We start from the raw sequence: 71,181 nt of genomic DNA on the forward strand, positions 1-71,181 counted from the left end.
ATTTTAATTACACTTCAATTATTGTCAAAAATACCATTTTTTTAAAGAACCCCTCTTTCACACTTAAAAATCTTTCAATTTACAATCATTTTCTCACACTTAAAATTCAATGGCTTCCCACAAAAGAAAATTGGTACAAACTAAGTATAGATGCTGCTGTAAATGGAACAAAAGGTTTAATGGAAATTGGAGTTGTAGTCACTGGTCAAAGAGAGTTTAAATTTATGGCGGCATTAGTTTACAGGAAATTTTGTACTAGTAATGTGGAATTTGTAGAATTAGTAGTGATTCTAGGAAGAGTCAACAAGGCTAAAGATGTTGGTTTGTAGATGAATTTAGCGACTGCACAACTGACCAAAATGAAGTTATTATTAAGCATATGCCTAGGGTACTTAGCCAAGCTTGTAATTTCCCTTCTTGAGCACCTGGAGTGGCTGGAAGAAGTTTCTGCAGATATTGCAAATATGTTGTGGCTTCCTTGCTTTGTTTAATATAAGATACTCCTTTTACCATTTTTTTTAATAATCTCTTTTACACAAAAAAAAAAAAATCTGTAGTTTTGATATCTCTAATCTTTTCAAACTTTCTCTCTCTACAAAACTAAAAAACTTTAGCTTCCCAAAAACTAAAAATAATTCATAAAAAAAAGGATTGTTGTTTTAAGATTGTGCAAAGTGCATACGAATTGTACAGGTGGAACTGAAAAGAGAAAAAAAAAAGGGAGAGGAAAAAATATAAGTAGTTAATTTTTCTTGTATTTGTCCTTAAATGTAATTACAATAGAATATGGGTTTATAAAATCAATTAAGGGGTGCCAATAGTCGAACTCTTTAAAAAGTCCAATATAGACCTTGTCCAATAGGGTTAGCAAAATTCGGATCCAAATTCATATTTCTATATCTGGATCGGCAAAAAAAAGATACGGATTTGGATGCAGGTGGATATTCTAGATATTCGGATCCGCAAAAATTAAAATTTAATAGTTTAATATGTAATTTAAAAATTCAATAATTGACCTAATAATATCAAGTAAAATCCAATCATAATTCAACAATTGATAATTCAACATGAATCACATACAATAATATCATAAATTTACAAATAAAATTTAATTTTTAATTTAAAATAAAATTCAATAATTTACCTAATAATAGAAAATAAAATTCAATCAAAATCCAACAATTAATAATTCAACATGAATAATATAAAACAACATCATAAATCCACAAATAAATTTTATTTTTTAATATATATTTTAAATTTAAAATAAAATTTATCCGGATCCGGATATTCAATTTTTTGAATGCACTTACATCTGGATTCAGATCCGTGCAGATCCCAAATTTCCATATCCGGGTCGAATTCAGATTTTATTGTTGGGCAATATCATCACCCATTTAATACAACCTAGAGATCAGCCAAACATTAGCTTCAAAATTTGCTCTCAGAAATCATCGAGAAAAAAATTTGCACCTAATCCACTTTTTAAAGACTTATACATATTAAATTGAACATACACCTTTTTTTTATCCTTGAACATTAGTTACTATTCTTATACCTAAAACAAAGTAAATTTTAATTACAATATCTGTTTTGTTATGAGACATTTTTATCCATCCCTTGATAAAACGATGTAGGATGGTGGGATAAGCATGGAAATTTTAGGAAGTCATAACTTGGGTTACAAATGTTCTTTTTGGGCGTATAGTATACTGTTTCAAAATTTACGATGAGACAAATCAAATTCAGAATGCATGTGTTATTCTACCATGAGGTTAAGTTGAAAATTCTATTTTTTTCCTAGTCATTTTAAGTTTTAAGTTATTTTTGTATTTTCCCTATTTCTTCTATGATTTTTATCATTTTTTCTAGATATCAGATTTGACGACCTTTATTTTGAATTTCTTATTTAGATTATGTGAATTTTATTATAAGATAATATTTTAGAATTGCCTATTTTGGTAAATTCATGATATTTAGAGTTATTGTATAAAGGGATTCAAAATCCTAGTTTTGTTAATTCATACTTTTCTAATAAAATTTTCAATATTCAAGAATCTAGTTTCTTCTATCAATCAACTTTTAACGTTTTAGCATTGTCATAAAAGTAATCTATGTTTCACATTAATGACTTTAGGAACTAAATTACAAAAGTAGCTACATGATTTATGGTATGTGTGTGTATCACATCTCTTGAAACATATTACAAGTTATGTATCACACTAATTAATTCACAAGGTATTATATGCCCGACACCTTAAGATTCGAAGAATATATATGTATATGTATATATGTATGCGTGTGTATATGTGTGTGTGTACGTGTATATATGTATGTATGTAAGATGAGAGAACTGATCAGTTTTTGAATTCAATTTAGTCCGATTTAAAAAAAAAAAAAAAAACTAAACCGAATCCCAACGCTAACAACCCTCATATGTATTTTACTAGATAACTTTTCTTTTTTCCTATTCCACAAGTAGATCATGCCAACGACTATATGCTTTTTGCCATACACACCGACTTGAGCTAAAATAACTCTCTTTTTTACTTATTTGGATCCCCCGAGCTAGTAAGAACAAAACCATAATACAAAACAGAGGTAGCCACTATTGAAATAAAACACCAATACACGAGTTATTGTAGCGTAGTAATTTAATAAATTAATTGAAATTAACATAGGAGTTTTGATCATACTCTACCCCATATTGTTTCTGAAGCAGAGCAAGAATTTAACTAGCTTATATTTGTTTCCAATGGCATTTATTGTCTTTTCTATTTTACTTTTGTAGCATGATTTTTTTTTAAGGGGTAAGGTTCATTATCTCCTTCCTAATTAAGTATCTTTTTAGTGAATTGATAAAGTTTCCCTCACTTCATTGAAATTCACCAGGAAAAACATAGGAGTTTTGATCATTTCTCGATTAGTTTTGCTTGTTTTGTTTTGTGTGTGTGTGTGTGTGTTTTTTTTTTTTGGGGAAGATAATTTTGTTTGTTTTAGAGAATGATTATTTAGAACCAACTTCAGTTCATTTTGTCAAATCCACTCTCAAATATGAACAGTCCTAATTTATGGTAGCATCTTACCTGCATTGGATTATGAACCATCCCTCATTAATAAAATAATAATGTGAGATTTTTGTGTTAATTAGTTCAATAAGTAAACCTCTTGTTTTAATATATATGATAAGGTTTGTTTTTCATGTTTAAAAAGGAATTCGAGCGAGATTCCCAATTCGTATGCTGTATATTGTCATGTACATGTATATTAAAGCAAAAGAAACACCAAAAGAAGCTTTAACAATGATTGCTAACAAAGAAAAAAGAAAATAAAAAAATGATCTTTTGGATATGTAATACTGAAATTATTATGTGATTACAATTTAATCCATTCAGATCCATCAATGAAGCTAAGAGAAATAAAAGGCTTAGCTTCTTCATCAGTGAGTTCCCTAGCCCATGATACTCTTCCAGCGAAGCTAGCTCCTGGCCCTTTGCATTTGTATTGTCCATAAAACACCGTCCTGCAGCAGCCACATCCAAAAAGAACCAACCAAATAAATGAATACAGAAGCTTTATACGCATGCTACCCAGTACCTTGGACAATAATATTATGAATCACACAAGAACCAGAATTAGGTGGTGAAATTTTATTATGCCAACAAACTAGATAGGCTTTTTTTTCTTTTTATTTTTTTAATTTAATTTTTATGCACAAGTTGTTGAGGTGCACTACACGTAGATAGAGCAGTAGAAAAAAAGGTGATTTCATGAGTTCACCGCCCATTCTTGTTGTCCTATGCCATTTTTTTGAGTATGTTGTGTCATTTAGGTGCAAGACCAAGAAGAAAAGCTGGCCTTTGAGGTTCCACTGAAAAAGGGCATGCTGACAAATACCTAAACCCATCTACACAGCAGGGAATTGGAAATTAAAAGGGTAATGGCACCGTCCCATGCTTGTATGTCCACTACCCCAAAATGTGTTACCAAAGATTATCATTCACAACAAGGATATATATCTAGAACAATATTTGATCCTTCCCGAGAGTTTTATCACTCACTCAATGAATTTATACCACATGGGCATTTGATACCTAATTTTACCAGAAGTTAAAAAAATAGGAAATTTTTTTCAGGTTAAGTGGATTTAGTATGTCTTTCCAAATTTTTATAGAGCACCTGATGTTTTGTCCAATAAATCTAAAAGTGGAACATATTATTTTTCAGTATTAAATTTAATAAATACAAAAATGGGACCCAGTGTTATGCCATTTGACAGAGCATTAGTGACCAGTGGGCTAGCCCCATAGAAGTATGTGAAATACTTCGTATGGAGGAACAATTTGATCATTTAAGGTATGTATAATTGACAAAAATATTGGTGCTTTGTACGAAAAATATTATCTAATTTTTTTTTAGTCAAGCCGAGCACCAGACTAGCCAAAATGGGTGGTTTTGTAGTGTTTGGCTTGTGGGGAAAAAATTCTGGCAATATTTCGTGGGCAATTAGAAATACTATTTTTAATTCGACCCCTCTAACTCTGAAATTATGACATTTAGCCACTCCCTTTTTTTGTTCTACCTAACCCCTAGAGCTTTACTACTGTGGCATTCTGGTATTTCCTGATAGTTGATTAATTTTATATGTGGGGGAAGAGAGTGAGAGAATATAACTTACATTTCACGATTAGGATCACCCCAATTGTACCACCCTTTGGGAATGATAATGTTGTCCATGTAAGTGTAAGCAAAGACAACGCGAGAGAAGGGACCCCAAGCCCTTCCTAAATAGAGAGCTCCTGAGCCCGTGACCTTACAGTTCACAAAAGAGAACCCTGTGTCTTCTAGAAGACTGCTTCTCCCTTGTGCTGTCAATGCCCCAGTGTATTGTGCAATTGCATGCACGTGACATCCCTACGACCAATCAAAGCTTAAATTAAAGAACACATAGAACAGATTAGACGTAATTGAAAGTGTTTATGCTCATGTGTGTGATGTCTGCACTTTACAAACTCGTCTTTTTACACCAGGAAAAAAGAGTTTTTCTATTGATAATACAATTGAGTGACTCTGTACTTTGTATAGAATATGAACGTCCGCATCTAAGTATGACTCGGAACATAATTAATGTAAAGGAAATAAGGGTGAGAAATTAATTAACCTCAAATAGGGAAAGGGCATTGCCAAAGATGAAATCAACAGAGCCTTCAATGTAACAATCTTTGTAATAGTGTCTACCGACATGATCATAGAGTGTGTCCTGTGCTCCCAAGAATTTACAACCCCAAAATGTTGCTGTATCTGCTGATATTCTAAATGCCACTGCTTGCTTTCCTACAGCTCCTGGTGCTGGAACTGGTGTTGTGTTCTGCATTCACAAACAACATTTAATTTGCTTGAACAATTGGACAGACAGAGATAGCCAATATGATATTACCTTGAAGGTGATGTTCTTGGCAATGAAATAAGGAGCATTGACAGCAAAAGTTGCGGAAGCCCAAGTGCCTATTGGTTGCCCTCTTGGGCCACGAGTTTGAGCTGTGTCTCCCCATTGAACAATTGTTTTATCTGCGCCTGCTCCTTCTATGGTTATGAATGATTTGAATGGTGGTATGTTAACCTTCTCTCTGGACAGACACAAAAAAAAAAAAGAGGTATTAATGATTCAATTTCCAGAAAATACAATTCAAAGTTTGGTATCAAGAAGAAACAAAACGACAGTTCATCAACTAGAGTACTTCAAGAGAATTTTGATCAGGAAGAAAAAGACACAATAAAAAACAAAAACTAGAATCACATTTTCATCAACCACTCTTAACAAGAAAAAAACATGCTAGCATGTGAGTCTGGACAAGCTCTACAGTCCAAGTAAAATTAATCACATGACCCCATAACAACATGACATAGCCAAATTGTTACGGCACTCACTTGTAGACTCCTGCATGGACTTTGATAACCACTCTGACGAGATTGATGAAAGGAAGAGAATCAATGGCATCTTGAATTTTGGTGAAGTCTCCAGCAGCCGGGTTCTTGGCCACGGTTAACGTGTATGCAGGGAAGAGCTTGTTCTTCGCTGACTTAAAGACCGAGTGTTTTAACCTTCCAACAAAATTGACCCACTTCATGAATTGTTGTTCTGAGAATTGGGTTCTGGTCATATTCCTTGTTTGTTGCTTCCCTACAGAGTTTCTTGGTCTCAGCCCTTTGGTGTGGCATAATGTTTGGCTTGAACAAAGAATAATAGTTACAAGAACAAAAAAGAGAGCATGTTCAAGCTTGGCCATTGAGAAATGAAAAGAAAATGAAAGAAAAGAATATGTAGAGAGAATTAATAATTACTGTGAGAGCTGAACATTTGAAGTAGTGTTGAAGGAAAATTAAGCTTGTGTAATGGTTATATACACAAGTTAGCGAGTACTAGTTTAGGTAGAAAGTGATGTTTGAATAAGCTTGAAACAATGACAGAAAGTGAGAGGTCACGGGTTCTTCTAGTACTGACATCCATAAGCAAATCAATTGAGGCCACAAGACAGGTTGCACTTTTTGCATTTTTTATTTGTTCTTGTGTTTTTCTAAAATTTGTTCTTGCATTTTTGTTGTCGCTGCTGCTGCTTATTGGTATTGCCCGTGAGTCTCTCTCTCTCTCTCTCTTTCTGTTAGTGCGCGAATGTGAATATATTTTTAATGGGATAATGAGATAATGAGAGATGTCTCAATGCAATTAGATTATTCACATGTGGGTTGATTCTAATACTAACTTTTTGTACTATATATATATATATACACCTATCAGTCCTATTTGTGGATAAGTAGATAACCCACCTCCTAATAATGGCCGTTTAGTTGTTGAAGCTAAAATTAGACATGATTGTGTTATGCCATATTGTCAATGTATGATTAATTTGGATGCTTGAGACCAACTGTGAGGCCCGCCAGCCGGGCTTAGACAAAATAAACACATGCAAGAGACTGAAAAAAATGCAGGAATACAACATTGATTTCATTACGTGGAGAATTTGTTCTGTAAAATTGGAATTGCCAGAATGTCCTTGTGATCTCTTTTTGGCTTTTGGGAAGAGGTGATGTCACTTCGTTTCTTTTCTTCTTGTTTTAATGATTCTTCACAATCTAAAAGTGCAGCTTCTCTGAAAATACAGATGGATGATGTTTGGCACACCCGTGGGTCGAAAGCTGATCATTCATCAGACACAAAGACTTTGTTTTTTCTTTCATAATAAGAATTTCAGAACTTAAAATAAAAACAAATAATAATAATAAGAAGAATCAACCAAACGTCTGACTTTTAACGAAAGTTTGAAAATACACAAAATTTTGAAAACTAATTCACCTAAAATTTGTCAAGTATATTTCAAAATAAATTTTCTATTAATCTCAAGTAGTTTGTGCTAACACTACAAGGGTAGAATAGTCATTTAACAATCAAGTTCTTTTTAAAAAAAAAAAAATCACGGGTTACCAAACTTTTAATGAAAGTTTAAATGAACATCAAAGTTTTTTTTTCATGTAATAATACACTTCCAAGAGCATAGGGGTGCTTTATGCATGGATATTTTAGAATATTCTCCACGGAGTTAACAAAAAAAGTAATTGTTAGTTAATTTCTAAAAGTTATGTGGATTGGCATAATTTTAACTGTCTTGTGTATTTAAACTTCAGTAAAAGTTAAGACGATTGTTGATAATTTTTTGGGCAAAAAAAATTCTAAGTGGAGACAAAAAAAGATAATTTAGAGTTTAGATTTGTATTAAAAAAATGATGTTCTTATATCATTCCAACGGTGTAGTTACTTATGTAATAATTCAAATTCGATAATTTAAGTAGATTTTGTCTATTTTAGACATACTCTTTATCACAAATTTATTAACCAAGTAGATTTTGTTTAGCTTTTAGTGCACAACCTACCACAAACTTCTTAACAAAAAAAATGAACCTGTTAAGTTAGGTGAACCCAAAATTTATAAATTGATCAAGATCCACTTTCATAACAATGTTGAATATTACAATTTACACCCTTAAAAATGCTCCGAGTACCATTTATTTAACACAACCATTTGTCAAATTTTATAGGGTTAAATTTTAAATTATTCCCATCGTAAAATGACAATTTTCAATACACCCTCCAAACTATTGTAATTTATAAATCTTAACTTATCCTTATTTTATTCAAAAGATAAGTCGGGGGGTGGGGTGGGAGGGAGAGGAAAATTGATGAAATTGTTTTGTTTTCTTAATAAAAATAGGTGTAAGTTGAGATTTATAATAATTTGGAGGATATTTTTAAATATTTTAATTTTATGAGGGGAGTAATCCAATATTAACCCAATCTTCTAATTTGAGAAAATGACAGGAGTTTTCTTTGAAGTGTTCATATAGCTTAACCAAACAATTAAAATGAGTTTTCTAACATCTTATTAATGGTATAAATTTTGCCATAATTTTAATAGTTGTTCTCTACATTCATTATTTACTAATGCTAATGTTTTGTTCTTAAGTAATTGAATAATAGATTACTGTCCAAATAATAAAAAACATGAGAAGAGACACATATTCGAATTTTGTGATCAATCCAATGGTGGATTAAAATAGAAGTGAAAGAAGGAGAAACAATGATGCTTCCTATTGTTAGATCTTCATGTGTTGTGAAATTTTTTAAAGGTGGGTAAAATACAAATTAATAATAAACCCTCGTTTCATCTTTGAGGTTAAGAGTTTGAGTATCTCTGATAAATGTGAGAGTTTATTTATTTGTTAATGTTTTGATTTCATATCTACGAGTTGTATTCTACCTTTGTGCGTTGGTGTGTGTGTGTGTGTGCGCGCGCGTGTGTGGGTGTGTGCGCGCACGTTCGTGTGTGTGTGTTATTCAACACAACATAATAATGCAATACAATATAATAAAATATAATGTGCCAAACACAGCCTATGTGTAGGGTATAATCTAGCCACTATAAAGTTACTATAAGATAAAGCTACTGTTGCTGATTAGCTAGTTACGTTGGACCAAACCCTTAATAAAATGACAAAGCTTCTGTTTAAGCACATTATTGAGGTTTGACATTTCATATGGTTATCGAAAGAGTAAATAGATTTGTCGTTTCTTGAAATCTCTTTTCTGATCTAAAATTGTGTTGTAATGTAAATTTTCCTATTCAAATCATGGAATAGATTAAATAAATCAGAAAATAGATTTTTGTTTAAGAATGAAATCTTATTGGAACTATTCATGACCAGTTCATCCTTCAAAACCATATCACATCTCCGATCTAATGAAATATGATGAATTGAGATACTATTTTGTAAATACATAACTATCTTGAATCGTTACAGTATAAAGTATTTATAACACTAATTATTTTAGTTTGGAAATTAAATTGAGGTGATCTCATACTTGTATGATAAAAAAATTAATAATATTTTACTATTTTTGTTAAAATTATTATTTAAATTATATATTTACTTTTATTTTATAATTATAGTCTTTTTTTCTACCATAACCTTAAAAGGTTGTGGTACCTTAATACCAGGTAGTGTTAGTTTTGTTAGTACATGAATCAATGGTCAATTTGCCTTTCATGTTAGGCATCATGTTCACCTTTCACCACATCAAAGATTGTTGGGTTTTTATTAGCAAGCTCAGACCATAGCAATGGAAAAACTAATACCACTTGTTTTTCTTTCTTTTTCATTTTGGGAATCCAAGATATTTTTTTTCTTCATCGTCTATATAAACAAACGCCACCACAAAATGTACACATCCTTAAAACTTTCAAAGTACACGCAAAGATTCAGCAAAATGTTACCTTCGAGACCCAGTATGCTACTCAGGCTAGATGGTCCATAACCTAAAATTGATAGTCTCGTAGTAACCCATTGGACCGAGTTGCTGTCCTTTTCTTATTTAGTTAATCTCTATCTTGTTTGGGTAGCCAAATTATTTCAAAACATTTTTAGCCCATTTTCTTTGTTTTCATTCGGAAATGGAAGCTTTGTTAAAAGTCTCCACTAGCAACCAATAATATGTCGACAAGTGTAGTCTCCATTAACTGCCAAGTACCAATTTATCCAGCAATTGTTTTTCAACATAAATAACCAAAATTTTGTTACATTATGTCTGACCTGATATATATAGTAGTTTTTACACACACACACACACACACACCCGCACACGCACGCGCGCACACACACTTTATCGGTGCTGCAGTGTATTGTATTAATTTTTTTAGTAACTAATTTAAATTATATATTTATTTAATAGCATTTATTAGTACTTAGAAAAATACTAAATATAGAATTCTTAAATTTAAAAAATTTAACATTATTTTTTGGTACAAATGTTAAAAAAAAAATCATAATTCTTCATAAAGATCAAAGCTTATGACCTTAAATTTTCGGTAGCATGACATTTATTTTTTTTGGCATTTTCCAAATATATAACATGTGAAATAAAGATGAAGCAAATAATTCAATCAAATAATCTTTAAATAATTTCACAACATAAATAAATAGTTAAAACATATAAGATTAAGTCAAAAGTTATTTTAGGATGACAAACTAAAATTTTGTACACATTACAAGATAACCACAAAATAATAAAAATGATACAATGGTTGTGATAAAGGGGATTGTGTTAAATAAACCAAGTACACACATCCATGTGCTAAAATACCACTGCATAATATCATTGTTAAGTTAGAAATGCATACTCTCTTATCAAACTGCACCTCTCATTTCATTCTCATGCAAAACCATTTCTATCATATGCCAACTACGGTCACGATCATTTCATAATGCCTTGAAAGCTGTTATATTTGAAGGTTTTTTTACTATTAAATTTAAGGTCATAAGCTCATCATCCACAAAAAGTCGCATTGAAGCAAGTTGTTCAGCAATGTAATCATGATCTTCATTACTACCATACATATTCTGAGACAGATTAATGTTGGTTTGGTAAAATGTTGAAACCAATTTCTTAATACCAACAATAATATATTCATATGATTTAGACCTCATCATGTGCGATGATTGTGAATGTGAACGAGTACTATCTTGAGAATTTGAAGGAGGGTAGTAAACATCGGGGAACCTTCATCATCAATCTCATTGCCATTATCATGAATTTCTTCATGAAATATTAGATTAGCCATATCAGTTGGAGTTTCTGCCAACCGCCTAGTTGCATAGTCTTTTCCAAATATATTTGCTAGTCTCTCATAATATGGAAATAGCTTGTCTTCCATTTGCTAGCTTATTTATGGGAATATAAAATTAAAACAAAATGGTTAAATAAACTTATTACATTCATAAAAACAAATTATATAAACGATGCAACCATACAAATATAAGTAATGACACAAAGAGAAAAGTATTTTCTCTATTTTAAATTCAAAATACTAACCTTCACATATGATTTCCATACTTCTTCATTATCAACCTCCACACATTTTCTCACATTGTTCCATCCAAAACCGCTAGTATTCAACATATCAAACGTCACTCCACAAATTTTCTTCTATATTCTTATCATAGAGTTAACATGTGGGTAAGCCTTCAAACTACACCTTGATAGTAGTTTTTCTATTTCATTTTCAATATATTTGTAACTTCCAGATTTGAAGGTACCATAATTAGCTTGACTGTCATTTGCAACTATTGCATCCAAAATGTTCAACATTATTTTTTCTACATCTTTTGTCCATGCTCGTCTTGAGACTGTCTTATTTTTAGCAGTATGATTGGAATCTCCATTCTCTATGCCTGCAAAATAAGAATTATAATAATTTTTGAAACAAATAATTGAAATATAATACTAAATTAAGTTCACATAAATAACACTCGATAAGTTTCTAAAGACATCGATATATTAACAAAAGTAAAGACATCGATATATTAACAAAAGTAACACTCGATAAATTTCTAAGGACATCAATATATTAACAAAAGTACAACCTTAGATACTTTCCTAAGGACTTCGATATGTTAGCAAAAATAAAACCTTAGATACTTTCTTAAGGACGTCGATATATTAGCAAAAGTACAGTCTTATGTACCTGTTTAAAGACATCAATATATTAGCAAAATTATAGTTTTAGATATCTTCCTAAGGACATCAATAAATTAGCAAAAGTGCATCCTTATATGGCTTCCTAAGGACATGAGATATATTAGCAAAACTACAACCTTAGATACTTTTCTAATGACATCTATATATTAATAAAAGTATAGCCTTAGATAAATCCTAATTTTCAAGCCAATTATTATACATAGCAGTAGTTAAATCGTTCCTCCAACTCATCCATTGCTCTAAAGCTTCAAGGCTACTTATGTAATCATTATCTTGTACTTCATTATTAGATATATCAAGTAATTCATGCTCCATTGGATCCACATACATTTCTCTCCTAATCATACTATACAGTAAACAATATGTAGTGATAATGCGACATTGAATTTTAATTAGATATAATAAAGGACTTTGATGAATGGCCTATTGCATTTTAAGTAATCCAAAACACCGTTTAATTACATTTCTTGCTAAGAAATGTTTCATGTTAAAAAACTCTTTTTTATTCTGAGGAGCACACCCATCTCTCTATTCTAATAAGTGATATCTTGTTCCCTTATATGGTGTAAAGATCTTTTCAGCATTTGCGTATCTAGCATCCACAAGATTGTAGTAACCTATTTATTTTACATAAACATTAGTGTAATTTTTAGTTTGAATATGTAATTTGATTAAATTAAATTTTTGGAATAAGTAAAACCTGTAGGAACTTTTAAACTAGTCGACTTATTTAATGCATCGCGAAGTATTCTTGAGTTAGATGTAGAGTAATGCGTAAATTAGCAAATGTACTGGTCAACATAAGTAATATAATGAAGAGTAGAGTATCGTCCCACATAGACTGTATATCCTATTAGTTACCGAAATTATTCTAACCCTAATTTATTTGAACAATCGAATAAGTAAATTTAGATTAAAAATTAAATAAAGATGCATGCAGTAATAGAAATCACTAAGAGATTAAGACATTAGGACATTTGATTTCACCATAACCAATACAATTTAATCCTCCATCTATGCTATTAAAATTTATTACCTATGTTGACAATGAACTTTCCTAATCTATTCAATATCCTCTCTCGAGTAATATCAAAAATATCCTCACATATTGACCCACTATATCTCTTTGTGAATTTAAATATGCAAAGATTCATTAAGCTTTATGGAAATTCTTAGAAAAACTGCACGAATCATGTTGAAACATCTCTGTCTTTCGTTCAATTCATGGCATCAATTACACAGAGCAAAAATACATAAATCTCCTCTCGGTCTCATTATGTATCCTCAAATTATTCAAATATTGGCCAGATATTTAAAATCATTAAACAAAATAATGAACACTCAGCCATGAAATAATAAACTAAAAATAACATAGATTTATGGAATTAAATCTTTATAGTTAGGCTATATCGTAGCCCTAGCAAAATAAATTAGTTCATGGGAATATAAAGAAAATCCATGAATTTAATTGGGAACATTCAAGCAAGACCATTGAGAAGAGGAAAAGAAAAACTCAAGAATTAAACTCAGCTCTTGCTCTAGATCTCTTGCGGCTGCTGCTTCTTTTCTCTTCTTTCTTGCTCTCGGTTTTCTTTCTCTTGGCTTGTCAATTTGTGTGGCTGCTCTTGTCTTCTTAATTCCCCTAATGTTACCGCAAGTCCATCCTTTTATAGTAGCTTTAATTCTGCACCCTAAAATCCTCACATGGAAAGGATTAAAAACAAAAGCCAAGCCGCCACGTTTTAAGCCCATGCACGTGAAGCCAATGTGAATCAAAGGCCAATCCTTATGTCATTATGCACGTGACTTGTACAAATAGCCAATAAATCTATAAAATTATTTGGCAATAAATCTAATAATTTCTCCTTTAAGCATTATTCTTTCCTCTCACAATCTGTAATTATCTCCATTAAACTCCAATTTGTTTCCTCTTTTCGCTTCCTTTCACTTAAATATTCCCAATATTCCTACAATGACAAAATATAAAAATTAAGATGAAAATTAATATAATAAAATATAATTTAACATAAAATTAAGTTATGAAAATATAAAAATAATAAATAAATTACTAGCACATCATAGAGCCTTCTCATACAGGCATCATGAAGATGAATTTTATATCCCGTGAACATACCCCTAAAATATTTGTAGGAATCTCACCCTTTCTTATTTGATATCTTGGCTTATCATTTTCTGACACACAGACTTTAATATAAGTTTCATTCATTACCCTCATGCAATTCTATATATATAAAACAAATGAAAATTTTATTAGCATTAAACTATCACTAGCTATAATCAAATAAAAGCAAATTAATATTACACTTTAAACCACTTCTATCTCTCACCAGTATAATTCTTTGTTATAGGTACTGGTGCCCTTAGTAAAACATGGTGTAGTCGTAACACTCCTTTTGACACTGAGTTAAAGTATCTACTAATAATCTTGCCAGATCTAAAAACCTACTTCCAATCGTGCAATCTTTCGACATGATGAGACAAAGAGTGAAGGAACATGCAAACTTGCTCTTCAGTCTTTACTAAACCATTAGCCTTTATCCCCATTCAATTGAAATAGCTCACACAACATACTAAATGTCTTTCTATCCATTCTTAGTTGATTCACACATTATATGTCACTATTGCTTATAACGCTATGTAAGTATTGCAATCGAGTGCCATGATTTTGGAATGTATGATTAAGAATCATTTTTCTTTAATTATGCCTTCGGATCAACATTATTAACAAAAAAAAAATTCACAATGAACATGAACCTCAATTTTATTTGCCACGTGACAAAATAAAATTTTTTTCTCATATCCATATCTAAATAAGAAATAAAATGTAAAAAAAAAAGGTCAGCTTGTTTTTTTCACTAATATTTTGTTGCATTGTTAGATTTTATGAGTATTGAGAACAAAACAATCAATATTAAAAAAACTACTAGAGAAATATATAAAAAAAAGAAAAGAAATATAAACAAAGCGGGAAGAGGAGAACCAAAAAAGAAAAAAAAAGTATCGGCAATGAGATGACCTAAGCAGCTAAGGTTTGAAGAAACGTCCAATGGCTCTTCCAATCTCATCTTTAGTCACAAGTGTAGAAGTTCCTTGAAAACAACAATAACAGTTACTCAAGCATGTTAAAAGTTTTCAAAAGTATTTACAATTTAACATGAGCTGAGATTAAGAATTCTACCACATTTTGTTTTTAAAAGGATGTCTTAATGTCATTAACACAATAATATGACAGCCAAATATGCTCTTTGTTCAGCCATTAGGCCCATTGCCTTCAAGTCTATTTTATTCAAAAACAAAATAATGAAGAATTAAATGGCTTGCAATCTTGTTCTTTTACTATCATTATATTATTTTATAATTATAAACAAGTTCAACAAAATCATATACCAATCTTGATGCATACTTTAACCAAACAAAAAAAAACTAGAAGTCAATGGAGTTAATCTTGGCTCGCTTCAACATCAACGCAAAGTGAAAACCAAATAAAGGAGTATGTATAGTTGTGAACGAGAAAATTTAGTTAGGCCAGGATGGTGTTCACATTGTTGTTTTCAAGTGGTTTTTCTTTATCTACCACTTGAATAATATTTTGTTTTCATGCAATGATGCAAAGATTTTATGTGAATAGTGAGTCTATGCATAGCCAAAACTGTTATGCGAGTATATTCAAACAAATTCTGCTCAAAACCTAACTCGATTGATTTAGAATTTTTTTTAACCAAATACGAACTGAACTATATATGGAACTGAATTGTTTTAATTCGATTCAGTTCGATTTTATATGATTTGGTTTAAGAACTTCAATATTTTTTTTCTTAGCCAAAATGTTAGACTTTTCACCTAAATTTGATCATTTTTTTTAGTGTAATTCAATTGTAATCACTTCCCATTTTACGTTTTCTATATCTTGTTTAAGCGTTGACCAAATTATAGAAATAGCATCATGCGTTTGATACAAATCATTTACATCACATACACAACAAAATCAAAATTCATGAAGAAATGATGGCCATAGAAAAAAAAGGATTCCACAACAAAACCAATAAATAAGGCATGCAAAACAATAGATCCTACAACTAATGTAAACCACCTACATGACTTGGAGGGATATGCTTCCACTTGGCAAATCTAGGGTAGTGCGAAAGCTATATAGGACACTCTCAGGGATGACCCTTCCTACAACACGCAAATCATGGCAATGACTGAAAGCACAAGTATACGCATAAAAGACAAACAATTATTAGTTTAGTACTTTTACTAACTCAAATACAATAGACGGAAATTTGATTTTATTACTAATTAGTATCCCACGAGAAATCCAAAACAACTAACACAAACCATTTTTAACTAGTTTATGAACAATGATATCGATATCCTATCTCTAAGATCCTATCCCCCCCCCCCCCCCCCAAAACTTAGTTAGATATTTTGCCAATCAATTTATCCCACTCAACCAACCATTTTACAGTAGCTGGCCATTTTGAATGTTGTCTCTAGTAAACTACACTACCTGAATAATTTATTTTGATTAAGAGTTTTGATGTATGAAATGTGATTATTGTATCTTAATTGCTTTCTTTATTGTCTTTAACTCTTTGCTTCCAGGGCTTAAATACTTCCCGAGAATCTTAAACTTCACAATCAAAGTGATATCATATGCTTAATTCCAATAATCTAGTAGCTATATATAATTCCTTTCTTTACCTAAATTTGCACCCTTCTCTCATCCTCAATCAAAGAAAAAATTTTGAACTTTTTCTGAGAAACTCGTGAAAAAAATAGAACAAGTAGCTTTGTTAAAAAAAATCTATTAAAATAAATAACAAATTATTGGAATTTAGGATGAAAAACTTGCCATGATAAATGCATAAAAGGATAGAATCAAACCAGATCGCGTGGTAGTGTTGCACGGTAGGGTGGCATCAGTGTCGCATGGTGGTGTTGCGCACCGAAGTAGATTGCATTGTGGTGGAGCTGCTATCGCGCGACGAAGGCAAATCATGTTGTGGTGGAGTTGCTATCGCGCGGTGAAGGAAAATTGCATAGTGGTGGAGCTACTATAATGCGGCAGTGGCAGTGTGGAGTTGGTATCGTTTATTAAAGCATATACGTAGTGTTTACTTTATAGAGTGAGAGTAAGTAGTGTGGATTCCTCCCACTTTAGTGTTTACTTATATTTTGAAAGGTGACTGTGAATCCCACTTTATGGATCCCATCATATTTTGGAGTGGGTGGGAGTGGATTTAGCTGTATATTTAAAATAAAATAAATAATATTTAATAAAATAAAATAAATAATATCATATTTATTTAAATAATATTATTATATTATTTTATAAATTAAATCTATTAAAAATAATAATAATAAACATATTTATTTTATTAAATTTAATAAAATAAAGGAAAAAATATTATATTTATTTAAATAATATTATTATATTATAAATTAAATTTATTAAAAATAATAATATTAAACATATTTAAATATAATATTATTATATTTATTTAAAATTAATAGTATTATATTTATTTAACTAATAATAATAAATATTTTATTTTAAGAAAATATTAATTGTGTACTATATTATCAGTAATAATGTTTCATTTGTGTTGCTATTATTAATAATTTTTTATTTACATAATTCAAATTAAGATTAATAAAAAATTATGATTTAAATAATTAAGAATATTATTAATTATTATTAATTTACAAATATAATAAAATAAATATTTTTTTAAGTATTTTTTATTAATTTTGTAATTAAAAATTATAATTATTTAAATAAGGGTAAAGCTATAATTTAAAATTAGTTAATCCTAATTCAAGACAATATAAACATATAAATTGAATTCTGATTTCAATTCATACTCATATTTAAGTGTAAGTAAACAACTTACTCCTACTTCCACTCCTCACTTCTCATCCCAAGATTCTCGCTCCTCATAACTCCCACTTCAATTCAAAATGTAAACTCTATCATAAATGTCTGTGTAGAATAACAGTTTGGAGATAGCGGAGAGAGTGAGATGACGAAACTGATTTTTTTCTCTCAAAACAATTACAAAACCCACATAAACCCTACTCTTGCATGTGTTTGGTTTATACGGGTTTAACCGTATTACAAGCATTTTTTTATTACATTATAATATAATAATGAGTAGTTACCAAATATGATATTATAATACTGTAATATGAGGAGTGCTCATACCATGCAATAACGGCTGCCAAACATACCCATAACTAATTATATTTTATGCTTAAGACTCCCAATCAAATGAAAAGTACGACAACATTTAATAAACATATCAACTTAATCATTCTTCAATATCTCCCTTTTTCTAATTCTCGATTCCTTGCAGAAATAATCGACTTGATAAGAAACAATAGGTAAGAAATTGTCCCAATCAATAAATCAATTAAAACAAAGAAAAGAAACAAAAATTAAAAATTAAAAAGAAACAGAGCATGACGCATGACATAAAGACACCAAATCTTGCCGCCGTGGCAAAAAAATAAAAGAAACCAAGATTATCGCATCAAAGTTGTCAGATAGAAGTTGAATATAGGATTTTAAATTATGGAAACCTTATCTAATGGTTTAAATCCAAAATAATAAACCATTATCAATTTATCATCACTGGTAATAACAACACGCTCTTTCTCGTTAACTCCCCCATTCTGAAAATCAAAATCCCACCTCCAAAAAAAAAAGAAAAGGAGCCTCCATAGCTTTACCAAAATTGAACTCCATGTTCAAAACAGCCATCACTTGTTTCCTGGCCATAGCCACCTCTTTCTCCTTCCTTCTATCTTCTCCCCCACCAAAATCTTTCTATCACTCCCTCTACACATCCACTTCACTCTCTGACAATGTCTCAATATCTCACCACCTCCACACACTCACTCGCCGGCCCCATGTTGCCGGTTCTGAGGCCAACGCCGAGGCTGCAGCCTATGTTCTATACGTTTTCACTTCCTGCAATTTAGAATCACATATTGCTTCCTATGGAGTGTCCCTGACTTACCCGGTTTCACGTTCTTTATCACTAACACGCCCACCACCACAACCACCCATCACTTTTGCTCTCCGTCAAGAGATTTATGAGGGTGATCCCTATGCCGATGTGGCTGATGAAGTTCTACCAACTTTCCATGGATATGCAAAGTCGGGTACCGTAATAGGACCTGTTGTTTATGTCAACTACGGACGGGTTGAAGACTACGTGACATTGAAAGAAATGGTTGTGAATGTAACGGGCACCGTTGTGTTGGCAAGATATGGACAAATTTTCAGAGGAGACATTGTGCATAACGCATTTGAGGCAGGTGCCGCGGGTGCACTGATTTTTACAGACAGGAAAGACTCCGGTGGGGGTAGTGATGATGCAAGGTGGTTTCCCGATGACAAGTGGATGCCGCCGAGTGGGGTTCAGGTAGGATCGGTTTATGATGGGACTGGAGATCCTACCACACCTGGATGGCCTAGTAGTGAGGGATGTGAGAGGCTATCCAAGGAAGAGGTGGAAAAGGCAGGAAATGTGCCACTTATACCTTCATTGCCTATATCGGCCAAGGATGGTGAGACCATCATGAGGTCGATTGGGGGAGAAGTGGCGAATGAGGATTGGCAAGGAGATAAAGATGCACCAATTTACAGAGTTGGACCAGGACCAGGAGTTGTCAATCTCAGTTACACGGTAAGCTTGTAACAGTCCGAAAATGCATTTTCTCATTGTAAACAATCAATAACTGGTCAAAACATACAATTCACCTTGCTTCAAGTCCAACCGTCCAAATAACTACAACTTGAGACTAACAAGGTTGAAATTTGTATGAATAATCAGGGAGAATATGTGATGGCGACGATTCAAAATGTAATCGGTATCATTCCGGGGACAGAGGAGCCTGATCGGTGAGTTATACAACTTTCAAAAGCGGTAACGATAGAGGAAGCATAATTATGAACTTTCAATAGGCATGCAACTAGGAGAAGACTACATAACACGTTCTAAGATGAGAATAACTTGTCAAAAGGAACATAGACGATTAAAGAAACTTACCCACCTTATGATATGATTTCATTAATGCTTCAACTGTTTCTAGATTGGTTATTCTGGGCAATCATCGAGATGCATGGACATTTGGAGCAGTGGATCCCAACAGTGGCACTGCTGCACTCCTAGAGGTAGATTAATTTCTTCTCTAGTAAAGACAAAGTAACAGAGTACTGAATTTCAATAATTGACCCTTTATCTGAAATATTGTAGGTCGCCCAAAGACTGAATAAATTGCAGAAAAGAGGGTGGAAACCTAGAAGAACCATTGTTTTATGCAATTGGGACGCGGAGGAGTATGGCCTGGTCTCTCCCTCTCTCTTTCTCTTGCAAATACATGCATGCTGTATATTTGTGGGTGAACAGAAACTTAAACAAACCCATGATCTGTTCCCAGATAGGATCAACTGAATGGGTGGAAGAGAACAGGGAGATGCTAGCCTCAAGAGCTGTTGCTTACTTGAACATTGACTCTGCAGTACACGAAGCTGGATTCCATGCCTCTGCAACTCCGCAGCTTGATGAACTACTCAAACAAGCTGCCAAACAGGTACCTTAAAAATGATGCTGAATGTACAAGCACCAATATGCACGACAACAATAGCCACTACAATTACCCACGCAAAATTATGCCAAGCCATAAAAAGAGTACGTTGATCTTTAAAACAAATAGCAGCAACAATGAAAATAGAAACAATGAAATTGCATTGTGGTTGATTCTAACACTGGTACACAGATTTCAATATTTTTCCACACTACTATAACTCATTTCAATAACACTTGTAATTGGATTTTGAAGGTTCAAGATCCAGATAACTCATCACAAACAATCTATGATTCGTGGACTGGCTCCAGCAATTCTCCCGTGGTAAGTGTAATGTAATACCTACTCGGTCAGGTAATTTGATATTCTCAAGAAATATGATGAATTTCAATCTAATTCAACCACCAATAACAATCTTGCATACTAGTCACAATTTTCAAGTAAATCTAGAAAAATATTAGAGAAGTTAAAGTCCTTAAACCTATGCATTCTATATGAAGATTGGGAGATTAGGAGGCGGGGGATCAGATTATGCGGCTTTCATTCAGCATATCGGTGTTCCAGTGGCCGACATGTCTTTTGGAACAGGTAAAAAAGTACATTATATTTCTGATCTGTTCTGTTTTCTTTTATACCATTATGAGGAAATTTGAACAGCAGCCAAGCATTATACATATATGTGTGTCTGTGTGTATATATATATATAGCACAAAGAAACGAGAATAAATTGAAACAAGTGTGTGGCTATGATGAAAATCCAGCAGCAACATGAAGATCAAATCAGTGAATATCAGACAATCAACTATTTGAAGGAACGTCAGCATTCATAACATGAAACAGAATTTAACATTATTTAAGCACCCATCAAATCATCAAACAGAATTACTCCATAAATCAGTCACTGATCAACCAAAACAAAGATCTGATTGGAACCTGATAAGCAAGGTGATCATGATATTTGACTTTCTTGCTAGCATCTACTGCACAGTGCAGGTAAAAAAGCATCAACTGCACACCTGCATGACTACCAATGGTATCCTTCAAGTCATACAATCATCTAATTTCAAATTTACATGAATTATTTGGTCCTTACTAGTGTTGCACAAAATTTCCAATTACCATTAGACAAAAGATAAGCATCTGACTGAAAAAAAATTCATACATATAACCACTCATAATACTGATGCATGACATATTATGTCTATATGCATTTCTTATCATTTCATGACTTAATAATACTGATTACCAATCACAGGATACCCTGTATACCACTCAATGTATGATGATTTCATCTGGATGGAAAAATTTGGAGATCCAACATTCCAAAGACATGTTGCAGGTTTGCCACAAGATTTCAGTCAACAGTCTAATTGATTAAAATACCATAAACAAAAGATGAAATCTTACACATAAATCTAGCTTATGATAAAAGATCCCATCCTACACTGAGAGAAGCAAAGATGGGAATTCTTCAACATGTTACAAGTTTAAAGTTATGAAGTTTCATTTTAGTGCGGTTAACCTCAAGTTTGTTTCTACTTGTTTTTTTCTCCTAAAAAACAGCGGCAAGTATGTGGGGTTTAGTAGCTCTTCAGCTAGCAGATGAGGAGTTCTTGCCTTTCAACTATCTCTCATATGCTTTTGAGCTCCAGGTATATTGAAATTTAATATATGTTAATTGTTACATACAGTCTGCGATACAAACAAGCTATTATTGAGTCTAGAGGCAAGAAGTGATAATGCAATTCAATAATTCACAACAATAGAAAAGCACAAAGGACCTGGAGAATGAGGTCTCAGGAAAGGGAATAAGCTTGATACCCTTGTTCAAGTCTATTGAAGAGCTAGCAAAGGCAGCAGCCAAAATTGATAACGAGAAAAAGGTATCAATTTACTCATTAAAACTCAAGATTCATACAACTAACTTCATGACAATGAAATATTTAAAATTGAACCTCTAGGAACTCCAAAAGGCCAAAGGTTGGGCATCAACTTGGAAAAAAGATCAATATAAGGTTAGAGAGCTGAATGACAGACTAATGATGGCAGAACGAGCATTTACAGATCGAGATGGACTATCTGGGAGGCCATGGTACAAGCATTTGGTATGCTTCCCTTAAGTAACAGTTTTAGTCTTTTTTCCTTTTTTCATATTTTTTGGCTCCCTTTTATAATATTTCAAAAAATAGGTTCATAAAAACCAGCACGGAATATCACCACATAAAAGGCAGAGTTTTGCACTTTCAAGTAATACATAAATGGACCAAAGTTACCGATCATTTTTCAATTTGCAGATTTATGCACCCTCAAAGCATAATGATTATGGATCTAAATACTTCCCTGCAATAGATGATGCTATTGAAGAGGCAATGAAGCTCAACACAGCAAAGTCATGGCATACTGTACAACATGAAGTTTGGAGAGTCTCAAGAGCAGTCAGACATGCCTCTCTAGTCCTCAATGGAAAACTAACATGAACATGCACAAACTATAGTGAGATCACTCTATTCTGGATCTGCTAGGAAATTGACTAAGAAGACTGTTTTGCCAAAGACCACTGTTCGCAATCACCATCACTGGTCTCAATCTTGATGAGTTATCAATGGAGCTGTAAAATAAAGTTGATAGCTTCCCATATTTGCTTTGCATATACAGTAAGAGTTGGCGACACTCAAATAATAGAAGCCAAAATCTATGCCATTGACCATAAGCAGACAATCTACTTCACTAGTTTAACAATTATACATCCTAACAGCCAACAATGCCTACCAAAAAGATGAGTATCTAAATTTATTACAATTTAAAGCTTGTTAAAACCAAAAAAAGTTTCAAGCTACTTTTCACTGTCTTCTTGTGGACCTCTGGTTCATTTTTTGAATAAGATTCTTTTGTTTATAGTAATTTAAAAAAAGAAAAGAAAAGGAAAAAAGGTAATTTTCGACTGTCTTCATCAACATAAGGCTTCCTCTACTACATCTTTGCAAGTCATTCCACTTATCAGATAACTACTAAGCAAATGCATACCATGTGTATTGAACACCATCTTATGCAACTCTGACTTTGACACAATGTTAATGGTACACCTAATTCAGCATCATCATCTGAATTACCAACAGTTGGCGGGTGACAGAGTACGACAGAAATTTTGGAGAAAAAATAGATACAGAAAACATTTACACGGACGGGCAGAAATGCAATCCCTAAATGATGATAATAAAGGTAGATAAGAACATTTGAGAAATGGCCAGATAAATCATACAAGAAAACAATGCAACAAAAAACATCTTTGAAAGAATTATGACTTGCAAACTTATTTAATAGCACTCATATCTACTCTCAATTTCTAACAAGCCACAAAATAGTTCATAAGCCTCCTGTGGGCCACACCATACTAACACACACATAGAAAGCACACACTTCACAAAGACCTAATTGTATTTCTATGATTAAGATCCAGATTTATATTGAGACAGAAGTCAAATTGTTCAGGTGCTAGTGAACCATGAGATGAAACATATCTAATGAAAATTAAACCTCTTCCACCAACTTCTTATTTTTTCATGGTATAGGTCAATGCTAAAAGCAATAGAAGAAACATGAAAAGGGATACCTTCAGTGAGCTGTGCAAACAAACTGAGCCTAGTCGAGTCATATACTCAGCTTATCAAGTTGTTGATAAAGGATTTCAAGCTCAAACCAGGCCAGATTTCAAAAACCAGACTAGAGGCCAACTTAGAAAGAATTTGAGAATAGTCAATATTAGCACCAATTGACTTGATAAAACATCAAGGCAGTTTGAGTGTGACAAGGTCGAACTCACATTGATATCGATCTATCAATTCAACCTCAAGCATTTACAAACAAATCAATCCAAACTTCAGAGTGTTAAATAAAAGCTCAATTCATTTGCAACCTTTCCTTCAACCACTGTCCTTGCCAAGAGTTACTGTAGAAAAGCAACAGGCTCCTAAATGAACTGGCTAGAAAGATGGTTCCAAAAGTTAACTTAGACCCATTGAAGGTAAAAGAAATTTAAAGAAATTAATTTTTTTTTTTAAAAAAAAAGGGCACTGATGCCATCAAATATTGCAGATAGGAGTCTCACAGCAACAGAAATCATTTACCTTGCCAACGTACATGTTCACATCATTTTCTATTGGAATAGATAATCAGATATTTCATTAATAAAATAAAAGATTTCACTTAACAATATGAATGCCTATCTGTTCCTAGGGGCTTACAAACTGTACAAATCAAGCAGGGTAAATTCAAACCAAAAAAAAAAATATGCAAATGGTCAAGGTCCAGGTTATGGATGATTATTCTACTTTTGGACTCAAAAATTATGAACAGTTTTAATTAGAACTGCATTAATATGTACAATAAGACCTTTTATGCTTAGAACATTTACTTCCAAACCTTTATAGCCCCATCCCTACTGCTTGATATCAACAGTCTCTGGTTCAACTTGACGGAACCCAAAGAAAGGATAGAATCCCGGTGGCAACCAGCAGAATCAGTAGCAGCAGCTGCAAGAACGGCTTTTGCTGTCAACTTACTTGTTAAAGGCTGTCTCTTTCTTTCCTGTTTACAGAAAAAAATTATGACATTTTAGTATTATGAACTCTACTGCTGTGAGTACAGAAAATCACAGAAACTCTCTTTTTCCCTCTTTTTCTTTTTCAACTGACATAAATGTGGAAAATCAGAGAAGAAAAAAACATTCATAGAGCTTACATTCTGATATAGGGACTTGAGGGAGTTCATCAGAGAAAACGCAAAATTGTTTAAGTGGGAAGAAATTTGAAATGGCATGCCCTCCAACTAAACCCTCTATTGCGTGATTCTATTTTCCATTTATTGAACTAATTAGATTGAGAAATTTTTTGCAGAAGCCAATATAAAAGGTAAGAGAAAGCATCATGAAACGAGTCTGGTTAGTAGACTTAAAAATGAGGCATGCCTAGCTTCTCTCAAAATAGTCAAAGGGCTAGCCAAAGATACCAAATTATGACCCTTAGTACTTTACTATCCCACTCTTCAGAATGATAAAATTCCCAAGTAAATTGTAGTCACCTTATCCTACCTATTCAGAAGATGGGATATCCTACAAACAGACCAAAATTTAAAAAGTTCATAAGTAAAACGACAATTATTGAATCAAAATACCTGCACAACTTGCACCCCAGAACTAGATCTTGTTTCATAAAATTCATCATTTCCAACCCCTTTCAAATTTGGCCCACAGATACAGTAGCTTCGACCAGGGCTGTAATATTAGATACTGGTGTCAATAAAACCACAAAAGTTTCATTAGACGAGGAAACAAACAAGAAAGGAACTCAAACCAGAACCTGCAATGGTCCCATCGACGAATCTTCAAGTCTGTACCCCCAGTTAATAAGTCACCTCCAGGTAAAGGAAGCAATGAACGAATACCCAGAAGACGAGGAGGAGGTTCATTCAGCTCATCAACTCTGTACTTTTGATTGACATTCCGCCGCAGATCTGTTTTAGGATTTGACCTACTGGATGGCCTTGCAAAGGCCCAAGGTAAATCAGACATTTCGGTATCTCCGTCATAGTTTGCTGTCCTCAAAACCTGGAAGGAAATATAAGTTGAAACACGAAACAAACATGCTAACAACACTTGGTTGAGACTGAAAAATAGTAAACAATAAGAATACAGATATATGAAAGTGGTTAATTCCAGCTATCGGCACTTAATAGAATAAGATTACAGCACCAAGCACCAAGCACCAAGCACCAAGTATAAACAAATCACTCCATTCACTCAAGAGGAAAGAGGCAACTCTAGTGCAGTCAGCACACAATTTCCCTCCCACAATATCACTAACAATTTATTAGAGCAAGCAAAACTCATTATCCTAATGCACTTTAAAAGATTTTCAATCTTTTCCACATTTGATCATCTGTAAATATTCAGGATATATATTTAAAAAAATATAAAAATAAGGAACCAGGCGAAGGATATTTGATACTTTTTAAGTTATACATAAGTTTCGCTGCATCTACTATGTAGTAGTTGAATAAAAGGTGAAGGATAATTTTGGAATTCATTTGGCTATAGAGCGCTCATGCTGACTTTCAATTTCAGTAATATAAAATCCTCCAACAATTCAAATTCCCTCTCCATGAAAATAAACTGTCTCATATATGCTTTGTGTTTAAACTTTGCTAAACTAACACAAGAAGTAGACAATATCATTACAACTCATACAACTATTTAATGTCATCCAACCTAAACTTTACAACAGAAAAAAATAGCCATGTACCTGGTGACAGCTTCCATTCTCTGCATTCCAAAGCGAAACTTCATTGCAACCCGCAGCAACATATATAAGAGGCCTTGCTGTAGTAGATACAGCCGCATTTGGAGGAGGAACAAAAAGGCACATCTTCTCTATAGGACATACCTGAGAATACTGCCATGAGTTTACAGGTACAAGAAACCTCAGATCCCAAAGAGTGAGCACACCCCTAGAAGACCCTGAAACAAACCAATTTCCGCAGGGACCTGTCACGAGAGAAGACACATAGCCTTCCTCAGGAATAGCTTTTAAAGTCCAAGTATTCGAATTCGATCTTGTGTCCCAGAGATGGATCCCACAATTTTGAGTACTGTACATAAACATATGACTTGCACAGTTATCAGTATTATAGTTCACAAGTGTAACTATAGCACCTTCTTTGGTATCCTTCTTTTTTATATCAGAAATACCAGAATACTTTTCAACATTTCCCAGACCTCTGGAGATGTGATCCACAGAAAACATGTGTATAATACCATCACATGCTCCTACAACAACCTGAGCAGAATGCCGGAGCATCATAGTACACAAAGCTCGGCTTCCCTCAAGGTGATAAGTTAGCCTTGATCTAAATGAAATGTCCTTTTCCAATTTTCTTGAATCCCACACCTTGACAGTTGAATCATCAGATGCACTCACAAAAAAGCTATGATCATGTGAAATTGCAATTTCATTGACAGCAGAACGATGCTCTTGGAGGTGTGCAACCAAGATACCACGAGGTCTCCAGCCTGAATCTGGAATTGATGATGTTCGGACAAATGATGGCAATCCGGTTAGATCAGCAGGACTAGAAGCATCTTCCACATTTATAGAACTTCCTTTTGCTGTACCAGATGTTCCCATCTCTGGAAATTTACAGTTAACAGAGGCCATTTGGTCATTTTCCCTGCCCTCCGGTTCATGTACCACTCTATAAAACTGTTTAGAGCCATTACTAATGCTAAATGAGCCTGAAACAAGGTTGGGTGGAGGAACCGAACTGGCCAAGCTAAACGATTGATTTGTGGTATCCATCCAAGGCATGGTTGATGAGCCGATTCCAAGGGAGTTGACTTGCAGTACAGAATCAGAGGCCACAGGCAGATTTCCCATTGCACGTTTGTCCATGCTAAAGGAGTACAAGGGTATGCCTTCTGATGATTTATCACATCTGAGGCTATTCACACCACTTACTTGTTGAGACATAAAGCCTGAGAACAGTAGTTTCTCTGGGCACAAAGGATCCCGGATGTCAGCCATACTAGAAGCATTGTAAACCAAGCTTCCCAGGGTTCTCAACTTAGCCCCATCATTGTCATCAGATTGAGCAAACTCTGGCTGTTTTGATGTATCCCCTGCAGGTCTGTGACCTTCACTACTTTGTTGTTTGTCAGGCCAGCACTTTATTGAGCTCAAATCTTCTGCCCCTCTCTTAAGTAAATCTGCGGTTTCCTGCTGTTTAGATTGTGAAGATGTATTGTACCATATCTTTCTCTGTCTCTCCAACATGTCAGAACTCCGAGCATTTTCTAAGACTTGGTAAAATACCTCTCTTGAGACTGGAGGCTTTAAACATGACAGGAGAGCTTTTACAGAAGCTAAAGATGCAGGTTGTCTGCGAAGGAAAGGGCGTATGACAGGAGCAAGGAAAACATATGAATCTACTGCACCCAAGCTCTCACTGCTAGCTGCAATGAAAGTCACAACTGACCTTCTTACCCACTGACTAGGATAACACAACAATGGAAAGGCACGCTCTATCATCTCAAGCAGTATCCTCTTCCGAAGGTAACCACTTTTGCACAAAATTGCCAAACAATCCAACGCATTGACAATAACAGCCTCTGTTGCATCACTTAAAGCCTGCTCAATATAAGGTAAAAGATATTCCTCCACACTTCTTTCTCCTACAAAGAAACAGACATACACTATTTGCCCATAGAATACTGCCCTTAGCTGCTCATCTCGATCATTAAGAAAAGCAGGAAGGATGGGTAACAGAAAGTCATTGCTCTGTCTCTGACCAAAGAAGCTGCAAAGGTTGCCAATATCCTGAAGGAGGGCCCTCCGGATACTTGGAGTCTGCTTGGGACCCATTACAAGTTCTTGAACAACCTCAGCTATGGACTTCCTAAGCTGTGAAAGCTGCACATCAGCATTTAGTCTCTGCAGCTGTACAGATGTCTCATTAGATGATGACGGCGACTTATGTGGTGCACTCAATTTATCAAGAACACCTGCTTCACTTAACCTAATTGAGTGAACCAGGAATCCATATGCAGTTAGTGCAAGTTTAGCTATGTTGCTGGCATAACATATTCTCACACTTTCCTCCGGATCATCAGGAAGCATGGAAAGCATTGGAAGGATATACTCGGGAAAAATTTTTGCATCACTGGGAGGAAAATTCCGGACTAAAGGCAGAATGTCACACAACGTTTCCAATGCAGCACACCGCACAATTGCTGCTGGATCAGAAAGCATTGCAATAACATGTGGAAGCACGCGCTGCAAGCGATCTTCATCATCAATAAACAGTGAAGAAGACTTTAGTAGAAGTATGGCCGCCCTTCTATAATGAGGCAACTTGACATTACGTACGCAGGAACAGAGCAGAGAAGCAATAAGAACTATTCCTTCACATTTCATACTATCCTCAGGTAATGGTAGAAAAGGCATGCCAAAGGTGTCTGATTGACTATCATATTCGGACATCAATGAACTCAAATTGTTCATTGTAATCTTTTTCAGGAAGGGATGACCATTTTTCCTAAAAGCATCAGAGATGCTTTGAAGAAGTTCACCAGAAGATTCCACACTGCTGTTTCTGAGATCTTGAGAAAATGTAGAATTTGGCACATCCTCTGGCATTGGTTTGACGTTGGAACACTGATTGCTTTCTTTTCCATCCCCAATCAGGGTGCTAATATCACCTAGAAGTCTGAACCTGTTCTGGACCCTACCTTTCTCCATCTCTTCCCTCTTTTCCAATAAGGCCTTCGCCAAGTTCAAGTTTTGTTTTGTAACTCTCTCTTGTGACTCTTTAACACTCATGGCAGTCGATGGTGTTCCCACTCCACTACCAATATCCTCGCTTGACTTATTGCCCATCATCTGCTTAAGTATCTCAGGGAAAACACTACGGCACATTGCCACCTGTAGTAAGAAGCGAACAGCAGAAACCCAGATGTGAGTTCCTGGGAACATCAAGATTGAAGCATTAACTTACAAAGTTGTTACCCTCATATCAGAATGAAGAGGATTCCAGCAGCAGTAGAAATTATGCAAGAATGGTGAAAAATAGGTCGGAAATACAACAGCTGCATAATTCTGCAAGTAGCTTTCAGCAGAAAATCTCAACTCCGGTTCCAACTGAATCATATGAAGTATCATCTTGCGGATTCCTGAATCTGGGATCTGCACCCACAGGGCATGTGAATGGAAGAAATTGTTATTGAGCACAAATGAAAGTGAAGATAAAAGTAACGAAAAAATTTCAATGGAACTTTCAAACTTAGATTTATAACACTCAATTATAAAGTCATACACACGGATTAGGATCCTCACCTGATTTGAGCTCTCCTGAGCTTTAAACATCCTACGTCATGTGTCTTTTAGTGGTTATGTATGGTTATAATTTAACTTCTTTTTTTTTATTTACTAACCACCCAATCACCACTTAATTTTTGCTCAATACAAGATCAAATGATGAGAGAATCCTGATCCATACACACACCATACTTCATGATTTTTGGTACAAAACAAAATGATAACGCATAATTAAATATGTTTTCATTTGAAACTAGCGGTGCAGGCTGACCAAACGGAGATGTACAGCTCAAGTAAAAGTAAGGCTTTCAGAATTTACTTGAATGTGAATTAAACAAAACTGAGAGTACACATGAGTGGGAGAAAACGAAAGGAAAATAAAGTCTGGAGCAGAAGGGGAAGCAGACAAGGGGAGGAGGAGAAAGTGCGTACCTTTTCAAGATGCTGGCTAGGATCATATTGCCCTCTCCGATAAGCAAGGAGGTGGGAGAGCTCAAAGAAAGGAACCTCAAGAAAAAGTTCCGCAATTACACACCTAAAGTGGTATCAAGATCAATACAGATAATCATGTAACGACACTAAACATAGAAATACTTGAACAGAAGTGGCTTCTGGTAACTTACTCTGAGAAATAAATTGCATAATACATGCTTCCAAGCTAAAGCAAGAATTTGAAAAGAGGCATAATTTTTCACGTTTACACAAAAAAAAGGCCAATAAAACCACCAAGTGGCATTTTCTTTTTCTTTGAAGGAACAAGACTCCTCTTTATTGAAGAATAACAAAGAGTCAGTGAGTTTCAGGTTAGATTCCAGCTTCTAGAAGATTGACACTAAAGGATTAATTCATCAGAGAAAGACTTGCATTAAACTATATTCTGATAACTGGAGATAATTAAGATGGAAATGATGCCAGTGGTATGATAGAAGTAGCAAAGGCAATGATCCCTATAAGTTGAGAATGTTAAGAATAACAAAGAGTCAGTGAATTTCAGGTTCTCTATTGCAGGACTATTTTAGATTCCAGCTTCTAGAAGAATGACACTAAAGGATTAATTCATCAGAGAAAGACTTCCGTTGACTATATTCTGATAATTGGAGATTTTTAATGTCAAGATGATGATATAAATGAATTTCAATTGTACTAGGATGGAAATGATGCCAACGGCACGATAGAAATAGAAAGACAAGATGCCTATAAGTTGATGGACATTCTCGAGACATGATAGAAATAGCAAACACAATGATGCCTAAAAGTTGATGGACATTCTGAACGACCATACAAAAAATTTTAACAATGACACCAGGGGTATCACAAATAATGACCAGAAAAGATGTGACGAAGACTTAGGGCAGAAGACTTAATCAAGATGAAGTATTACTTATTTCACAGCCCCCGGACTATCACGTAATATTTATCATAAAATCAGTATTTAACAATCTGTCTTTAGATAGAACTTTTTCCATGCCTTCCTCCCAATTTTTATGACAGTTCTAATATATATTATTAAAAGAATGCATATTCCAGAATTCTGTAGGGTTCTTTACGATTGTCTCAGTTCTGATATGAAAGAAAGATCAAATATTGTTGAGGTGGGCAAAAGAAACCAAAACCGAACCGAACTAACTGAACCGCACTCTATTCAAGTTCACATCTAGAATCAGTTTCAAAATATGTGTTCAGTTGGTTTTGATTTCAACTTTCGAACCAAAAAAAAAAAAAATTGTCCAAATTGATTTTTCTAACCACTTAGACACACTGTCTTTAATTATGGATGTCCACATTTACATAACAGTCACCTACAAGTAATCATACACTAACTAATTCAAACACAAGAAACCCTAAACTCCCAACCTCAATTATTAAATAGCCACCTCTCTCTCTTCTCAAATAGCTGCCTTTCCCGCAGTTTAAATGTCACAAAGATAGCTCATTTAGGTCATCACCAAGCGATTCTAAGCTTTCTTCTTCCTCTCTCCCTCTCTCTCCTACCCCTCTCCAACCCTGTCTGCAAATCAGCCCTTATCTAAATCAAAACCGTAATTGTGTGTTTGCTTGTGGGATTGGGAAATCGGAATCCAGAATGAGAATGATTGATGGTGTTTGCTTGTTAAAATAGAAGTGAGAATGGGAATGAAACATGTGAGGTCCACATGTTTTTGGATTATTAATAATAATTATTATATTTTATTATTATTATTATTATTATTAATGACAATGATCAACTAATGTCATTTTAGGTGCAATTCATTACAATTTCAAGACAAAATAAACACATCAATGGCAATACAACTCATTCTGAATTCGATTCCCACAACTAAAGTAAACAATTTATTTCGATTCTCATTCCCCATTCCAATTCCAACGCATTTTGCTTACCGATTGGTAAACGTCGCAAGGATACCTAATGACATATTTTCACCAGCCAACGGACATTGACACCTACCACTCATCCACACATTTCCTAATGTCAGTATCTCCCTAAGTTGTTAGTTGATTATCTTTTATTTTTCCTTTTTCATTCAAAATTTCTCAACTTCTCATACAAATCTCTCTACATTTTATAAAATTGTTGTATTATTGTGTCACAAATTTTGTAATGAAGCTGCCTATTTGAGCATTTTAATAATGGTTCTTTAAACTTTCATATTCTTTTAATGGCTTTTTGTTACTGTACACATTTTCTGACTAAATAGATCTGGACTATGAGAAATCTTCTAATAACAATAATTCTGTTGAAAATCTGTAACATCAGTAAGTATTCAGAGGGAAATCTGTATCATTACCCGGTTACATTTTCTGGGTTTCGCGCTCTTTTCTGACTTAATGTGAACCGATAGATTGATCTGTTTTGGTTCCGATGTTAATACTCATTAAATCAGTTCGCTTGTGACTAAAACAATCTGCTTTTTGTTGCAGTATTCTGGTAAAAAATGAACAAGGCTGACAACTGCACACCCCTAAAATAATTATAATTTGATAAAATAATTTAAAGAAAAGACCGAAAGACAGAATCACGTATTTAGCAAATTCTTCAAAATTCGTTCCACAGAAATTGCTCGAGATGACTAATAGAAAGAAAACGAAGAGAAGAAAGAAGAAGAGGAAAAGGTAAGTGGTTTTGGCTCATAACCATACTACCACTTCCTAGTAGTTGCTTTCAGAGCATAAGTAAACAAACATCCTAATTTTCATAAGCAAGATCCTCATTCTGTCAGCAATGCTACACTAATTATTTCATGAAAAAGCCAGGCATGTCCACAGCCTTTTTTTTTTTTTTTTTTTTGGGGGAAGCAGAAGAAGAATACATCAGTAACAGAAAATGTACAAAAGGGAGGGACTAAAATGTACAGAAAGGAGGCACTGAAATTCTAAAAAAACTAGGACAATAATGAGCTTCCACTTTCGGAATATCAATATATCATTTGACATCCTAACTTAAATGTAATAAACAGGCTAATAAATGCTATTACTCACCCAACAGCAAAGATGTCCATAGATGGCTTTAAAGGCGCATCTTGTGCGACTTGCATTTCACCTCCATGCTCATAAAATCTCTGAAAATTTGTGGAACAATTTAACCACACTAGCAATAGATAATACCACATAAACCAGTGGATAAAGAACAAAAGATTTGATAACTATTTACCATTACAAAAGACAAAAGAAAATGAATATTGAACACACTAAGATGCTTCCTCACTAGAAAGCATGCATGTGATCATAAAGTTTTCACCCACACATTATATTATCCAGCACACCTTCACTGTGACAATACCAGTTATAAAAAGTACATTCATCAACTGCCACAGGTGCTTGATTGAAATGCTAAAACGACTTACATTAATCTAACGAATTTTTAACAGAGAGTTAGTTCAAGATGACTTTTGACATTCTTCAACCAAGGTCATAAATCTAAACTTGAGTCATTGACAGAGCCCGTACATTTTAAGAATAATGGAATAAGACTGGGGACGCATGCTGATGCTTTTCTGCTAAATAAACCTTCTTGACTTTGACTTGCCGCAAGGGTTTCAATTGGTGTTTCTACTACAGAACGGATCATTTATAAGCTACTTCAAAAATTGTAAATCTCTCTTTGTGAACTTCTAGAAATTCTAAATCTCTCTTTGTGAACTTCTAAATGATTCAAGGAATCAAGAACAACAAATGTGTGAAAACTTGAAACCATGATTTACAACAGCAGAAGAAATCCACCAAGAGAAGCCTCGTATAAAGATGCTAAACAGAACCACGTACCATCAAAACTCAATGATGTCTCGTAAGAAGCATCCATGGCTAACAGATAACAAATAATAAGGTTTGTTGGATAACACAGTGAGGTAAATGGGAAAGAAGAACCAACCTCAGGTGCAAGATAGCAAAGCCTTTTTCCTCCAGTGTCAAAGAAGAATGAAAAATCTGAAGGATCATCATATGGAATGTATGTGGGCTTGAATGATGCAAAGTCAGAAAGATAAAGCCAATTCCAGGAAGTGACTAGCACGTTCTCACACTTAATATCACCTACAAAAAAGATACACTTATAATAAATCAGACAGTTAACATTAATCACAATAACAACATGACTAGGTTCCCTCAACTGAACTCACCATGACAAATGCCCTTCTCATGGCACTGCTTTACTGCAAGAAGTAACTGCACGACCACAATAATGCAGAATATTAACAGGAGACGTACAAGTAAATAATCATGATTCATTAAAAAATAGGTAGATAAAGATTACAGGTGATAGCGACCTGAAAAGCCAGCCACTTCTTCTCAACAAGGCTAAGAAAAGGTGGGGTACTCAACCGATCACGAAGACTATTAAAGAAGTATTGCCTCAAAAGATAAGCTGCTTTATCTGTTTCTTGCCAAAACTGCAATAAGACACTATAAATTAAGATAATTCAAACAATGAATCAGTATTTAAATCAGCCAAACGCACAATGAAACCGAAATTAAAAAAAAAAAGTAAATGCCTTCTTATGCACACATGGGGTAGAACTCATCCTTAAAAACCAGCTTGTAACTTGTAGAGAAAGGGAGTCCAAGAGCTTATAAGCCCACACGACAAGCCTTAACTTACCAATGTGAGGACACAATTAGATTTGTTACAATCCATTCCTCTTTCAAAAGCAACATCTCTGGCAGTTCTTACCCCGGCTAGGTGACACACCAAGGTCACGAGGCCGGGACCAGCCACAGCAAGGGTCATCCCAAAGAAAGAATCTGCTCTAATAACTAATTCTTATGCAGTCGTTAAAATTACGGCTTGTGAGGAGAGAGAGTCCAAGTGCTTACAAGCATTGGGGATATGGGGACTTACATTCCTCAAGTCTCTCTTTGAAAACACTGTCTACATTAACACTATAATTCAACTAAATTCAAATAACTCACTGGAGAATTCACATAATTCATAATCTAACCAACGCAATAAACACAAAACTAGGGAATTCGAACCTGGAAGGCCCACACGTGCGGATGGTCGATGCTGCGGAAGGTTTCCCTGATGTGGAAGAGACGGCGCTCGTACTCTCGAAGATCGATGTAGTCGCCGCGCTTGAAATAGACCTTGACCAGGACCAAGCCTTCGTCGTGTTTGCAAAGAATGGACTTGAAGAATCGGCTGCCTCCTAAGACCTCCTTTAGGACGAGATTGTAAGAAGACGGCAGGTCGTGGAGGTAGTACTCAGTCGCCGATGCTTGCGTCGTCTTCGCAATCTTGTTGCCCATTGATATCCGATAGCACGCCCGTCTCTTTCGATTTACATCTGTAGTTCGTGTTTGAATTTCTTCTCCGTCTGTGACAAGCAACGCTGTTTTTGCTTTTGTTTCTGTTTTGTTTTTTCCCTGAGTTCTGAACAGTGATTGGACTTCAAAAGTTTCGAAACGTGTAGCATTGCAAAATTTGGATGGTCGAAATTAATCCTAACATGAACATAAATTCATCGCTGACACTGCTTATGATTTTAATTATAAATTATGTAAATAAAATTTAAGATTTATAAATTTAATATAAAATTTATTAATTAATACTAACAATAAAATAAAACATAAATGTTATAAAATAAGTAATTAATATAAAACTGATAAATTAATTTATTTTAAAAAATAACATAAAACTAGCAAAATAACATTACGTGCCAAATAAAATATAACTTTTAAAAATAGAACATAAGAGTTATAAATAAAAGATAAAATAAGTAAATTTATATAAAATTAATAAATTAATGTAGTTCTAGTAAATAAAAAAATTATAAATATAATATAAAATTAGTAAATCAACATTAAGTGTAAAATAAAAAATAAAGTTTATAAATAATATTACAAGACTTGTAAAATGGAGGTAAAATAAGTAAATTAATATATTATTAGTAAATAAAATAAAAGTTTGTAAAATTAGTAAATTAACATTAAGTGTAAAATAAAAGACAAGACTTATAAATGTAAGGTAAAATAAATTAATTAATATAAGAATGATAAATTTGAGTCTTACTAGTAAACAAAATAAAAATTTATGAATGTAATATAAAACTTTTAAGATAACATTACGTGTAAAATAAAACATAAATTTTGTTAATTATATATAAAACTTATAAATAAAAGGTAAAATAAGTAAATTAATATAAGAGTTATTGAAAAAAACTTACAAATATAAAATAAAAACTTATTATAATATTGATCACATTATACATTTACTGATTTTGTATTTAAATTGAATAATGATAATTTTATGTTTATATAATACATTTGATGTTTTATTATTTATTCTTAAAATTAAATTTTGAAAAATATTTTTCTAATATTTTTCAAAACTACTATAAGATGATGCTATTTTGCTTCTTGTTATACATTCTAGGTACAAAACTTAAAATTAAATTAAATTTTATTGATATATTATATATGTCTTTTGCAATATAAAAATATGTTCTTATTTTATTTTGGCTTGATCCACGTTGAGATAAATAATTTCACTTAATTAACTGATTTAGCAAATTAATACTATTATATACATAAAATTTAAAAAAAAGTTTCAAATATCTTAGAACAAACATAAAATTTATGATTAAACTAATTTAATAAAACTTATTCCACTTGTTTCAGTACAATTTTATTGATGAGTGATCTTTTTCTTTATTTAATTAAATGAACAAACTATTTTATTAAAATTATGTAAAAATCACATAAATTATTTTAATAATTAACAATCTTATATTAATTAATTTATTTTACTTTGCATATGTACCTCTAGGACTCTGGTTATGAATATTAGTTAATGGAACATGAAATATAATTTAGATCGTGAATAAATGTGGTCCTCCTTTCAAAATAAATGTGTTCTGTATAAATTCTTCGATACTACGAGGTGCGACTTTTTTTATTTGAATTTAAGTGATAGCATTTCCTATAAAAAATTAAATAAATAACTAAAAGTTTTAAATCCGAAGAAAATAAGCAAATTATATATAATTCATATACCATTCGATGTCAATTTTAAAAGCTCATCCAAAATTACATAAATAATTCATTTATTTAACATTCTAAGTCGAATTTCATTGTAGAAACTATGCTCATCAGTTCTGTGACTTTATTTCATCGTAATTATATTATTGAATAGAGCTGGTAAAACGGGTTATCAGATGTGTTCGTGCCGTATCGATTTCATGTTATATCAAATTTAAATTGATGTAAATTCAATTCATTTAATAATTATATTAAAATATTAAAATTTAAATCCAATCTATTTAATAATTGTGTAAAAATAATCAAATTATCCAATAACATATTTAATATCTATATATTAAATAAAATTTACATGAAACATTTACATACTATCATATCTATATAAATACATACATAATTTATCGATATTATAAAATATAAATATCTATCAAAATATTACACATTTATATTATTAAAATTTTAATTATACATATATAAATAATATTATATATTAATATAATAAATATATATATATATTTATTAATATTTTATATATTTATATTATTAAAATTCTAAATGTATATAAAATTTTAAAAATAAAACATTATATTTATATTCATCTTTTCCAAAAATAAAAAAAAAGAGAGAATTATCTCTAATATTTAAATTTTGACTCAAATCCAACCTATTTAATAATCGTGATAAAATTAAAAATTATTTATTTGTGTTTTATTCGTAACGGATAACCGGATTGTGCCAATCTATTATTGAATAAATCTGAAATCAATCAGTTCATCGATGTTAACAGTTTTTTAATGGAAAAAATTTGACATTAGCCAATTGATTGTAGGAGAAAGACGGACGGATTTTATTGAAAGACGAAATCACAAGGTATTTACATCTAAATCTCATCTCATCTGAAGATTAAAAGAGCGAATATTAAATAAAACATTAAACAACGACGATCATAAAGCATTAAATCACCGGAATCAAAGTGAAAATCAAACGGCGACGGTCTCTTTCTGATCTTCAGGATCTTCATAGTTAGGATCATTAGCATCGATGGCTTCGTCCAAGCCGATCTCAGCCTGCGAGTAACCGTCGCCTGACCACGTGTACTTGCCTCCGTGGCCTTTCTTTTTGGGCGATCCGTTCATGCCAGTTGCGGATTTCTTGTCACTCCGCTGATCTGTTGTTGATTTGTTTCTTGCACCATGGTTGTGGCTCTTCGCAGGCTTCTTCATTCTTGGAACCTTGATGATTGATTATATCTCTCTTTCCTGTGAATCTGTGACTGCGAAGAGGCTTTGCGCTTGTTGAGTCTCTTTATATAGCGATGGCGCGTAATAATCATACTGTGGGTCTGTAAATTGTAATAATGTGATTCGAGGAGAGTGGATAAGAACGAGCTATTTCACGCTTATTTTAATTTATTTTAAGAGTCACTCTGATGACTTGTCCGTACGGTGGGGTCATTTTGGTCTTAAACATTTTTCCACCGTCCACGTGGCACAATGCCTTATTTTTGTCAATTTAATTACAGCTTTTAATATGTTTTTAAATCGTTATTTTCTTATTAATTTTTTTTCTTCTATTTGTATAGAGTAACCACTTAAAAGAAATAGCTTTTTTTTTTCCGAAAACTAAAAATTAAAAAATAGCGCGTCAAAGTTTGTCGGACTATTTGCTTGTGGAAGAAGCAGACAGCGACTTGACTACGGCCCCTGACTGACTTGCTTCCCAAGTTGTGAATGCGTGGTGGACGACTGGATGTTTCCAAAGCGTCTGTTCTTCGAAACATTAGCACAGTATAAAATTTTTCCATCGCGCACATTCAGAGTGACTTATGCTCAAACCGCACTAATAGAACAAATGGTTATCTCTTTTCAATTTTTATTTGGAAGAGTAATTTTATGAGAGTCACCAAAGTGAGAGCGTGAATTCACCGTTAAGTGGCTCCATTTTTCAAAATGATGCGATAAACTCTCCTCTAACAACGATATGTAACATGTAACTTCACTAGATTTGAGCCTTAAAGCCATCAAATATAGAAGAACAGCATAATATAACACAAAAATTCAGATGTGTGGGGAAACCACCTCCGTTAAGAGGAATAGCAGCATCCGTTAGTGGAGGAATAACAAAACTAAAATTAAAAAAAAAAAAAAACTAAAATACCCATGAGAGAGAGGCTGCTGGGAGCTCTATCTCCAATGGTGGAAATGGAGGAACTGTTTTTGGTTTTCTGCTGAGAAATTGAGAGAATCATTTTACCTTCAATTTGTTGATCTGATTCTTGTGTGCGTGTATATATATATATATATTCATATATTATTTTAGAATGATATTATGCTGCATTTTACATAATACATTCAAATTACAAATTGCGTTTTAAGTGAATTATTGTTGCATAATTCAATGGCAAAGTGTATATGAAGTATGGACTCACTTAAAATAGAAAAGTGTAATTTTTCTTACAACATTTGTTAGTTTCATAAACCAATTGTCACAATGTCACATATCCATGTATATTAAAATCATAAGAAGCTTACTTTTCTAATTTTCATTGAATGTGTTAAAAAAAGAAGATATCGGCACTTAACTAACAGCCAAGATCCACAAAGATTAACCAAGAACAGAAAATAAACCAGAAGCAGATAGAAAACAAAGAGAAAGAATTTATGTGTTTCGGTACCAGAGTACCTACATCCACAGCTGAAGAACCCTGATGGGTGTGAAACTTTATTGCTTAAGATTGACTACAATGTGACCACAAAATGTTAGAGAACTAATCCCTTCTAACCAAGAAATCTAACTCTCAGTATCAGTCACTCAACTTAGCCGAAAAGATGCACCAGTGATCAGCCTTAGTTCTGTTATTTATACAGCTCTTGATCTTAACTAATTAACCATATGCTGGCCCACAGAGCTGACTCACTGTGCCACCTCAGCAGTAACAGAATGCAACTAACTCTCGGCTTCACAATTCTCCACCTTAGTTCATTCTGAAAAACTCAAACAGCAGCTTCACTTATATCTTCAGCAACTACTAGCTTGATTCACAAACTATCAACTCCAATCAAGGTCAGAGAGTTTCTAAACTTGACTGCAGGAACTGCTTTAGTTAAAACATCAGCTGGATTTGTTAGAGTAGGAACTTTGACAATATTAACCACACCATTAGCAATCTCATCCCTGATAAAATGCAGCCTAACATCAATGTGTTTTGTCCTTTCATGATACTTGGGATTCTTGCTGAGTTGAATAGCACTGGAGCTGTCACAGCCAATACAGACTGAATCCTGTTTTAATCCAAACTCAGACACTAGACCATTCAGCCACTTTGCTTCTTTTACGGCTTCTGTCAATGCAATGTACTCAGCTTCAGTTGTGGACAGAGCAACAACTGACTGGAGAGATGCTTTCCAACTCACTGCCCCTCCATTCAAAATGAAAACATACCCTGTAATAGACCTTCTCTTGTCTATGTCAGCAGCAAAATCTGAGTCTACAAACCCTGATACTTGGCATACTTTAGCCTCAGAACCTCCAAACAAAATTCCATGACTAGATGTACCACTTAGATACCTCAATAACCACTTGACAGCATTCCAGTGTTCTCTACCTGGATTCCCCATAAACCTGCTAACAACTCCTATTCCATAAGCTATATCAGGCCTTGTACAAACCATGGAGTACATAATGCTACCAACTGCACTTGAATAAGGCACTATCTTCATATATTCAATATCTCTATCCTCTTCTGGTTCCTGGAACTTTGACAGTCTGAAGTGTGCTGACAATGGCACTGATACAGGTTTTGCATCACTCATTTCAAATCTGTTAAGAACCCTTTTAACATATAAAGCTTGAGTAAGGAACAAAGTTCTTGAATTTCTATCCCTTACAATCTGCATTCCAAGAATTCTTGTAGCAGCCCCCAGGTCTTTCATCTCAAACACTGAACTCAACTCTATCTTTAGCTTTTCTATATCCTCTCTTCTTTTACATGCAATAAGCATGTCATCAACATAGAGAAGGAGGTAAATACCATCCCCAGAAGGTAAGGTTTTGAAATACACACAGCTATCATATTGGCTTCTGCAGAATTCATGGCTGATCATGAACTCATCAAACCTCAAATACCACTGCCTGGGAGACTGTTTCAGTCCATACAAGCTCTTCTTCAGCAAGCATACCATATCTTCAGCCCTTCTTCAACAAACCCCTCTGGTTGTTCCATGAGAATTTCTTCTTCTAGACTCCCATGCAAGAAGGCAGTTTTCACATCCATTTGATCCAGTTCCAGGTCATTGAAAGCTGTTATTGCCAATAGAACTCTTATGGAACTATATTTAACAACAGGGGAGAACACCTCATTGAAGTCCACTCCATGCTTCTGTGTGAACCCCTTAGCCACAAGTCTTGCCTTATGCCTAGGAAGCTCTCCATTAGCAGTCCCCTCTTTAATTTTATAAATCCATTTGCATCCTACCAGCTTCTTGTCCTGAGGTTTCTTGACCAAAATCCATGTGTTATTTTTCTTAAGTGAGATGATTTCTTCATTCATAGCACTCAACCATTTTTTTTTATCTTTGCTGCTCATGGCTTGTTTGTAGTTTGTAGGCTCTTCACCAATAACTTCTTCAGCTACTGCTAGGGCATAAGAGACCATATCAGCTATGCCATACCTTTTTGGTAGCTTGATGACTCTCCTCTGTCTGTCCCTTGTCAGTTGATAATCATCCAATTTCAAGTTGTTGTGTACTCTCTGATCAGTTCTGGAATCTATCTCTGTTACTTTAGATTCCTCACTGGTCTCCACCTTCTGGTTGTCTTCCTCACTTCTATCCAAGTCAGTTGATGTAAGCTCAGTTTCTACCCTTCGATGCAGCATTGTTTCTTCATCAAACACAACATCTCGGCTTATAAGAGTTCTAGATGGTTTTCCATTAATGCACCAGATTTTAAACCCATTAACACCCTCTGGATACCCAATGAAGTAACCCTTTATGGCCTTTGGTTCCAACTTTCCTTGGTTTATGTGAGCATAAGCAAGGCAGCCAAAGATTCTGAGATTGCTGAGGTCTGGTGGCTTTCCTGACCAAACTTCCTGAGGAGTCTTGAACTGCAGGGCAGATGAAGGGCTCCTATTTACCAAGTAGGCTGCTGTAGTGACAGCTTCTGCCCAGAAATGTTTGGACATATTTGCATTGAACAACATGCACCTTACCTTTTCAACTAGGGTCCTGTTCATCCTTTCTGCCAACCCATTTTGCTGAGGTGTATGCCTTACAGTTTTGTGCCTTGCTATCCCCTTCTTGATGCAGAACTGGTTGAACTCATTTGAGCAATATTCTAACCCATTGTCTGTTCTTAACCTTTTCACTCTCCTCTCTGTTTGATTTTCTATTAAAGTTAGCCAGTCATTAAACTTCTCTAGTGCTTCATTCTTTTGCTTTAGTACATAAACCCAAACTTTTCTAGAAAAGTCATCTATAAATGTAATGAAGTATCTGGCACCACCATGAGATAAAACCTGAGATGGTCCCCATAGATCTGAATGGATATAATCCATGGTGTTTTTGGTTTCTTGCTTTCCTGGATTAAATCTTTGCCTGGTTGCTTTTCCAAACACACAATTTTCACAGAATGGTAGTGGTGAGATAGGATCAGTTCCTAGCAATCCTTGTTTACTAAGCTCCCTTAAACCTTTTTCACTCATGTGAGCTAACCTCATGTGCCAAAGTCTGGTTTTATCACCACTTACACTGTTAACTCCAGGTAGCATTACTGAGCCATTAAGAATGTACAATCCATTTCTCCTATAGCCTTTCATTATGACTGAACCCTTTCTAATGATCTGTAGTTCTCCATTTTCAGCTTTTATACTACAGCCCAATTGGTCTATCATTCCTAAGGATATAAGGTTTCTCTTAAGCTCTTGAGCATATCTGACTTGTTCTAAGCTTATGACTCTATCATCATGCATTTTAATGCTAACTGATCCTATACCAGCAACCTTACAAGCAAGATTATTCCCAAGTAAAACTCTTCCACCATCAACCTTTTCAAAGGTTACAAAGAAATCCTTTTGGGGACACATATGGAAAGAACACCCTGAGTCAAGTATCCACTCACCAGAAAACTTCTTATCTGCAGCAATAAGGACATCTGCATCTTCTAACTCTCCTTCATCTACAGATACAATGTCAGCCTTTCCACTTGATTCTTTCTGTAACTTTTCAAGCTTCTTCTTTTCAAAACAGTCTTTTATATAATGTCCTTCCTTCTGACAGAAGTAACATTTTCTTTTCTTCTTCATCTTATCAGTCTTCTCTTTCTGATTTTTGTTCTTCTTATCTTTGTACATCTTCTTTTCTGTCTTTGCTTTGGCAACTAATCCATCCCCAGTGATCTGATCTTTTCCATCTGTTCTTCTCTTCAAGTCTTTAGATTCAAGAGCATTCTTGACATCTTTTAGGGTGAGGGTTTGCCTACCATAGAGCAGAGTATCCACGAAGTGTTCATAAGAATCTGGTAATGAGCTTAATAAGATGAGAGCCCTATCTTTATCTTCAAGCATGACATTAACATTTTCAAGATCGAGTATGAGCTTGTTGAACTCATCAACATGGTCTCTCATAGCTGTCCCCTCTTTCATTGAGAATGTGTAAAGCTTCCTTTTCATGTACAACCTCTTAGCCAGAGATTTCTTTAAGAAAAGCTCTTCCAATTTTGCCCATAACCCAAATGCTGACTTCTCTTTTGCTACTTCTCTCAGTACCTCATCAGACAGGTGAAGGATGATCGTACTGTGGGCTTTATTGTTTAAGGTCCTCAAGTCTCCACCTGAACTTGAAGAGCCTTCCTCCCTCTCTTTCTTGGACTTATGTTCTTCCTCATCATCAAGAGCACTGTCTAAGCCCTGTTGAATCAAGATGGCCCTCATTTTCAGACTCCATAGGTAGAAGTCGTTTTCTCCATTGAATTTCTCAAGGTCAAATCTAGTGGTTCCCATCCTTGAAGATCAAGAACAGAGTGCTTCGCAGCTCTGATACCAATTTGTTAAAGAAAGAAGATATCGGCACTTAACTAACAGCCAAGATCCACAAAGATTAACCAAGAACAGAAAATAAACCAGAAACAGATAGAAAACAAAGAGAAAGAATTTATGTGGTTCGGTACCAGAGTACCTACATCCACAGCTGAAGAACCCTGATGGGTGTGAAACTTTATTGCTTAAGATTGACTACAATGTGACCACAAAATGTCAGAGAACTAATCCCTTCTAACTAAGAAATCTAACTCTCAGTATCAGTCACTCAACTTAGCCGAAAAGATGCACCAGTGATCAGCCTTAGTTCTGTTATTTATACAGCTCTTGATCTTAACTAATTAACCATATGCTGGCCCACAGAGCTGACTCACTGTGCCACCTCAGCAGTAACAGAATGCAACTAACTCTCGGCTTCACAGAATGATCGTCTATGAAGTAGTAGAACATTGCAACAAAAAAAAATGATAATGTCTTACCAGTCAAAAATTGTTTCGACACGTCTAATTACAGAGTTTTTAAGTAAAAGTTGTCATATTCCTTTGAAAAATCAATTGGTGATAAGAGAATGAGTATTAAATTATTTAATTTCATCTCTTCATAGTTTTCCTTTATGCACCTATTGAAACTTGCTGGTCCGGTGGCCCCATAAGGTTAACAAATACAATAATTTTTTATTTTGTTATGATTAACTCATGCACTTATTGAAAATCGAATCCAAAACTTAGGCTCTAAAAAGATCGCTCCTTACCACTTGAAAATTCAATAGTTAAAAGACATGATATAATTTTTTTAAAAATAATAATTTAGATGCATTTTTCTTGAAAAAAGTTAGTAAATTTAGATTATAAGTTTTTAAACATTTATTAATAACTAGTTAAGTGATGTTAATTGACGTTTAATACTATGTGGTAACCTAACTCTTTAAATCGTCAAATTGAAATTAATATAATTATAAAAAATGGTTAATTTAAAAATTAAAAAAAAAGTTCATTCACGCTGAACAGTTAATTTCTCTGCGTCCATCAGCTTACGTGTCGATATGCCATTGGAAGACAAAAAGAATCGAACAAGAATTAAGCCGAAAGACTAAAAGAGAGAATTGGATTCGCTAAAGCCCAATAAACTGAAAACAGCGGAGCGGAGAGTTTAGGCTGAAGCAAGGAGTAGGAAACGTTACGCTGACCAAGCGAGGGTTTCCTTCTCGTTTCTCAATCTCGCGGCCGAACACAATTGAAAAAGAAAATAGAAATATATATAAAACCAAAGATATTATGATAGGTTCCTTAACTTTCTTACTGGCGCCGGTTTCTTCTTCTTCGTCCTCCCCATTCCTCTCCTTGCATCGCCTCTCTTGCTTCCACTCCTCTCCTTCTGGTGAGTCTTCAGTTCAATAGACTCATTTCAATTTCTTCTTCAGTATTTGAAAAAGTAGCTGATTTACTACTATACTACAGTATTCTTTTTTTTTTTGCCTTTTTAATTTAAATTTGAGAAGAAAACAAAAAAATCTACTAATTATTTTTTAATAATTTTTGTATTATTGTTGACAGTAATTTAAAGTGCTTATTGCAAAACTAGACAGATATATTGAGGGCAACAACTAGAAGGCTTGCATTGGCGGCTACAAAGACGCGTTCGATAACAAGCATGGCAAATGTAAGCGCTGCTTATTTATTTATTTGAGTGTTCCTCGTTGCCTCTTGTATTTCTAAGATGAAAAGTATTTTCTGAAGCTGAACAATTTTATGTGTCGTTCAGGAGGAAGAAAATACAGGGAATGTAAAGCGAGAATTAGAGAAAGTTTTTGATTTAGCACTTAAAGCAACAGTTCGTAATGAAACGGATGTGAGGCCGCTGATTGCTGCATGCACTGCTAAATTTGGCGATTACCAATGGTATATGAATACTTGTGGTTTATGGTTAATGAAATTTTGTTTAGAAGCATTGCGAATCTTTAGCATTGAACTATAGGTATATCTCAAGTGCCTTTGTCATTATTGATGAACAATGCTTCTTGAATGCAGTAATAATGCTATGGGTCTGTGGTCTAAAATTAAAGGAAAGGGTACTGAATTTAAGGGTCCCCAACCTGTTGGACAGGTATTGTCATTGGCATTCTTTTATGGCTTGTACCCCTTAGTTTGTTTGTATGGGTTCTTTTGATCATGGACGATCTAGATTTTGTACTCGCTTGACAGCTTCAAATGACTGTTCTTTTCACGGGCAGGCCATCATGAAAAATCTTCCTCCGTCTGAAATGATAGAATCATGCTCTGTAGCTGGACCTGGATTTGTGAATGTAGTGTTATCAAAGAACTGGATGGCTAAGGTTTTTTTTTTCCCCCAAAGATCTTCTTAATTTTATTTATAATGTAGATTTGTTTTATCTTATTTAGCCCCAGCAAGGAGATGCATTTTGTAGGATACTTAATTCTACCTAATATTTTATTGTACTTAAATGGTTATTTGTTTATGCAGAACATTCAGAAGATGCTTGTTGATGGTATCGAAACATGGGCACCGAAACTTAGGGTTAAAAAAGCCGTGGTCGACTTTTCCTCACCTAATATAGCAAAAGAAATGCATGTTGGCCACTTGCGATCAACTATTATTGGGGACTCACTGGCCCGAATGCTTGAGTTTTCAAATGTTGAAGTTCTCCGACGGAATCATGTTGGTGACTGGGGTACACAGGTGCTTGTACTTTCTTAAAATTTGTATCTTCCATGGGTACTTTCATGTTTTTCAAGGGCTTGAGCCATTGCCAGCTTTAGTTGGGGTACACAATGTAGTCTTTTAGCATCATTCCTTTCAAGAGTAAACTTTTTGATTTTGTTTGTAGACTTTCACATGAATAGGAATGAGTTCTCCACTTAGGATGCAGACAAAATTTGTCTGCTCTTGTCTGCTGCTGCATTTACTTTGATGGTGTGCAGACTATTTGTCGCTGTGCCAAAGATGAAATTCTGGTTGTGTGGCACTCTCTTTTCGAAAGACACATTTTGATGATTTGTACTATTTGTAATATTCCGAAGTTTGTGTTCTTTATCATTTTGAAGTTAATGCAGTTAATAAATATTTTTGGCTCTTGATTGTATTTCTTAAAGATTTCTTATTTCTTGTGCAGTTTGGCATGTTGATTGAATACCTTTTTGAAAAATTTCCAAACTCGGAAGACGCGAATGAAACAGCCATTGGAGAATTACAAGTGAGTGAAAACTTCTATTTTTTGTTCTTGAATTAGTAGTTTTACGGAAATCTTTATAACTTTGTTCCACCAGAGCATGTTGACCAAAAATAGCACTTTGTATACTCGACCAAGCAAGAACAAGAAGGTTTGCGCTTTGGTTTCTGTGTTAATTGGAGCAACTTCATACCCCACAAATGAAAATTTTGATCCTTGTTTGTGAAGTGACATTGACATTGACCAGTATTAATTTCTAAATTTAATAATATATCTCAATGTAAGGAAGCTTTCTGGAATTATTTCTGATTAACCAGCCATCTTGAAAACAAGATCTTCCAGTTGGGCAGTAGTGGAATGTAGTTGTTGTTATGCTCTTCTTTGTTAGTAAAATATTATGATTTGGAATTCATGAATAATATTTTTTTTCAACAAAATTCTTCTTCGTAAAATATTATGATGTGGACCACATGTGAATTTTCATATATTGGTTATCACAATTCTAACTTGGAAAATATATTATTAGGAATTCTACAGGCGATCAAAAAATAGATTTGATTCTGATCCTGCTTTTAAGGAGAGAGCACAACAGGCAGTGGTTCGGCTTCAGGTGAAATTTTGAATATCTCCGTGCTTGTGTGAGATCATAGAACAGAATATTTTTTTTTTAAAATAAGGTTTGAAAAAACCTATTTATCTTGTTATGCAACATTTTTTGCAGAGTGGGGAACCAAAGTATCACGAGGCTTGGGCGCAAATCTGTGAGATCAGCCGGAAAGAGTTTGATAAGGTCTACAAACGCCTTCGAGTTGACTTGGAGGAAAAGGTAGCAATTTATCTGTCATTCTAACCAGGCTATACAGCTTAAGATTGTTCGCTGTGTTTCCCTCTGCATCGTGCTTTATTGTGTGAGTTTTTCTACAGGCATGAAGGTTGTTACTGAAGTCCGTTTTCATGATATGGTTTTGCTATTAACATTTTGAATTTTTCTTGCTTGAGTAGTAAGTGGATTTTTCTTTACAAGCTTTGTTATCCAGGTTACTTTCGGTATTATTACAGTGATTAATAAGTTTACAACTTTTACAAGTAAAAGTTGAGTGTGGCTTTGGTAAAGTGTTGCCTGCATGACATTTCGAACAGCTAATTGACAAGGATGACAATAAGTTCCATGTTGACTGCCATGTGCTTGCATGCACATGCGTTTATGGAGTTGGTGTACGAAGGAGTTTCAAGTAACCTTGTTTTAACAATGTGAAGAAATCGAATTTTTAGTTTGTAATATCTTATTTTGAATGCATTTTGTGAATTTGTTTGCATGCTCACATACAAATGTATTTATTACTTGGAAAGCTGAAAGGCAAGGGACTTGAATATGTTTTATGGAATTTGTGAGTGGAATGCAAGTTAACTATTTTTGCCTCAGGGATTCTATGCATACTTCATAAAGTTTTTAACTTTTTTCCATCATAATTAATTACCAAATATTTTACCTGCCATATTATTATTATTCTTATTATTTATTTGATTTTTTGCCTTGCTGACAGGGGGAAAGTTTTTATAATCCGTACATTCCTGGGGTTATTGATGAATTGAGTAAGCAAGGTTTAGTTGAAGAGAGCCAGGGTGCTCGTGTGATTTTTATTGAAGGAGTTAACATACCTCTCATCATTGTGAAGAGTGATGGTGGTTTCAACTATGCTTCAACAGATCTTGCTGCTCTTTGGTTAGTTTTTTTCCCCCCTTCTGTTATGTTTGCATTTTTTTAATAAAGTTTTATTTATTGATTTTATGACAATCCTTCATTTCTTCATTTTTTTTCTATCCTTGTTGTATAGTATTTGATCTGGCTTAGTAGTTGATGATAGATGTTTGGTACAAAGGCTGGAAATAGGAAACTTATTTTATTCACTGCAATGCTTTAAATGCATAGGTACCGCCTTAATGAAGAGAAAGCTGAGTGGATTATCTATGTCACTGATGTTGGTCAGCAGCTACATTTTGATATGGTGTTCAGTGTATGTATCCATTACCGTCCGTCTCCCATGTTCTGTTTCTGTGGATTTTCTTGCATGTTGTCAACATTCTTTTTCATCCTCTTGTACATACTTTTCCTCTTTTTTCTTTTTGGCTTCTGACATCTTTTTTGCTGTTCATACGCTTTTGTGGTCAGTTAAATTGACAATCTTAATGTTTATGCCCTGAACAATGATTTAAGTGTTAGTTCACCAGTGGAATCAGATATCCTTACCTCTGTTTTTTTCTCCTCTCTTAATGACAGGCTGCCAAACGTGCTGGTTGGCTTTCAGCTGATGATAGTACGTACCCGAAGGCCAGTCATGTTGGTTTTGGACTTGTTCTCGGAGAAGATGGCAAGCGACTTCGGACTCGCTTTTCTGAAGTGGTTCGGTTGGTTGATTTACTTGATGAAGCCAAGAATCGCAGTAAAGCGGTGCTTATTGAGCGTGGTATATATATACGGATCTAGTTTTTTTCAGATGTTAGAACTGTGATCTGATTGTGTGTACCATCTGGATTTGTTGTGCTTATTTAGCTTCGGTTTTGAGAAATCTCTTTAATTTTGTATCCATCCTTATCAGGTAAGGATAAAGAGTGGACTGAAGAGGAGCTTGAGCAAACCGCTGAGGCAGTGGGTTATGGTGCTGCTAAGTAAGTTATCTCTCATGGCCTTTACTTTAATAATAATTTTATCAGCAACATCTTTAGCTGAAGCTCTTGACATGGGTTACATGTGCAGAAGAAAAAGATTAAAACAGAAGGGGATGATCACTTACAATAGCCAAGTAACCCATGTATTGTTGGAAATATTTATACACCTCCAAGGAAAATGAACAACAATTTTAAATGTACAACTCTATAGTTCAACCATTATCATAATGAACACATTTATCATCCCCCATGAATGTGGATTCTTACTTTTGGATATTCTAAATTTTGTGACAATCTGACACATCCAATAGATTATGGATGGTCTGTGGCTAGAAAAATGAATGAAAAGTGCTATATGAATTAGTTCATTGTAAAAATGCTGCTGCAGTTGAAGACAAGGTCTTTAGAACATTTTGTCATACAACATTGGCTATTTTAGCTTTATTTCCCAGAGTGGAGCATACATTTTCATTTTACTGTCACTTCCAATTTTTATACATGTACTTATGTTGCACTTTTCTGATGGCAGGTATTTTGACCTTAAGAACAACAGATTGACCAATTACACGTTTAGTTTTGATCAGATGCTTAATGATAAGGTGCATCTTCCATTTGATGCTTTTTATCAGATTTTATTCAAATTTTAATATGTTTTCTTCTCTTTTTCTTGCTTTTGCTTTGTGTAGTAAACCTTTGTCAGAATTTATGAGATTTGCTGTTTGTTGATATTTGAACTTTTTTTTTCTTTTTTGCCAATTCTACGATTGCCACTACTTCCATTAGCTTATATTTTTACCCACTAAAATTTTACGAGCAGGGCAATACTGCTGTTTATTTGCTTTATGCTCATGCGAGGATCTGTTCCATCATCAGGAAATCTGGTAAAGACATAGAAGAACTGAAGAAGGTAGGTTTGGTTTTTGAGGTAGAAGCTCTGACGATGTTTCAGCGGTCGAGTTTCTCCATAAATTCCTGATTTTAACTTTTGGCATGTGTTTTCACCTGCATTGGTCAGCATGACTGAATTGTCACTGGAATCTGCATTGTTGTGGTAACATGGGTATCAAGGGGGTAGTAACTACTTTTAGTTGGTTTCCAAAATTCTGTAAATGTATCCATGTGGAAGTTTGGTAGAAAACTAATTCCTCTACTTCAGCTGGTCCATATGATTTTGCACCCAGACGTAAGTAAACTAGTACTATGCCTTGCTCCTTTTTCATCTTTACTGCTTCCATACCGACCATATCTGGTACTGGCAATGTTTAGGAAAATGCTGTAGGTATGTCAAAAGTCACATGCCTCTAGCCATCAACTTTTTCTAGTAAGCCAACTAACAACTTATTCTGACCTAAGCAGTCTTGATGTTTTTTTTTTTGCTTGAAAGTATATTTTCTGTGATCCCATCAAAAAAACTAAAAAAAAGTAGAATTATTGCAGACGGGATCACTAGTGTTGGATCATGCGGATGAACGTGCACTTGGGCTACATTTGCTACACTTTTCTGAGGCAAGACTATCTCACTTCCATTCTTGAAGTTTAGCTGTAATGTTAAGTAATTAGCTGGCATGTAGAATATGTATTTATGATTGATATGTATGTTTGCCCTCTCTTCTCAGGTTATTGAGGAGGCCCTTACTAATCTGTTGCCGAATGTTGTGTGTGAATACCTTTACAATTTATCTGAGTACTTCACCAGATTTTATTCCAATTGTCAGGTACAATGATACAATCAAATTTATCCTTTGAAGTTCTTAAGGAAAGAATGAACAATGAAAAAGCTACCTTGAACTGATAAATACTGAGTTTCAATTATATCTTGAAAAATGAAAAAGCTAAATTAGCTCACTAGCTCATCCATCATGTCAGTCACCGAAGTCAATTTAACATATCTGTTATTATTTCTATGGCAAGGGAATGTTGGTATTTTAGCAGTTTGTACTGAAAAGTTGGGTACAGATGAATGCTATGCTGTGGAATCTAATCAATAAAATGGTGCAGGTTGTTGGGTCAGCCGAGGAGACTAGCAGACTCTTACTATGTGAAGCTACCGCAACAGTTATGCGGAAATGCTTTCATCTCCTGGGAATTGTACCCGTTTATAAGATATAGGGTTGTAAGGTGCCTATTTTGCCACAACAATTTAGAGATTGTTTACAAATGGTAGGTTATCTGCAAGTTTTTATGACAAAATTTGGCAAATGAATTGAAAAAATGAGTAAGATTTGTAATTTGTATTCTGTTATGGAGTTAGTTTCAAAGATTGCATGGAGTTGTAAATTGAGATACTTATTGATGGGGCATCAATGTAATGAATTACAAGATCATGAATTGTAGATTTTGTTCCAACTATTCGGAGAGCCTGGTTAACGACTAATGATTTTGCTTGGGTATCCTCTTTGCGTATTCCAAAGTTAAGAGTTGCCCGCATCTTAAGGTGATTATTATTACATTGTTAAAGTGGATTTCAAGCCATAATAAAATATTGAAGGCGATGTGTGTGTGTTCTTTCCTTCTTTCTAATTTAAGTCTAGCGTGGTTAGAACTCAAGCTGTGCGCGAGAGCTTGAGTACGAGTTTCCATATAATAATATGGGGACTTAATTCTTCTCTCAAAAATTTGAGTGGAAGTTGGTCTTTACCCTTATGAAATGTGGGTAAAGTAGACATCAATTAATTATTAGTGAGGGTAAATTTAGACAATGCTTTATACGATAATAATATACTCTTGTCCTAATAATATTATGATTTGTAAATATCAGTAATATAAGTTGAACAATAATCTCATGCAATATGAGTTATACTTTTGAGTAATAGTTTCATGTAATAAAAAAAAAAAATATCTAGGGGCAAGTCAATTTTTTTCTCATTCATGTGGGTGAGTTTGAACAATGGACTTATGGTTTTTTGAAGTTTAAACAATATGTTTATGAAACTATAATTAAAGACTTCTTTGGCCAAAGCACGATGTTTATGAAATTATAATTAAAGACTTATTTGGTTGAATTTTTGAGATAATGAACCGAAAATTGTAAAGATGCAGCAACAAGTATCAACTTGTTGATACTTGTCTTTAGATGCATTTGTTATACTGTATTATATTCTATTAGTTGTATTGTATTACACTGTATTACATAGGGTGCGTTTGACATATTATATTATATTATGCTGTATTGCATTATTTTAATGCAGGTATATTATATTATGCTGTATTACATTAGTATTGTATTATAATAATATTATACAGTGTTTGACATTACGCTGTATTGTATTAATTTTTAGTTATACTATGTTTGGTGCTGCATTGTACTGTATTAATTTTTTTAGTGATTAATTTTGATTACATATTTTTTAAAAATAATAGTTATTAATACTTAGAAAAATACTAAATATCAAAATTTTTAAAATTAAGAAATTTAACATTATTTTATAATATAATTTTTTAATATCATAATTCTTCATAAAAATCAAACTTTCTAACTTTAAATTTTTGTCAGTATAACATTTACTTTTACAATATTTTCCAAATATATAACCTTTGAAATGAAGATTGAAGCAAATAATTCAATTAAATAACTTTTAAATAATATCAAGACATAAATAAAATCCAATACGTCCAACCGTGGTCTTCTAATTTCATAAATTCAAATTCTAGGATTGCTTAATCCATAAATTTAAAATCTTTTTCATTCTTTTATTTTTAGAAATTTCTTACAAGATCCAATAGAAAATTTCCCCTCACTTTGCTTCGTTAGGGTTCAATTTCCCCAAATTATCAAAGAAGTAGCAATTCCAACATGTTGTGAAGCATTTACATAAAAAATTATAGTTAACAGTTGGAAAAAAATATATAAAGAGAAATTAAATAAATCGAGAACCTCCGGCTTCTTGAAGATCCTATATGAGTCTGAGAATCTATTGCTTTTGCTATTTAGCTTGGAATAGTATGAGAAAGAGACATGTGATATTTAGCCTCTATTTTGTTACAGAAATCGTGAGAAGAAATAAAAAGAAAGACCTTTTCAAAAATCAAAGTTGTAGTTCGTTGATTCAGGAGGCGAAGGCAAGCATGGCGGTGGTATTGCACAGTGGGGTGGTGACGGAGCTGGCTGTCACGCAGCGATAGAAGATTGCATGGTGGTCGAGTGTCGTGCGTCAGCAAGTTAAAAGAGAAGGCAGTGCTGTTGCGGGATGGGGTGGTGGTGGAGTTGGGTGTTGCGCGGCGAAGGACGATGGCCTGGTGTGGAGTGCTGTGTTCGTGAGAGAGCATAAAGAAGGAGAAAGTTGAGGGAAGGAGAAAGATCTATTGCAAACCCGTATAAACCCGTTGGGGGGGGGGGGGGGGGGTTCGGGTTTAGTTTACGCGGGTGTTACCGCATTATAAATTTTAGTTAATGCAATACGCTGTAACTGCCAAACACGAGATTGTATAATTCTAATGCAATGGCGAGTCCTTATCCTATATTTACCGCGTGCCAAACACACCCTATATAAATTAAGTTATAATGTAATACTATGTTTGGTGTAATATGGATTATATTATATAAAATAATATTTTTATTTTAATATTTTATATTAAATAAATGCTTTAAGATTATTTTGAGTTTTTAATTTAATTAATTAATTATTTTAATTAGAGAAATTAAAAAATAAAGACCGAATGTAAACAATGCCCTATTACACAAACTCAACCACTCCCTTGAATTTATTTAATCCGGAACTGTTCACATTATAATGTATTATAATACGTCATAATGTGAATAGAAAAATTCATCAAGTATGAGATTATGTTGCATTAACAAATGCAATCTTTGTCTAAGGTAGTATGTGAAACACACCCTTAGATTATTAAATTGTGAAGGGAAATTGAGAAGGTGTTGGGAAAATGCAAAAAGACTCTCTGGACACAGAGAGAAATGTGAAGGTGTTGTGAAAATTCAGAACGATTCTCAAGATACCTCAATAAGAGAAAGGAGAACTGTAAAGGTGTTGGGAAAATTCAGAAAGACTCTCATGACACGTCAATAAGAGAGCACGCAACTGACGGTATTTAAATTTCAAGAAATTTTCATGTCAACGTTTCTTTCTTTGGGGAGTGAATTTGCTAATATCTTGTCATTTTGAAGAGTGTGTTAAGTTTGAAGGATTTTATTAATAGCCAAACTACCCAATTTCTTTTGAAACTCAATTTTTCGGTAAAGAATATGCTTTTGTTCATTATATAATTCGAACTTAATTCACCCGTAAATTCATTTAGTTTCCTCTAATATTTTCGATGTTGTTTGCATAGGTGTTTCATTAATTTTGGAAGTCTGAAGGCATAATCAAGAGTTATAAATAAAAGAAAAAGAATGGTAAAAAAGAGACTACATACAAACTTAATTTATTGCTTCATTCATGCATATAATTGTTGGTAGGTGCTGCAATGTGAGTGAGAAAAAACAAAAAAAGAAGTCACAAAAAATTCATTTTAGAAAAGATAAAAACTGTAATACAAATAATTAAATTAACACAACACTTACATGGAAAAAGAAAAGTACAATATTGTTATTAATATTAAAATAAATTTACCAAGATAAAAATAATAATATAGTTTAGTCATTTTAACTTTTATTTTATGCCTTTATACCTTCAATAATCGGACTACATTTTTTTACTGGATTTGATATATAATTGAAATAGTAAAAAGAATAATAAATAATGTTCTTGTCCACCTTTTCTTTTATTACTACGAATCTCTTGTTAATTATTAACAAAGAAATTGTGGTTATTTTGACATGTTAATGATCAGTTTGGTGTTAAGGTGCAAGTTATAACTGCTTACAATTCTTGTGAATGTTTAGTAAATCACTAAAAGTAAAAGTTGATGATACTTGTAAACATAATTATCAGAATTTGATAAATTTTTATTAAAATACTCAAATCAAAATAAATTGAATAAAATTATAAAAAATCAACTGGGCTTTTTAAGCCGAGCTTTGCCTGTTAGGCTTAATTACCAGGCAGCTGGGCTTGCCAAATAGACCCCCAGTCTATTTGGCAAATTCATGTCAACACTCATCAACACCAATCGCCCATCACCATGCGAAATCAATTATAATTTTAAGATTTATAAAAGATTTACATTCCATAATCCCATTTTAATTGTTGACTTTAAATTTAACCCATTAGATCAAATTAGATGGTTAACATAAATATACGAGGATATTCTTCATAATCTTTTTATTCTTTTTTAATTTTTTAAAAGATGGACAAAATCCAAATCAATTTTGCAACCTGCTTAAATTTAGGGATATTATATTTGTAGCTAAGCATCCCAAAAGATCCCAAAGATATGGTGTAAAGAAAATTGCGATTACTAACTATTGTATATTATGAACTTTATGATGATTTTAATAATATCAAATGCAGACTCTAAACAATTATTTTAGCCTAATTAATGATTCCATACCTCTTCTTTTCACACCAAAGATTTTATCAATTGAATTAATTAACACCCACAACAATCATATAAGTAAAAACAACATCATCTCATGAAATTGCAGTAATTGAAATGATAAAAGCCTCAAATTGTAACACATATTAACATAATCATGTGTCACCAGAAAATAAGATAAACCCAGAAATAACCATCAACATTGCAAATTGCCATAGATATAAAAATATGTGCAGGTAAAGAAATTTTGCTCTGTACAGGCACAGTAGAGCTACAACTCACCACCTAAACTACTTGATTAGTTGATTTAGCCAGTGAAGACAAAAAAGATCCTCTTGCAATTGAAGATTTCTTTGAGATAGTAGCCTTAGCCTTTGGACTGTACGACTTGCTGTGACCAATGTCCAATCCACCTCCATAGCTCTTGCATGACTTCATTTTCATTCTATAATAATGACTCCCTTTAATATTCATTTTTGCAAGATCTTCTATGTTCTTCACACTTGCTAATGATGTAAATGACTGCGACTTGCCTTGATAAAACTTTGACAAACCTCTCCTGCAACCCCAAAATATAATGACACTAATTATTGATCAGTACTTAAGACCAAAATTTTGAAATTAAACAACAGATTATCCTCCCAATGAGTTAATTGATGCTTACTTGATGGGAAGCTGAGCCATGAGCTCTGAGAATTCATAGAGAGGTCCGCCGTTTGAGGAGGACGATGAAGGAGAACATGAACTTGATGTTGAAGAGGATGCATCCTCCACCAATTCTGATGAAGACATTGAAGAAGACACAGAGTTCGTTGAATCTTCTTCTAATGAAGAATCAATGGAAAATGTTGAATCTTCATGACTATCAATTTTCTTCGAATTCAGCTGTTGAAATATTTGCTTGCTGCTACAACTCTCCATGATGATCATATATATATATATCCAACTTATGGTTTCAATCAAATTAATAACTTTCAGAGTCTGAATAAGAATGAAGAAGATATTTGGCTTGAAGAAATTTTACATATATATAGCTTCTAGTTTGCTTGGCGGCCTGCACACATTGGATAACGTTGACAAATATATATACATATATAGATAAGTAAACATAATGTTTATTTATGGAATATTCTTTTTCTTGCACTACTGCTGTGTGCTGAGAATTGTCATTATCAGCCAAGAGATTGTATGGTTTAAATTTATTGCATTTCCCATACTACTAGGAAAGAAGATAAGGCCTAAATTTGAAGGCATCCATATCCGAGTCACCAATCTTCTTTTTATTTGGCTCAAACTGATGTCACCATCTTTAGCAACTTTTGCCCCATAAAGCTATGACAATATCTGCACTTTTCAATGTCTCAGGATTTAATATTCAGGGTGACTTAAGTTAAAGCTGTGTGCCGGGGGGAGGGTGCTTATTTGGATAACACTTCCACCAATTTTTGTTTATTTTGCATCCACAATTTACAATATTCAAGAATTTCAATTGTCCCCATTCTTTATTTTATTGCAAATCCGAACAAATTCCATTTGTCTCTGATTTAATTGTCCTCTGTGTACCACCGCTTAAAATAAATCATTGTTGTGATAATAATGCCTTGACTATCCTAGTATTCTTATTTGAGCATTAATTAATATGACAGATTATTTATTACTTTAGCTCTAACTCTGAATTATTCACGAATTATGATGAGTTTCTCAACTTATATTTCAACTCTTGATCGAGTATTTATTTTTCATGAATCAGAAATCATAACTTTACCTCTTATTAATAAATATTAATAGCCTGATTTTGGGACTTGGATAATTGTTGGACATAGGATTCCTATCATTACTCTTGTTATAATGTACCCTCTATTCCAAATTTAGTTTGCGCTATTTCTTAAAGAAAAGATAATTAATTTGTGTTATCAACAAAATCGTTTTGGGACCAAAGTTTGGTGAGATTAAAGAAAAAGGATAAGGCGAGTGACTTCGATTTGGCAGCAGTCGTGAGTCATGATAGAGGGATGCGGTGTATCATTAATTAAATAGGCGATTGAAATCGCCACCACATGACCACATGCTATTGCAGGTAGGCCTTACCTATTTATTGGTTGACGGTTTAAATGTTTGATTCATCATATATCCCTACATTACATAATGCCTCTCCTCTCTGCTGTGCCTGCCATATTTCTCCTTTAGGAATCCTTTAAACTGTCCATACTCCGTTTGATTACAGCAGCCTTTCTATTTTAAAATAAAATCCTAAGAAACTCACTACTCATTTGAGTTATCAATTCATTCTTCAGACAATCTTTCCTTTTCAAGTATCTCGAGGCAGAGATGAAACACTAAAACTTCAAGCTGCAAGAAAAATTTATATAAACCATATGATGCTTTGGTGTTACATGAAAATTGATGTAATGTTTGATGAAGACTGATAGCCGATACACATGTAAAATGATATTGCACTCAACATATATCATTCTATTACAAGATATAACTACTACCTTGGGCAATTGACAGGAGGATCCAAGCTGCCAACCAAAATGCCAAGATCAATGTCCTTGTCTTCAAACTTTTTGATGAAAGGGTGACTCTGAAAGCATAAAAAATTATAGCAATTAAGACTTTTAAGACATTTGTTAAGTGAAAAGATCCTGACTTGTTCGAAATATAGTAATGCAGCACACTTTGATTACTTACCAGGAGGTCCAAAGATGATGACCTATCTCGAGGATCCTTCTGTATGCTGCAAAAGGCAAAAGAAACAAGTGATCAAAATAATTATAATTCTGAGTTCAGTAAATAAAAGGCAACAAATTGTTGGGAATAAACCTAATAGCACTGGATCTCTCGATAAACTTATTGTTTCCCTCTCACTCGATATGCTTCATTTGTAAAGATTATCGTTATTGTTTATTGTTTAACAAGTAAACTATTTCTTAGTAGTAATATCTTTGTATAAGAAACTACCTGTTTCCTAAACAGGAATACTTTTAAAACAAGAAAACTACCAAACAGGAATCCTCCTAATCCCATAAAATAACTACAAAAAGAAATAGCCAACAAAACACGCGAAAGTTAGGATTAATTGCCTAGAAACCTGTTAAAATTAGAATACAAAAAATCCTTGTTGAAAAGGAAACATATCTGCTAACACATATGCAGATGATTATAATAATTATAACATGGGATAAAAGAATCAACAATGCTTTCATATTGTTGCAGTGATGTTAATTGATGAATAACCACCTATCTTCTCATCCAAAAGAACAGAGAAAATCATGTGATCTATCAACAAAAACTTACTCACAGAATTTTCTTCATATAGGCTCTGGTGAAAAGAAAAAGTTTTTATAATAATGGACTAGTAGCTGGAACCATCAGTTTAGACAATAACATAAGAAAATTAGAACACACAAACTATAAAGGAAAAGGTAATGCCTTAAGACAATGTTAAAAATGCAAACTGAAGGTCTAGGAAATACCAGGCTGATACAAATGAACAGAATTCTGGGGAGAACTGATCTGGTGGAGCAGTTGGTGGTGGGCTTTCCACAATGGCCTCCAAAAGCTCATAAAAGCTTGGCCAGCTTTGCTGGTCTTCAGATTGCATATAAGGGAAACGCCCAATAGCACATTCAAGTACTACCAAGCCCAGACTCCATATATCACTGCTATAGTCGTAAGTGCTCCCACTAATTCTTTCAGGCTGGAAAAGGAAAATAAAAATTTATAGTTAATCTTTTGCAGTAAACCATACCGTCTCTGTGTGCTTTGAATGTCCAAATATTTTTAAAAGCTCTCTAACAAAAGGCAACAAAAGAATAAGGGTAACTGAGTCCAAAGAGATAAGTTATCACATTTTTGTAAAATGTTACACTTACCGACATATAGTTGTAGGTTCCAACAAATGTATCCCTTTGACCCATAGAGCTACCTAGCATGGCACTCACACCAAAATCTGTAATTTTTACTTCCCCTTTATGGTTTACCAGCAGATTGGATGGCTTTATGTCCCTGTGTATTACATGTCTCTCATTATGCAAGTACACGAGACCTTGTAAAACCTGGAAGGTTACAAAAGAATTTATTTGTACCTCCTTTAGAGAGAGAAAAAATACTCTAAAATGTTGCAATGACTTTTGCGTTGTGGCAAAACATGTTAAGTCAAGAAGAAGGAAGCTTAGAGACCTGCTTACAAACAACTGCAAGATACGGTTCAAGAATTGTTTTAACTTGTCTGATGATATCTGCCAGAGAACCACGATCCATGTATTCCAACACAAGAGAAATGACTCCATTGTGATAGAAAGAGTGGTAGCAAACAACTACATGGGAACACTGTGATGCTTGATTTATTTTCAGCTCCTGCACAATTTGTTTACGGATTTCCTCTTGTATGTTCATCTGGATGATCTGTAATACACAACTGAATGAGCTTCTGAACTATAAAGAAATCAGACTGCCACAGTTAGAGTTGCAATTCCTTAATCATTTGACATCTTTTTACTTTAGTAGTCTCTGTAATAGTATTACAAAACACAAAAATAGAAGCAACGGTAACATTTATTTTGAGGAGAAATGTTGTGCTAGGGTGAAAGTTTGTTTCCCAAATTCATCCATTATATGAAGACAATTAGGAAAAACAGAATGCTGTAACAGATAATGGTTCTGAAATTAGATACACATTTGGCATATTTGCATCATAAGGAAAAACTAGCATAAGCCAAACTGTTGTATGCTAATAAATACTATCATAAGAAGAGGAATTGTTTTTGCTACTACATGTACATAAGAAATAAAAACCTGGGGGGGGGGGGGGAATTAGTTATACTCTCCAAGTCTCACCAGTGTCTCCACTAATTACTCCATTCTGGAAAATTGATTACAAAATAATACTACCACTGAAGACCGTAAATGGCAATTAAACATCTTCATGTTCATGTGTTTAGTTACTGTGCAGCTATGCGTACAGGATCCACTTTTTGCATACCCAAATACTCATGTGGATATGAAGCTTAATATTAATTTATTCTTCCATTAATGAAATAATTATCAATCCAAAAATTAAAAAAATGAAAATCTTCTGTTCTATCAGAAAAAATTCGAAGAACAGAAGTTAAAATAATAAAAGGAAGAGGCTAATAGAAAATTCTATGTTATAATTACCTTCAATGCAAATAATCTTCCAACCCATTTGTGGCGAACGAGTTGTACTACTCCACCGCTTCCCTTTCCTATTACTTTGATTGTCTCAAGGTCTTCCAATGAGAATTCAAAATCAAACTCCTTATAATCAGAAGGCTGTTCAAATTACAAGAAAAACAAAATTATGAGCTTACAGGCACAAATTTGAGGGAATCGTCCTAGAAATGAGGATAAACCTCTGATATGCAATGCGAAGAAATGCACATTGCAACAAAGTAAAGTGAGCAGCGCTTAAGCATAGGATATGAAATTTCAAATGACAAGAGTTTAAGACATTAAGATCACAGGCAAAAGGATGAGAAGATCAATTCATCAGAGGCTTGCAGTATGCATACAAATGGTCTAGTACTTTGGTAGGTAAGTTAAGGAAACCAATGTAGCAGTTTGAAAATATTCTTAAGCTTCCAATAGTCTTTAATTAGGCATTCTGAAGACTGAAGACATACATCTGACCAGCGAAAGAAGCAAGATAAACCCCAGAATGAACATTTGGAGAATCAAAATTCAAATTGCCGACAGAGGGAATTTTTTTAGAAAAATCCTAACTTCTAGTACAATCGTTATCAAAGTCTTTTTGTGCCAGTAACCATCACAGAAGAAGCAAACATCAGTAAATACATCAAAATCATATACAAAAGCAGAGATATCTCAAAATCCAGCACCTACATTGATTTCTTACCTCTACATAACTGACTCTAAATCTATCGATATTATCACATAATAAAGTGCTAATACATGCCAAATCCAGCAAATGGTAAAAGATTTTTGTAATCCAAGCAAATTAGAAGTTGAAAACAAACCAAACTATAAATGAAGTAAGATAGTGAAAATCTTACACGGGATTCATTTTCTTCAGAAATTAGCCGCAAACCCTTCTGATTCAAAAGCAAATCGCCATCATGAAACGTCCCACTCGCAGTCCTGACAAAACTCATCCATTATGACTAACCCATTATATATATAATTCATCAAGATTCAACTTTTTTCCCCTTCTTTACTGATATCAATGCAATTAAATTACCCAATAAAATAAAAAATGAAAATGTTAAAAGTTTCCCTTTCTTTAGTTTTTAATAACCTCAAACAAGCTATGAGCAACAATTAAATAAAGATACTTACAAGAAGGAAGTGATAGGGGTTTCTTGAACTGGAACAGAGAGCTTGAGTTGTTTCAATGGAGTCTTGGTCCTCATTTCTTCCAAAAAATTTACAGTAACTTCTTTTCTTTGCCTTCTTTCTAGGGTATAAATGGTGGCCCACTGAGAGTTCAGTGTTCTGATTATTCTGCTTTTCCTAACGGAACATAAATTCAAATCAATGGCCGCCCAAAAATACATCACTCATGACATTATGAATTAAGTATTTAAGCGAAGAGAGGTAATCAAGTGTGTCTGCACTTATCATGTTATGGTGGGATACTATTACTTGCTGTCAGTAAGACTTTGACTACTTTTATGGGTCCCGCTTTGGTTAAGATTCTGGTGGTGGTGATGCCACTGAGTCAGTTGATGTGTTTCACCCAATTAAATTGTGCCCTTGAGCTTTTGAATTTTTGGTTTGTTAAAATATTATTTATTAATAACTTTATAAAATAAATGAATGAGTTTACTACAGTACCTTAATTATCAGATGGCATCAAGAATATAGAGCTGGCTTATCTCAAAACACAAATATTAGATTACCGAAAATAAGATCAATCATTGCATTGGACCACCGGACGATACTTTACTAGATGCAGTATTGAATAGCTTTTTCAGAATCATGGAAACATTCTTGTTTATTATACAATCTTCAACGTAACCCCAACGTCTCATTAATCTATAGTCAAAATTGCTAATGTCCTATCCTTGTCCATGTTAATTGATCCATTTTTGCATGGAAGACGAATTCTTCCATTTCTAACATATTCTCAAGTTAAGAAACATTAACTATCTCAAGGGTGAAAAAATTTTGTGGGTTATTGAGATGGTGGGTCCGACCGATTAGGATATGCTATTTCGCAGATTTGATATGGTAAATCCCGACAGAAAAAATTTTTATTTTAAATTTTATGAGCTCGTAACATTTAAATTTATGTTCCACCATAAAACCTATCAAACTCACCAAATAACAGGTTTTAATTGGTTCGGCGCACCACAAAAGACTCTCTTATCCCAAGAAAGAAAATCAAGTTAAAGATTTTTCTTTAATTAATAAGAATTTGTATATAGTGCTATGTTTTTTTTTTGTATATACATATTTTTTTTTATAAAGGGTGCATTTACATTATTGTATAGTTAAAATTTATTAAACTATATGTTTTTATTTAATAAATACAAATCACATCTTTCTAAAATAATAGCATAAGAATCAAAATGAGCATTAAATCCAAAGGCAGGCCATAGGCAACCGATCGAAAGAGATAAGCCAAAAAGAAACTCAGAATGTCATTAAAGAAAAAAAAAAAGAAACTGATAATAAACGCAAAACTAAGGCCTGTAATAGGTGACAATAATAATCAAGGCTTTTCCCAAATGCTTGCTTTTTTAAAATTTGCCTCTGTTATGTCTCTACTTGTGCCTTCCACTATACTATAATTTTAACGTTGCTTAGAAAAGGCAAAGACCTCAAAATTATTCGTTTTAGTCAATATATCCTATAAATATTAGATCATCCAATTGAAGTTTTGCACATCAATCGGCAAACATTGAGACGTAAGAGTGTTTACAATTAATGAGAATTGAAGGATTTAAAATGAAAGATGAAGAAGATTATTTCCTGTCTTGTAATTTTTCCTTTCTAAAAAATCTGTAAACATATTCCATTGTAAAGCTCTCGGATTCAAGCAATTTATATAAGCATCTCTCATTTAATCTATTTAAAGTTCAAATGCATGTTTAGATTTCCGCAATTTAATTAAAGTTTTTAATTTTATAAAATCTGCTACATTCCTCTAAGGCAAAGAGACCGGATCTCTGTCCTTAGTTGTATCTTCTCTTCTCTCTCCATCCAGTCAGAATACTATTTCTGGGATCCAGATCTAGTATTATCTATGAGCCTTTAGACTTTGTTGCTAGGCTTGTTTAAAAGAATTTGTTTGAAACCATCCATAACTTTGCCTTCTAGTATTTCGGCTGGAAAACAGAACGTGCGAGATATTGATCTGTTCTAAGTCAGATCTGGTTTCAAAGGCAGATTAAGTTCTGCATCAATCTGGTCACAACGCCACGTACTAAAGTATATAACCAAATCAATTCTTCATTAAAATTCAATTTAAAATTTGCTGAAAACACATCTATCCTTCGATCCTATTTCCTTCTGGTATCAGAGCCAAGGGGGAGGATAGTGTAATATAGGTTAGAGATTTGTGTTTAAAGACTTGTGTTTTAGTTGAATTTTGTGTGTGTGGTGAGTGTTACTTCTGGTGCCTTGGTAGTTTTTGGTCGTAAGTCCCGATTTGGTTGTAGGGCAGTAAAACCAATTCTTAACCTTGGATTGTAGCAATACCTACATGACTAAAACTAGAATATAGGTTTTTACCATGGACTCTCTGCTCTGTAGAGCATCATCCTTTTCTAGCTCTTCTTCCGGGAAGACTAGTGATTCAAAGAATGTCGTAAATTCAGAAGAATTTGTAATTAAAGACTTTAATAAAGCAATTGGTAATTGGGAATTACCAAAGATATCTAAAGAAATGATTTACAAAACAAAAAAGCTCGATTTTTTAAAGAATGACTATGTTATAAAAACTGAAGAACGAGACATAACCCTTTCAAAACCTTTTGAAACAATTCATTTGTTTTCAGAACAGTCTTTAAAGAAATTAAAAGATAAAAATTTTAATTATATTCATATCGGTTTAATATAAGTTGGTATAAAACCTTTAACAAAAGAAGGTCTCGATACCTCTATTCTTGTTGTCCTAAGAGATGGACGATTTATATCTTTTGATGATTCTTTACTAAGCAGTATAGAATCAAGTCTTTATAAAGGTCCCATTTCATTCAGTTGTTATCCAAACATAACAATTTCTTTAAAAGACAAAAATATTTTAAAAAGCATGATTTTACAAATCAAGACCCATAATTATCAAATGATTGAGGGATCTGTCCCAGTTGCCTTAATCTTTAAAATTTCATACAAAGCCATGATTTCTGCGTTTAGTACGCAACACAAATTTCAGTCAAAAAGAGATGAGACTCTTCTCTTGTAGACTGATCTGTCTAAAGCCAACACTGTTATTCCAAAACCTATCCAATGGAAAGATGTCAATCTTCCAGACGAATGGATTCTTGAAGGAGCTACCGCTCCAGTAATTCCAAAACAACTTGAGCCTAATACAGAGTTGCAAAATGTAACTCAATATTCTGATGGTAAAGTCAAACTTTCTTTTAGGAGATCTACATCTACTAGATTCTCCGACAAAGACTCATGCTCAAGTATTCCTTCACTAGAAAGGAAATTTTCAAAAATTCCTTCTGTTATAAATCTTCATTTCCAACCAATAAAGAGTTAACCTAGGTTTTCCACTTCGGATATACCCAGTTCTTCTATTCACTCTGTTGACTATACCACTAGTGTTCTACACCCAATCTACACTAGTAGTCAACACGGACAAAGACAGGAAGAGAAGGAACCTTTTCCTCCTACTTCCCCTACATTTTCTGCTGTAACAGAAAATGTAATTAGTGTCATTGAAAAAGAATTTGAATTAGATAAAACTCTTCTTCATAATGATTTTTATTCTGACACTAATAAAGAAAAAAGACTTTGGTTTTTTAAGAAATTCCTAAACCAAAGAAAAGAAATCCAACAAATCTATTATGAGTTTGTAAATATGCATAAAGTTCATATATTATTTTTTGATTGGTTTCAGATGTATGCTTCAGATAACAAGATTAGTTATCCTTTTAAAGAATCAAATCCCATTACTATTAGGAAGAAAAACACTGAATGGATTCTTTCTGGTAGTGGTAGAACTATAGAATCTGAACATCCACCTCTTAGGAGTTTGACCATTGAACATGGTGAACTTCCTGTTGAGATTAAAACCTCACCTTATAAAATCCATAAAGATCCAGAGTCGGATTTAGATAGTATTATCCAACAGAATAATTTCTGTAATGCTAATCTAAATACGATAGGAAAACAGTTGACTAGGATAGAAAATCAATTCCAAAAGTCAACCATAGCTGTTTCTCCTACCACTTCAAAATTGGATTCTGACAAAAAGCTTAAAGAGCCTATTTTCAAACATTTTCAGGTTTCGAAAGATAGTTAAAAGCTTGTTCAAGGGTCAAAATCAGATTTTGCTAAAGCCATTAGAGACCAATTGGATAGAATAGAAGCTTCTTCCTCATCCAGTAAGGTCCAGATAACCCCAGACAGTGCTCAATCTAGTAAGATTGGTGTACTAGAATATAACAATGTTTCTATAGCCTCTTCAGACATAGAAGCATTTAAAGAAGAACCATCTGTTCCTAAAGCCAACAAAATCCATTGGGAATTAGCCCTACCTACTGTCAAATCTCCACCTGACCTAGCCATAGACAACATGCCAAGTGCATTAAACCAATCTCGTTTTAATGCATCCTCTGTCTATGAGTGGAATATTGATGGTATGTCTGAGTATAACATCCTAGGATTGTTGCAACAGATGACCATAGCAGCAAACACTTATAAAACTCAGTCGGGAGCTTCTGACAAAGCCATTGCAGAAATTCTCATTGTTGGTTTTACTGGTCAACTTAAAGGTTGGTGGGATCATCTTCTCACCAAACAGCAACAGTTAGATATCCTAGATTCTATTCAAATAGATGAAAATGGAGCTCCCATTCTTGATGAATTTAATAGTCCGATTCAGGATGCCATTGCTACCCTGATTCTGACTATATCCCTCTATTTCATAGGTGATCATTCACACCTTAGAGATAAAAATGCTGAGTTACTACATAATTTGAGATGTAGGAAACTTAGTGAATTCCAAAACTACAAAACCACATTCTTTACCATACTTTTCCTTAGGGATGATGCAAATCATATAACTTGGAAGGAAAAATTCATTGCAGGTTTACCTACCCTATTAGGAGAAAAGGTTAGGAATTCTATTAAAGCCCTTTATGACAACCGTATACCATATGATGAGCTCACCTACGGTGAACTTGTCAATTTCATTAATAAGGAAGGTTTAAAGATTTGTCAAGACTTAAAATTACAGAAACGACTAAAATGGGAGCTTAGAAAATCTAAGCAAGAATTAGGTAGTTTCTGTAAGCAATTCAATTATGACCCCTTTAAAACCTCCACCTCAAAAGATTGTGATGGTAAGTGTTTTTCAAAACCTTACAAAAAACATTACAAGTCTAAAAGCCATAGAAAACCCTTTCAAGATTTTAGAGAACTTTCTTATAAGAAACCATCAAGGCCTTATAAGAAGCCCAATTTCTCTAAAAAGAAAGAGTTTAAACCTAAACAAAAAACTCCTTTTAACTACAAAGAAACCACATGTTATAAATGTGGAAAGAAATGTCTCACTGCAAAATTCTGTAGAATGAGCAGAAAACTCCACGAGCTTGACCTTGATGAAGAAATACTCTCTAAAGTAGCCCCTTTGCTTATAGAGTCTTCTGACTTTGAGTCTTCCATGACGGAAGACAGTGAGCCTTTACAGGTTGATGAGTTAATTGACTCAGATACGTCTGTTTCCAGTGATAGTGATTCTGATACGGAATCCTATTTAAAGACTAAAAAACTCAATGTTTTGACTAAAGAACAAGAAACTTTTCTTGAGTTAGTAAAACATATTTCTGACCCTACTCTTTAAAAAGAGTATCTTGATAAGCTTCTAAAAACCCTAGAGCTAAGAGATAGACTATAAACTTCTAAAGCCCCTATCATTAAAAAGAATACGTATGATCTTACTGAGATCTTGAATAAAAAGAAAGCAAAGAAAACAATTCCCAATATCCAAGACCTTCAAAGAGAGATTAAAGAAATCAAACTTGAAATAAAAGACTTAAAAGAAAAACAAAAGAATGATTCCGAAACCATCCAACTCCTCCTACAAAAACAATTACAGGATGATTCGGATAAAGAATCTGAAAATGGTGATAATGGTGATCAAAGCCTAGAAAACATTGAATCTATACCCAATGACTTTCTGTTTGTTTTAAAACAAATCACCACAAGAAAATACTTGATTAAAATCACCTTAATTCTCTCTAAAGATTTTATAATTGACACCATTGCCCTTTTTGATACTGATGCCGATTTAAATTGCATTAAAGAAGACATTGTCCCTAAAAAGTTTCACGAAAAAACCACTGAAAGACTTTCTGCTGCTAATAATTCAAAATTAAAAGCTAAATCTAAAGTTGAAGCCTCTATTCATAACAATGGTTTTGAATTTAAGACTTCTTTTATTTTTACAAATGACATACACCATACTGTCATTTTAGGAACCCTCTTTATAAATTTAATTACCCCCTATACTGTCAACTATGATAATATCTCATTTAAAGCAAGATCTAAAAGACTTATTTTCCCTTTCATAGAAAAACCAAAAACAAGAAATTTAAATATTGTTAAAGCTTGTTCTGTTTATCAGAACCAAATCAATGCACTCCTTAAATCTAAACAAAATGATTTAACTTGTTTGAAAAAAGATTTGAGTTTACAAAGAATTGAAAGCCAATTACAAAATGAATTTATAAAAAGAAAAATCTCTGATTTTAAAGACCTCATTGAAAAAGAAATATGCGCGGATCTACCATCTGCTTTCTGGAACAGAAAATAACATTTGGTTGACTTGCCTTACGAAAATTCCTTTGATGAAAAACAAATGCCTACTAAAGCCCGTCCAATCCAGATGAACATGGAATTGGAACAACATTGTAAAGATGAGATAAAAGATTTAGAATAAAAAGGACTAATAGTAAAATCTAGGTCTCCATGGTCTTGTGCCGCTTTCTATGTTAACAAAAACTCTGAAATAGAAAGAGGAACACCTAGACTTGTGATAAACTATAAACCTTTGAACAAAGCATTAAAATGGATTAGGTATCCCATACCTAATAAAAGAGATTTGCTCCAGAAACTTCATTCTGCATTCATTTTCTCAAAATTTGATATGAAATCTGGATTTTGGCAAATTCAAATTCATTCCAAAGACTGCTATAAAACAGCCTTTACTGTTCCTTTCGGACAGTATGAATGGACTGTAATGCCATTTGGTCTAAAGAATGCTCCCTCAGAATTTCATAGAATAATAAATGACATTTATAATCCTTTCTCTGAATTCTGCATTGTTTATATTAACGATGTACTGATCTTCTCCCAAACAGTAGATCAGCATTTCAAACATTTAAAGACCTTTTACCTTGCCACTAGAAGGGCTGGTTTAGCCATTTCTAGTTCTAAAGTTTCTTTGTTTCAAACAAAGATCAGATTCCTTGGTCATTATATTTCCAAAGGAACCATAACACCTATAGACAGATCTCTTGCGTTTGCAGATAAATTTCCTGATAAAATGCTTGACAAAACCCAATTACAAAGATTCTTAGGAAGTTTAAACTATGTTCTCGATTTTTGTCCAAACATCAATAGGATTTCAAAGCCATTGCATGATAGATTAAAGAAAAATCCT

The 71,181-nt window shown here is 33.6% G+C and overlaps 6 protein-coding genes across 13 annotated transcripts; 2 read left to right on the forward strand and 4 right to left on the reverse strand.

Moving 5' to 3' along the window:
• Positions 1-3,227: 3,227 nt before the first annotated feature.
• On the reverse strand, positions 3,228-6,589 carry LOC102630750 (probable pectinesterase 53). The gene is made up of 5 exons (XM_006475526.4): positions 5,929-6,589; positions 5,438-5,627; positions 5,162-5,368; positions 4,679-4,914; positions 3,228-3,523 (listed from the first exon to the last, which is right to left on the reverse strand). The coding sequence occupies exons 1-5, from the start codon at positions 6,285-6,287 to the stop codon at positions 3,376-3,378; spliced, it is 1,140 nt and encodes a 379-aa protein (XP_006475589.1). The 5' UTR covers positions 6,288-6,589; the 3' UTR covers positions 3,228-3,375.
• Positions 6,590-18,009: 11,420 nt separating this feature from the next.
• LOC102631235 (probable glutamate carboxypeptidase LAMP1) lies at positions 18,010-23,414 on the forward strand. 2 transcript variants are annotated; one of them, XM_006475528.4, is made up of 12 exons: positions 18,010-19,803; positions 19,951-20,018; positions 20,210-20,291; positions 20,374-20,466; positions 20,558-20,710; positions 20,960-21,028; positions 21,205-21,292; positions 21,960-22,043; positions 22,268-22,356; positions 22,471-22,587; positions 22,666-22,809; positions 22,999-23,414. In XM_006475528.4, exons 1-12 carry the CDS (start codon positions 18,856-18,858, stop codon positions 23,179-23,181), a joined length of 2,118 nt encoding a protein of 705 aa, XP_006475591.1. In that variant the 5' UTR covers positions 18,010-18,855; the 3' UTR covers positions 23,182-23,414. The 2 variants fall into 2 exon arrangements, with proteins under 2 accessions (XP_006475591.1, XP_024952909.1); XM_025097141.2 differs by lacking the exon at positions 21,960-22,043 and having other exon boundaries at positions 18,333-19,803.
• A 1,439-nt stretch (positions 23,415-24,853) lies between these two features.
• On the reverse strand, positions 24,854-36,478 carry LOC102606643 (serine/threonine-protein kinase VPS15). Of its 2 annotated transcripts, none has more exons than XM_006475529.4 (11): positions 36,034-36,478; positions 35,328-35,450; positions 35,181-35,226; positions 34,934-35,094; positions 34,045-34,124; positions 31,000-31,102; positions 30,259-30,435; positions 27,001-30,174; positions 26,059-26,306; positions 25,874-25,973; positions 24,854-25,288 (listed from the first exon to the last, which is right to left on the reverse strand). In XM_006475529.4, exons 1-11 carry the CDS (start codon positions 36,304-36,306, stop codon positions 25,112-25,114), a joined length of 4,662 nt encoding a protein of 1,553 aa, XP_006475592.1. In that variant the 5' UTR covers positions 36,307-36,478; the 3' UTR covers positions 24,854-25,111. The 2 variants fall into 2 exon arrangements, with proteins under 2 accessions (XP_006475592.1, XP_024952908.1); XM_025097140.2 differs by having other exon boundaries at positions 35,328-35,463; positions 36,034-36,167.
• Positions 36,479-46,194: 9,716 nt separating this feature from the next.
• On the forward strand, positions 46,195-53,276 carry LOC102606949 (arginine--tRNA ligase, chloroplastic/mitochondrial-like). 5 transcript variants are annotated; one of them, XM_006475530.4, is made up of 18 exons: positions 46,196-46,450; positions 46,659-46,732; positions 46,835-46,971; positions 47,101-47,176; positions 47,304-47,405; positions 47,555-47,770; positions 48,204-48,284; positions 48,787-48,870; positions 48,982-49,086; positions 49,805-49,983; positions 50,191-50,275; positions 50,539-50,725; positions 50,858-50,927; positions 51,457-51,526; positions 51,745-51,834; positions 52,365-52,433; positions 52,544-52,642; positions 52,926-53,276. In XM_006475530.4, the coding sequence occupies exons 1-18, from the start codon at positions 46,348-46,350 to the stop codon at positions 53,034-53,036; spliced, it is 1,938 nt and encodes a 645-aa protein (XP_006475593.1). In that variant the 5' UTR covers positions 46,196-46,347; the 3' UTR covers positions 53,037-53,276. The 5 variants fall into 5 exon arrangements, with proteins under 5 accessions (XP_024953328.1, XP_006475593.1, XP_006475594.1 ...); XM_006475531.4 differs by having other exon boundaries at positions 46,210-46,450; positions 46,627-46,732; XM_025097561.2 differs by having other exon boundaries at positions 46,210-46,450; positions 46,655-46,732.
• A 4,208-nt stretch (positions 53,277-57,484) lies between these two features.
• On the reverse strand, positions 57,485-58,438 carry LOC102625611 (hypothetical protein). Its single transcript, XM_006475278.4, has 2 exons — positions 58,024-58,438; positions 57,485-57,918 (listed from the first exon to the last, which is right to left on the reverse strand). Exons 1-2 carry the CDS (start codon positions 58,287-58,289, stop codon positions 57,645-57,647), a joined length of 540 nt encoding a protein of 179 aa, XP_006475341.1. The 5' UTR covers positions 58,290-58,438; the 3' UTR covers positions 57,485-57,644.
• A 988-nt stretch (positions 58,439-59,426) lies between these two features.
• LOC102625904 (mitogen-activated protein kinase kinase 6) lies at positions 59,427-63,905 on the reverse strand. Of its 2 annotated transcripts, XM_006475279.4 has the most exons (9): positions 63,678-63,905; positions 63,395-63,479; positions 62,520-62,654; positions 61,542-61,766; positions 61,235-61,417; positions 60,836-61,059; positions 60,051-60,096; positions 59,855-59,943; positions 59,427-59,708 (listed from the first exon to the last, which is right to left on the reverse strand). In XM_006475279.4, the coding sequence occupies exons 1-9, from the start codon at positions 63,893-63,895 to the stop codon at positions 59,696-59,698; spliced, it is 1,218 nt and encodes a 405-aa protein (XP_006475342.2). In that variant the 5' UTR covers positions 63,896-63,905; the 3' UTR covers positions 59,427-59,695. The 2 variants fall into 2 exon arrangements, with proteins under 2 accessions (XP_006475342.2, XP_024952991.1); XM_025097223.2 differs by having other exon boundaries at positions 59,703-59,943.
• Positions 63,906-71,181: the final 7,276 nt, after the last annotated feature.

This window comes from Citrus sinensis, chromosome 1 (assembly GCF_022201045.2).
Source record: "Citrus sinensis cultivar Valencia sweet orange chromosome 1, DVS_A1.0, whole genome shotgun sequence".
NCBI classification, from domain to species: Eukaryota; Viridiplantae; Streptophyta; class Magnoliopsida; order Sapindales; family Rutaceae; genus Citrus; species Citrus sinensis.

What these genes read in the sequence shown, in the direction of transcription:
- LOC102631235 (XM_006475528.4), top strand. Translation starts at nt 18,856, where the DNA reads ATGTTCAAAACAGCCATCACTTGTTTCCTGGCCATAGCCACCTCTTTC. An exon ending in GGGACAGAGGAGCCTGATCG is followed by an intron (nt 20,019 to 20,209) that starts GTGAGTTATACA and finishes AACTGTTTCTAG; the next exon opens with ATTGGTTATTCTGGGCAATC. An exon ending in CATATGCTTTTGAGCTCCAG is followed by an intron (nt 22,357 to 22,470) that starts GTATATTGAAAT and finishes TCACAACAATAG; the next exon opens with AAAAGCACAAAGGACCTGGA.
- LOC102606643 (XM_006475529.4), bottom strand. Translation starts at nt 36,306, where the DNA reads ATGGGCAACAAGATTGCGAAGACGACGCAAGCATCGGCGACTGAGTAC. An exon ending in TTTGCTATCTTGCACCTGAG is followed by an intron (nt 34,125 to 34,933) that starts GTTGGTTCTTCT and finishes ACAAATTTTCAG; the next exon opens with AGATTTTATGAGCATGGAGG. An exon ending in CGTCGATGGGACCATTGCAG is followed by an intron (nt 25,974 to 26,058) that starts GTTCTGGTTTGA and finishes CTAATATTACAG; the next exon opens with CCCTGGTCGAAGCTACTGTA.
- LOC102625611 (XM_006475278.4), bottom strand. Translation starts at nt 58,289, where the DNA reads ATGATCATCATGGAGAGTTGTAGCAGCAAGCAAATATTTCAACAGCTG. An exon ending in ATGGCTCAGCTTCCCATCAA is followed by an intron (nt 57,919 to 58,023) that starts GTAAGCATCAAT and finishes TTGGGGTTGCAG; the next exon opens with GAGAGGTTTGTCAAAGTTTT.
- LOC102630750 (XM_006475526.4), bottom strand. Translation starts at nt 6,287, where the DNA reads ATGGCCAAGCTTGAACATGCTCTCTTTTTTGTTCTTGTAACTATTATT. An exon ending in CCAAGAACATCACCTTCAAG is followed by an intron (nt 5,369 to 5,437) that starts GTAATATCATAT and finishes TTGTGAATGCAG; the next exon opens with AACACAACACCAGTTCCAGC. An exon ending in ATGCCCTTTCCCTATTTGAG is followed by an intron (nt 4,915 to 5,161) that starts GTTAATTAATTT and finishes GATTGGTCGTAG; the next exon opens with GGATGTCACGTGCATGCAAT.
- LOC102606949 (XM_006475530.4), top strand. Translation starts at nt 46,348, where the DNA reads ATGATAGGTTCCTTAACTTTCTTACTGGCGCCGGTTTCTTCTTCTTCG. An exon ending in CAGCCATTGGAGAATTACAA is followed by an intron (nt 48,285 to 48,786) that starts GTGAGTGAAAAC and finishes ATATATTATTAG; the next exon opens with GAATTCTACAGGCGATCAAA. An exon ending in ATTTGCTACACTTTTCTGAG is followed by an intron (nt 52,434 to 52,543) that starts GCAAGACTATCT and finishes CTCTCTTCTCAG; the next exon opens with GTTATTGAGGAGGCCCTTAC.
- LOC102625904 (XM_006475279.4), bottom strand. Translation starts at nt 63,895, where the DNA reads ATGTATTTTTGGGCGGCCATTGATTTGAATTTATGTTCCGTTAGGAAA. An exon ending in CTGAAGAAAATGAATCCCGT is followed by an intron (nt 62,655 to 63,394) that starts GTAAGATTTTCA and finishes TAATTTGAACAG; the next exon opens with CCTTCTGATTATAAGGAGTT. An exon ending in GAACCTACAACTATATGTCG is followed by an intron (nt 61,060 to 61,234) that starts GTAAGTGTAACA and finishes TTCCTTTTCCAG; the next exon opens with CCTGAAAGAATTAGTGGGAG.